This window comes from Populus trichocarpa, chromosome 4 (genome assembly GCF_000002775.5).
Source record: "Populus trichocarpa isolate Nisqually-1 chromosome 4, P.trichocarpa_v4.1, whole genome shotgun sequence".
Taxonomy (NCBI): domain Eukaryota; kingdom Viridiplantae; phylum Streptophyta; class Magnoliopsida; order Malpighiales; family Salicaceae; genus Populus; species Populus trichocarpa.
Genome location: NC_037288.2, coordinates 6,996,605 through 7,064,179, shown reverse-complemented (window position 1 = coordinate 7,064,179; position 67,575 = coordinate 6,996,605). Strand labels below are relative to the sequence as shown.

Here is a 67,575-nt window from a genome sequence, read left to right as displayed (position 1 = left end):
CATCAAGTTTATTTCCTTGAAGGTAGATTTTTTTTTTTAATTTCGAATCAAAAGTGTTTTTTGAATTTGTTTTCTTATACTAAGATTAAATTCTTTTTGAGTTTAAATTTTATACAATCTTTTCTTACATTTGAACCGACACTAATATATATATATATATAAAGTAAATATATTTATAATTTGGGACATCTTCAATGATTTTACTTGTGACATAAGATCTTGTGAAGATATTGCCTTAAAGGAAAGACAAAACAGTAGTTGGAGACATTGATTTTAAGATTGCTACTAGGTAGTTGATGATGAAATACAAGTAACCGGAAGAGGTGGATAATGTAAGAAAAATCACTTATCTTTGAATTATTTTGGTGAATTTCTAGTATACATTTTTGGATCCACCAAGGGCATGTCCATTCCTTGTCCCAACACATCAAACATCAATCAAAATCAGTAATTCTCATTGGTACTATCTTTCCATATGATGCCACATGATAAAACAAAGCTACAAACAATGAAAAATCGTGCATTGAAATGGCTGCTTGATTTGATGCTGTTTGTCTAGAGAAAAGTGTGGTTCAAGTTTAGAAATTGATTGGGGTTAACCGTACTATTTTTAAATTATTTGAATGTATTAATATTAAAAAAAAAATATTATTTTAAATATTTTTATACAAAAACATTAAAAAAAATTAATTTCTACCAATCATTAGAGGGGGAGGAAGATTAGAGGATAAACCAAGCAAAATATTATCATGTTCCTGAAACAAGAAAAAACCACCATATAGGCAGACAGGGTGACACAATTCAGCAACAAAAAATATGGATCGACCTCAAACAAGAAGAAACCACCATAAAACTGAAGAAATTCCTTCTCTCCATTCTCACTGAAGATAGGCTGACAACAATATTAATTTTGAGTTCCTTCTCACAATTAATGGCATCCGGTCCATACCCACCATGTTCAATTCGTTCACATGCACCCTTTTAATTTATTATTATCATGTTTACAATCACAGAAGATAGAGTATTCTCGTATCAGTTTTCGGATCAACTGAAACTATATCCAATATCACTCTAATTGTGCTAAGCAAGCATATATATTCGATTATATCTAACATTTAGTAGCTTTATGTAGTTCTTATAAAACTAGTTAATAGATATGTTCTATTTCCACCCATTTGATAGTAATTGTAAAATAATGATTGTTTTTATAATTTCTTATATTTATAATTTTTTAAATTTATATTTGAGATAATTTAAAGGGGGTTTTTCTTATATTATCATGATTAATATGGCTTGATAAATATATAACATTTCAATTTTTCACATCCTATATACTTTATTTAGTGAAAATTAGTCATTAAAGAAATCACCTGGATCTCCATGAAGGCCTACATTCTATAGGTTCTACAGAGGTGGGAATAGAGAATTGAAGATTTCTTTCCATATAAATAAAAAAGAGGGTATAAATATTAATAGCCTTATACGAAGATAGAGTCGAAGGCCAAGGGTGTAACTTTAGCCTTTATGCACCTCTATTATTATATCTAATGGTTGCAACAGACCATTTATAATAATCACAGTAGTAATTAAGCTTTTTTAAAAAAACTGATAATTAACTCCCTTGGAAATCTTAGATGAAGATTATGTGGAATTACAGATAAAAAATATTTCAATGATAATGTTCGAGGACAGTGGCGAAAAAAAATATATGTCGGACATTACCGATGTCATCAGCGATGGAATATATTACATCAATAATTATCAATGGAATTGCCAATAGAATAAAAATAATTAAAAAAATCAAGAATTATTATGTCGGTAATTCCTCGGTAACATGACACATCATTATTTGTTGAAGAAATTACTGAGGGAATTATTTGATTGCCAGTTTTCATTGATAATTTTATCAGTAAATATATAAGTGTCATAACTGACAATAGCCATATCCCCCTTTCTTTTTCTTCTTCTTCCTATTTTTCTTTCACTACAAAAAACAATTGCCCCCTCCCTATTGTGCCATAAATCTAGGTCTTATCCTTACAAATTCAGTCACCTCAACACTCAGTAGTGTCAAAACATCACTGTCTGTTAGTTGATTTTTTTTTCTAAACATTCCCTACACCAAGTAAACAAACATACCCATTTATCTTTTAGGTTAATTTATTGATATTATTTTCTAGTATTTATAGTTTGCTTGTATATTTAAGTGTTTTAAAACCTTTTTATAGAAAATTTTGTTGTATTAAATTATGATTTGTATGTTAGTGTTTGTTTGAGATTTGGGGAAAAAATCAAATTTGTTTGTAATTTGATGAAATTGAGTTTGATTCTATAACTTAGGTGTGTTATATTAAAAGAAATGATGGGTTATTTAATAGGTATCAATCATATTTTGTTAATTTTATTGTTAAGTTGGAAATCTTGGGAGAATGAATTTTTATAGAATTGATAACAATTAAATGATATTAATTTAAATTGAATAAGTTTGATTTGAACAAATGATATATAATTAGTTGGGTATCGATTACTTGTTGTTAATTTGATTTCTTTAGTTCAAATTTTGACAAAACATTGAATTTTTGTAAAAATAATAATTGGTTATTGGATTGTGAATTCATTTTTAATTATCTAAGTTGAGTTTTGAATTGATAGTTATATTATTAATAAATATAGTCATCAATATTCTATATAGGTTTCATAAGTAAATGATGTTTATTTTTTGATGTATCGAGATTCATCTTAAGGGTTGTTTAGGGAAAATTATTATAAAGAGATTAAGGGTTTTATTTATTTTGTACTTTCATATAAGAAGAATATTAGTGGAGGCGAAATTAAATGTCCATGTGTGAAGTGTAAAAATAAAAAGTTCCACCAAACAAAAGTTATGATGATGCATCTTCTAAAAAAAAGGTTTGTAGAGAAATACTTGAAACGGTTTGCACATGAAGAACCTTGTGTTCCTTACAAAACTATGTTAGAAAGGATGATTGATTTAACATCTAGTTCAAGCAACATCCATGGAGTTATATATGATAATAGTAATTATTATAGGAGTATGGTGATGGATGCAATGAGAATGAATAATGGTTATTCAGGTGAAGGTTCACGTGTGTATAAATAACCAAATGTAGATGCAACTAGGTTTTTTGAACTTTTAAAATATTTCAATGAACTATTATAGGATGGGTGCATAAATTATAGTAAATTGCCAGCCATTAAATGAGTGTTATCATAAAGTTAAATTATAGGTTGAGTGAAGTTGGTCATGATAGCATCATCGAATGAGCAAAAAACATTTTACCTAAAGGGAATAGGCTGAAAAAGAACTTTTATGCTATAAAATCTATGATGGAATCCCTTAGCCTAGAATATCAAAAAAATGATATGTGCCCAAACTTATGCATGTTATCCTACGATAAAAATGCAAATTTAAATTAAATCAAGACTCATGTGCATGCTCAGTATAAACTCAATACTGATAGACAATACTCATATGTCGTATATAAAAAATTGAGATATTTCCCTATCATTCTTAGGTTATAAAGGTTGTTTATATATTTGTAGACTATTAAACACATGATATGACATCAGAGTGGAGAAGTGGTAATCTGGAACTGTAAAGGATTGGAGTGTGTGTGTGTGTGTTAAAGAATTTCAGTTAATCCTTAACTTATACGAATTAGGGTTGTATTTAAGAAAGCGAGGCAATTTTTTTTTCAATGCATTATCATAGAAAATCAAAGAGAAGTTTCTATAATGTATAATTTGCAAGAACTTCAAAATCCTTGATGACATATGCAAGTATGCCTATCTTATAAAGAATCTCACACGTTCACCTATCCCATGGTTTTACTTGCAATGGAAAAGGACTATGTTGGGTTGTGTTATATATTCAACTCTCTTAATTTGCCTTCCACAGTACTCGACATTCTAATTTCTAAAAACTTTCTTTATGCTACTTGATGTAGGACAAATAATAAAATTCCAAGCCAAGATGAAATGTGGACGAGTCAAATAAGTTTTCTAGCAAAAATAAGCATAATTTTTAATCAACCAATAGGAAATGTTGTTCAAAAGCTTAATTTTCGAATCAGGATTAGTTTTCGTATCAATTGAAACTATATCCATCACACCCTAAGCTAAGCAAGCATTGGATTATATCTAACATTTATTAGCTTTACGTAGTTCTTATACAACTAGTTCATATATATGATCTATTTCCACCTGATAAGGGTACATTTGGTAGTAATTGCAAAATAATGATTGTTTTTGTAATTTCTTATATTTATAATTTTTTCAATTTATATGAGATAATTTACATATGTTTTTTCTTATATTATCTTGATTAACATGGCTTGATAAATATAAAACATTTTAATTTTTCATATCCCATATACTTTATTTAGTGAAAATTAGTCATTAAAGAAATCACCTGGATCTCTAACAAAGGTTAACCTTCGATAGATATTATAGAGGTGGGAATAAAGAATTGAAAGTTTATTTCGATATAAATAAAAGAGGGTATAAAGATTAAGAGCCTTACATGAAGATAGAGTCGAAGATGAAGGGTGCACCTATAGCCTTCATGCACCTTTATTATTATATCTAATGGTTGCAAAAGAACATTTATAATAATCACAATAGTACTTAAGCTTCTTTTTTTTTACCATGATTAACTCCCTTGGAAATCTTAAAAGAACACTATCTGAAATTATTGATGAAAAATATTTTATCAATAATGTCCGATGACAATAGTGACAGAAAATATGTCAGAAATTATCGACGTTATCAGTGAAGGAATATATTATGTCGAAAATTATTGATGGAATTGCCAATGTAATAAAAATAATTTAAAAAATCAAGAAATATTATCTTGGTGATTCCTCGATAACATGACACATCATTATTTGCTGAAAAATTACCAAGGGAATTATTCAATCATCAATTTTCATCGTCAATTGATCTGTCAGTAAATATATAAGTGTTATAACCGACAACAGCCACATCCCCTTTTATTTTTCTTCTTCTTCCTATTTTCCATAAATCTATGCCCTCTCCTTACAAATTTAGTCACCTTAACACTCAATAGTGCTAAAACATCATTGTCTTGGTTGGTTTTTTTCAAAATATTTCATACACCAAGTAAACAAACATACCCATTTATCTTTTAGGTTAATTTATTGATATTGTTTTCTAGTATTTGTAGTTTGCTTGTATATTTAAATGTTTTACAACTTTTTCATAGAGAATTTTGTTGTATTAAAGTATGATTTGTATGTTAATTTGATTTATTCAGTTCATATTTTGACAAAACATTGAATTTTTATAAGAATAATAATTGGATATTGAATTGTGAATTCATTTGTAACTATCAAAGTTGAATTTTGAATTGACAGTTACATTATTAATAAATTTTGTCATCAATATTCTATATAGGTTTCATAAGTAATAAATGGTTGTTTTTGGATATATCGAGATTCACCGCAAGGGTTGTTTAAGAAATATTATTTTAAAAATATTGAGGGTCTTATTTATTTTATACTTTCAAATCAGAAGAATATTAGTGGAGACGAAATTAGAAATTCATATATGAAGTGTAAAAATAAAAAGTTCTACCAATCAGATGTTATAGCGATGCATCTTCAAAAAAAGAATTCGTAGAGAAATAATTAAGTTAATTTACATATAGAAAACCCTATGTTCCTTACAAAACTATGTTAGAAAGGATGATTGACTCAACATTTAGTTCTAGCAACATACATGGAGTTGTTATCTTTAGTCAGATGTACAATATGGGAGGCAGTGCTAAAAGTTTGAAATTACTATCTTTAGGTCAAGAAAGAAAGATCTACTGTTATAATGAGTATCTCATAAACTTATATGTCTTTCATATTGAAGAGTATGGAGATGCTAGAAATACCTATAATAGTTGGGTTTATATTAAAGAATCAACTTCTAATGAATTTAAAGTTGATTATTATAGCAAGTTAGAAAAGATGATTGAATTGCAATAATACAATTTTTTATTCAAATGCTAGCAGTATGATACTAATAAAGAAATGATAGTATATCATCACTATGGTTTGATCAAAATTAATAAAAAAGATAGACTTTGAAACATCAATGATGTTTTTGTATTTGCCACACAATACCAACAAGTATATTTCACATACACTTTTTTTTTTAGAAATGATCGTAATAGAGTTGATTGATTATTCATTATGAAAACCAAACCTAAGAGTTGTGTCTAAGTTATTAAAGATGGTAACAATGAAGTAACTAGAGGAGAATATGTATTTTAACTTGATAAGTTAGTTAATCCATGTTGAGTTGCTTCATCTACTGAGTTAGAAGAAAATTTAAATTTTTATATCGCTGAGAATACTTATGTTCATGTTGATATTAATGGGTTAAATAATATATTGAGTACTAGTGGATATATAAAAATTAATGAACCTGAAGAGATTAACCAATTTCAATTCAACGAAGAAGATGATGAAAATAAAGATTGGGAAAGATTCAAATTAAAAAGGATTTAAATTGATTTTAGATGTAAAACACCATTGTATAACTAAGGTATTTGTTGTTGCTTTATAATGTATTATATTGTTTTACATTTATCAGGTGTTAATGGTTGTGGTTATAGTTTTAATGAGTTGTTATTAAATATAATTGATGTTGTTACTGGTGTCATTGTATAATTTTTAATTATTTTTAACAATTTTAGCAGAATCACATATGAAACTTAAAATTAATTAAAATTATAAAATATTCATTGGTGATTTAAAATTATGGTAATCACCAACATGCTTATCTAAGGATATTAAAATGGTTGAGAAATTATAGAGAGTTGAGGAAGAAATTCATGAAATTAGAACTGGTTGATGGATGAAAATTCGTTGGTAAATTTAGGAGGTTTTCTAGAAATTCTTGAAATTACTATTGGACTCGGCAACAAAATTAAAAGAAGTTCATCGGTGAGACAATTGGTAATTTGATAATGTGTTAAATTACCGATAGATTTATTGAAGAAAATTTATGTCAGTGAGTTTTAACCCAGATATGTTTTGTAATTTTTTTTAATCCATCGCATCTTTTTTTGGCAAGCATATAACATAATGGAAGGCCACTCAAATAATATGTGTTTATATAGTTTTCATTAATTAATTAATTTTTAGGTTTACAAATATAAAAGTTGTGCCTGTGATAACATCAATTATAAAAGCTAATTTGATCAAATCAATCAAACATCCTAACAAAAATTCATGTTTTTACATGGATCATAGATTGACATATTGTGACTTAATTACCACCCCCACAAAGTGTTTAAAAAGATTATAGCAATGATTAATATATTTACGAGCTCCATGAATGGAATAGGGGGGAGATTGGGCTTCGGCTTTTTTGTTCGTGAGTGGGTCAATGGATGTCTAGAAACCCAATGAAAATAGAAATTCAGAGAGCTTAGGAAAAACATTGACTTGGGCTGGTTGAGCAATGAAGTCAATTATTTGCTCTTATTTAGGCTAACAACACTTGTGAATTGTGAAGTGCTGTCGTTTCGCCCCATCAGGGTTATACTGTCCATGAAAGGCATGTAACGTGGTTGAACTTTATTTCCTCATAAGCCCAAAACCCATGTCTTCTTCGACACATCCAAGGTCAGGATTGTGAGTTGGTGACACCATTGTCATGAAAAAGCTAAAACAATAGCGCTTTATTTATTAAAAAAAAACCCAAATGACAGCATTTTATTCATAAAAAAAATCAAGTTTGTTCTCGTATTATCTCAATAAATTCATGACTTGAGTCATGATTTATATCAAATCTAACAAATTTGACGAGTCTTTACCGGGTTTTATAACTACATAAATTTAATCCTGAAAATGCAAAATAAATACTTTTTTAAAAAAATTTGAAAGGGTGAATTCTCGTTACAAACCACATATGAGAAAAACCCTCTAAAATAGAAGGACTAAGTACCCCATTCATCGGGTACATAGACAATCTTGTAGCTCTGGTTATCCAATCTACACTAGAGGTCTACAACTGATCCAAGAATGGAATTATTGGAACCTACAAATAAAATAATAATTGAAATTTGAGCATAGCATTGAAGGATTTTGCACTAAATTACAAGATTAGTACATAAATGACTCACGATTCATTGGAAAAGCAAAATTTCATCAACTCCAAAGATATAGTTGTATTTTGAAAGACGGGATTTACTCTTTTTAATTTTTGTGTTTAGGTGAGATTTAAAAGTGTGTTTAATTTTAAAAAAATATTAAATTAATGTTTTTCTATGATTTTAATTAGTCAATATAAAAAAAAAATCTAAACATAAATCATTTTAATATACTTTACTCTATACCAGGGATTTGAAAATTTGTGCACTGCAGATAAGCTACCACACTAAAGAAGGTAAGTCCCTCTGCTTCTTCTTCTTCTTCTTTTTTAAATAATTTCTCATCAATTATTCACCTAGAAGGTAAAGTACAAAAAGAACGAGACAAAATTAAAGAAAAGCTGGGATGGGCTGCATTGCATCTAACAGGGAAAAAGTTGGAAAGGGAGAAGGGACCATCTTGAATAGTAAGAGTTTTACTTGTGAAATAGCTAGCAGCCTCCCATGGCCAGCCAGAAGGCACCCTCCTTTCTTTCTTCTGTTGTTCCGTTGCCTTCTTTTCACTTACAGGGAAAAACCACAGATATTAAACACAACTCTTAAAACCCCGTGATGATGGCAAATTGTCGTCAAAGCTAGCTAGCTAGCTAGCTATGGCCCAGGGTTTGGTAATCTTTTGCGGAAAGTGAGATTACAAGGGCGTGCGTGTCATGGCTGCTGCTGATAAATTCTTTAGGGTTAGTTTCTCAAGAAATGGCTGAAAGTGATTTCATAATCATAGACACAGACTTTATGCCAGCTGTTCTACCATCACATCCCTTCTAAAGTCTTCTTCTCGATCACCCTCGTTTTGTTTGCTTCCAAAACATAGATAATTATGCTTTCTCTGTCTTAATTACGACTAAACACCTTTTAAATCTCTTCGAATTGCTCCCACGACTTTAGCTCTTAAGCCATGTTTTACTTTCCGACTTCTTTGGTTAAAAATGATTAAAGGAAGACACACCACCTCCTCCTATGTGATGCGACAAGAGAGTATTTTGCATTTCAAAGAGTGTTTTATTAAATTTCAATTTATTCTTTTAGTTTAAACTTAATTTTTATCATATATTTTTTAATTATTTTAATGTGTTGTGTGTTAAAAATAATTTTTTTTAAAAATAATAATATTTTAATATATTTCTAAAAAACAATACTTAAAAAAAAATCAAAATACCACATAATAGAAGTTAAGTCCCTCGGGTCTTGCACTGTTAAAGAATTGCAGCTCACGTTAATAATGGTTAAATTGGAAATCATAGCATGCAAATTATGGATTAGAAAGATGAAAAAAGGCATAGTTATTCCTATTGGTTTTTTTGGACAGTAAAAATTTATTCACATTAGTTTATATGTTAATTAAAATTAAGTAATTTTTTTCAATAATTTAGTATATTTTTTTAAAAATTAATACTTTTTTTTAAACAACCTTGACCACGAAAACAATCTTTTAAAATTAGTAATTTCAATTATTGACTTGATGACATGGATAATAAAAACAACTTGGCTTTCGTTATTATGATCGGATGATTCATTATATCTTAATTTAAAACTTAGTTTAAAATTTATAATCTTTGACCATCATGTGACAAATTATTTCCATATTTTATCCTTATGCCTGTGTGGGTGAAGAGTTGGGTCACTCTATCATGTTCTTTGTTTATTATTATTATTATTATTATTATTATTAAAAAGCATGCTTTAAAAATTGAGAAGATCCCCCTTTGTTCTCGTATATTGGCTAATTTAATGGTGGAGGTTGAAGCCATTTAGCATCAAATCTAGTTAAAATCTTCCATTTCCGAGCCAAGATAAGAACATGAAAGCAAGCATGATTGAGTTTCAAAACAAACAAGTACACAAGTGGAAAAAAAATTGTTTTATGAGAAAAAATCAATACTTATATCCTTCGTTCATGATCATTAATTGATATTAGTAAGCAGAAAAAATCAAATTAAAAACTACAAAACAAGAGCATACCTCGTTACCCTCAAAACTTACAGAACAGAACTTATATCCTGCTGTTCATGAACATCAATATTAAAAAGTAGAAAAAAATCAAATTGAAAACTACACAACGAGCATGCCTCGCTACCCTCGTCCACTTTACAATCTGAGCCACCATGGAAAGGTTACCTCCAAGCTTCTTTAGTCACGAAAGAAAAAGAAAACAATGGGACAGGCATGCAGTTGTCACTTCTTATGCATAGATTCTACAAATGCATCATGAATCTGTCCATGCCAATGTTGTAAGAACCACTTTGGGTTGCTTTTCTTCAAAAGAAAAGGAACAATCCACTTGAAGGAGTAGGAAGGGATCGAAATATTCAATGGTTAAACTTAAAAGTGAATTAGGTTAACCGACAAATCATAATTTACCAATGATACATGATACAAGTGGCCATGCGGAGAGGTTAAAAAGTGTGAGAAAAAAATAGTTATTATATTTTTGGGAATTGATTTTTTACTGATGAGAGGATTAAAATAACCTTCCCCGACTTTCTTACTAGTTTATATCTCTAAGGATGATGGCTATGGCCAAGATATCAATGAGGAAAAAGACAGCAGGAATATTGTTTAATCATCCGCACGCAAATCACCATTTGTAATCTCTAGCTCTCGCAAATTTGCAGAAAATGTAGTTGCATCTCTTGTTTAGTTACTTTGTAGTTCATGTTAATATTGTTTTATCTTTTTGTGTTGGCTCGACTAAATTTAAATTATATTTATTAAATTAACTAAATCATTAATTAAAAACGTAATTAATTTCATTAAATTTTATCAAATTAACATCTTAATTATTCCATTTAATTAAAAAATCAACTCAAACTTTAAATTCCAAGCTTTCTAAATTAATCGATCAAACTCATCTATCAAAGTGTTGAGGTTATGGCAATAGTCTTTTCCTTTGTTTTTATCTTAATTAATCAACAAATACTATATATATTTTAGTATCTTAGATAAAATTATTTTAAAAAATATATTTATTTAAAAATATATTAAAATTTATTTTTAATATCAGCATAATAAAACAATCAAAAAATAATTTAAAAAATAATTTAAAATAAAAAAATAAAATTTAATAAAAATCCTGTTCATCTGCAGCCCCAGACCTATCTCATTAACGTGAATGTCGGGAAAACAGGGATTTAGTGTTGTGGTTTGAGTCGGTGAAAGAGTTTGAATAAGCTGTCTTCCACTTGGCATGCACCCACCAACTACGGACCCCACCATCACCTCGTGATAAAATATTTGGACAATTTCATGATCCCTCCATAACTCCAATGTCTTTTCCTTTCTTTTTTCTTCTTTTTTTTACTGGCATTTTTGGATTAATTTTTACATATTACGATTACGTTTATTGATCTAATTGATAAATAAATAAATAAAACATGTTTCTTCATGGCTAAATAAAGATATATGAAATGAAAATTCCAGAAAATTGAATTATAATGCTAGTAAAAAAAAAAAGAAAAAAAGTAAAATACCCTTTTAAGGTTAATCAAACTTTCAGAGATTAACTATCTAGCTTCCTATAAATAAAGTATCTGTTAGGTGTTTTTCCGTAACAACACATGTTCTTACAAATGTTGTACACAACATAGATTGCTAAGATATTTTGTTTTTATTTATTTATTTATTTATCATATATAGCACGATTGTCTAGAACAAACATATCATGCTAGCTTTGCATGTACATGCTGCACATCATCGCCCGTTGTAATCTTTATAATGTTCAAGTTCAAGAATTTTTCAATGTTAAACTATCGTTGGATTCTATAAGTTTACTTGAAAAATTCATAAATTCACATTGGATTAGATTTTGAGTTAAACAAAAAATAATAATAACCTAATTAAATATATTGACCGAGCAAAGTTTTAATACTTCAGTTGATTTAGTGAAGCCCTTCGAATTAAACTAGTAAATTATTTTTAAAAAGATAAAATAATATTATTTTTAAAAAAAATTATTAACTGTGTTGATTTGCTAATCCACGAATTGAACTAGTAATTACTCCAGTAAATTAGATCTTTTTTAGTCAATTTTTAAACTATTCTGATAACTATAAATTAATTATATATACACTTATTTAAATTCAAAGAAATCAGACCCAAATTCTTCATGGAAAAAGAAAAAGAAAAAGGAAGGCACACTTGAAATTAACCCATCACGTAAGTTTTCATAGCATTCTTCTAGATTTGAATGTCCTAGGTACCAGTGACATGAAAACCAGGAATAAGCTGATGTTGTAGATATAAATGGAAAGGGGGGCCATGCCACTTGCTGTTTTAATTTATTTTTTTTTTAGTTTAACGAGGGTGTTCGAGCCAGCTTGCGAGCACCTCGACTAATCCTACGGGCCCTGGAGTTAACGACCATGTAAGCCTCCAGTGGCCATCATATGAGCAACCACATGGTTCGAACCTAAGACCACAGAGGAAACAAACTTCTTGATCCCAAACTCTTACTACCAAACCACCACTCAAATCTTACCAAGAGAAAAGGTGGCAAGCATGGCAAGTGCTAATACGGTGATTACAAAGATTGACTCTTTTTTTTTTTTTACAGAGAAGTAAATAAAATGTTTTATTTATGTATTTCAGTAATAACAAGTAAAATAAAATTACCAGAAGAAGCTATAGAACTTAAAAAATGGAGAGGAAAAAAAAAACATAACAAGACGACGACGATACAGCTTTAAATCGTGAGCTCTATGAATTAACAACAAATGCAGGTGAATACACCCACCTCTTGCCACCTCATCATTTTAAATTTCCATTTTTTCTTCTTCCAAGCACACACACACACGTCATCATTATCTGCTCAGTGTTTTCCATCACCAGGATATCCCAGCATTAATTTGAATCAACTTAGGCAACAAAATTATTGCAAATTGTCTATAAATTGGATTCTATAGTCTATAATTAGTCGTTAAACAATTAACTTGTTAGTATTAATAATTAACAAGATAAAAAAATATTATATTACGATTATAATTATAATAATTGTTAGTATAACTAGGGAGAGCTTAATTCTAAAACATTGAACATTTTACCTTACCACGTACAAACTAAATGGTAGTACAAACATTGCAAACCATTGATATGGGGCCGAAATGTTAGTTTGATGTGGGCCATTGGATCAGGTGAGTACGAAAAGACCGTACTGATATTTTCAATTTGTACAGTGTTGCATTTACTACCTGATTAACTCTCCTGACCCCATTTACATTACATTACAATATCTACCACGTACTAATGTTTTATTACACTGATCTGCTACAATCAGCCTTACCAAAGCCCACTCTACGATTGGCTATATCAAACTCCACCCATAGATTTTGCTGATGAAAATTTCCTATTATATTGCTAGCAGCGCCCAGCATTTCTGACCGTCCGATCCCAACACAATGGACCCCACCACCAACATCTGCTAAAACCCTCCCCTTCTCAATTACTATCTCCACACCCTTGTCAAACTCAAACACCATATTGCCTATCAACCGTCCGATCTCCATCGCATTCCCATCGAAACACATGTCGGATACACCACTATACACGTAGCCCTTTTTCAGTCTTGGCCCCGCTAGTCTCACTACTTCCTCCCTCACCTTATTATAAGCCACATCCACCAAGTAAGTGAACTCGGACCCGGAGTCAATCATGGATTGACCCGCCCCGCTAGGATCAGCCCGGAAGGCTGAAACCGGGATATTTAATTTTTTGTTGCCAATCCTAATTCCTTGCAAGGCGACAGTGTGAGCCAAAGGGTCCAAGTTGGGCATCCGTTGACTTTGGGAAAATGTCAAAAGACTAATATACTGAAACCCAGCTGAATTCGGGTTTTCACCCAAGTAAAACGACCCGGTTGGTGTAAAACCGGGCCGAACTTGCCGGGTGGGTACACAATACGAGAACTTGGTTATTTTAGCTTGGGAAGCGAAGGACAGCCTCCCAAGGTTCATTCCCAAGATACCCTTGTCATCACTTGCATCCTCGGCACAACCTAGGATCAAGGGAGGGGTACTTTGAGACGTAGAAAATGTAATCTTTTCTCTTACAAGGTTACCCTCAGCTAATGTTCCATCAGCATAGAAGTAAGAATAGTGGCACAGACGATTCAGGTCACAGGAAGTTGGTAGGGTAAAGTCAGGGATTCTAGGCTTACAAAGTGGATGATTACATGGTAAAACCGAGAATGAAGAAGACAAAGAAGGATCAAAGACAGTACTAGGTGGGGGTTTCCTAGGAACCTTTTTATGGCACTGAATCCATGACAACTGGCTGCCTGTGTCCAAAATCATTTGCTGAGATTGTGGTGGTGTCCCAATAGGGAGAGACACTAGTAATATCATCGAGTACTTGAATCTTGACCTGTAATTATATGGTGATGCTGCACTTTTGAGTGCTGGGGTTTTCTTGGATTGTGAGATGAAAGAAGAGTAGAAACTTGGAGAGGTTTGTGGAGAACGAGGGAGGGAGGTGAGAGGGAAAGAAAAGGAAAGAGAGTCATTTTTAAGTTCGGTTTCTTGGGTTGAGAGGAAGAGAGAGGTGAAGAGAAGGAGGAGGGGAAGCATGGTTTCTTTGAAAAGAGGAGGAGAGGCCATGGAAGATAGAGAGAGAGAGGGTGGTGTTGGGTTTTGAGTACAGTTTGCGATGGAGGGTTGTATTTATATGCCATGAAAAGGTAGGGATGGGCTGAGTAAAGCCAAAAGAGGAAAATTTTGAAAAATAATAAACGAAAAAAAGAAAAAGAATACGCGTTTTCTTAATTAATTGAGTGGTTAGAGCTATAATGACAATAGAATTGATGCTTCCTTTATTAAGTTGCAGAAGAAGTCTGGCCGTGAAGAAAATATAGTGCAGCCTGCCTCAGTAGAAGCACCAGGTAAAGAAATAAATTGTTGAAGGTCGTCAAGATTACAATTAATTGAAGCTCAAAGGCAGCCCGCAGCAAACGTAATTCTGGCCGCAATTTGTTTTTGTATTTCAAAAAATTTTGATTTTGATTTTTTTTAATTTTAATTTAATATTTTTTTAATGTTTTTCTATTATTTTAATATGCTAATATCAAAAATAATCATTTAAAAATAAAAAAATATTATTTTAATATATTTCTGATAAAAAATACTATATAAAATAACCATTACCATACTATTTTAAAGTACTCGTGAAACTAATTAATAGTGTTTACATTTGATCTTGATATCATGGATTGGTTGATTATATAAGAAGAATAAAGATAGGTATATAAAATAATTTTTTTTTTTTAATTTTGAAATAGAAAGTGAGGCATCTATTTTCTATTTCTTGTTTTTGTTTTTTATTTTAAAATAGTAATTAAATATTAACTAAAAATTATATAAACAAACAAGATTTTCAAAATAACATGCATTTAGTAGAATTGAAAATAATCATTGTAAATTAGTTCTATTTTAGTTTTATGTACTGTTACAATCAGCACTGCTTGGTGTGTTTTTTCCTTAAAAAAAAATAAAGTAACTCTCTACAAAGGGAAGAGAATTTAACCAAAACATATTGAATATTTGATTTTGGATCATCAAAGTTTGGGACCTGGGAAAAATATTTTGTGGTGATATTCTAATGTTTTTATTTTATGGACTTTAGGTCATCAATTTTTTTTTATATGGTTCAAAAAATACTTATGTCATCAGTTATTTTTTTAAGTGTCCGGTACATAAGGTTTTTCAAATAATTTTTTTTATTTTTGATATAAATAAATTAAAACCATTAAAAATCACTAAAATAATATAAATTTAATATTTTTTTTTTAAGTTACAAATACTTAAAAAAAAAAGTTGTGTCAAAGATTTCCTGACACAATAGCTACACCCTGCTATCTGGGCCCTCTAGTTCTTGACCTACTACTATATAACAAAGTCGTGCTTTTTATTTTTTTTCTTCTGCCAATGTAGAAATTACTTCTTGATTTTTATTGTTCTCTCATTTAATTCATTTTTGACAAATAATCACATTCTGATTATTATTTTTTCCCCTTCAAAACAAACATAACTTCACATTGTGATGATAGTGCCCGACAAGGTGTATATATTAAATACTAATAAACCATATAAATTAGTCAAAATCTAATATTAAACTTAATCTAGCTATATAATTAAATTTAGAATTCAACTAACTTGATCCTTGATGTATATTAATTTGCAATCTTGTCGTTCATGTTAAAATTTGATTTGATTTTTTAAATAATATTATTTAATTTTTTTGAAATAAAATTATTTCATTTTAACCGGCTCAAATTAACCTTTTTCAATTCATAATAGGAAAATGAATTAAGTTGAAGTTACTAACTTTAATTTATAGTTTGTAATGTATTGGACATTGATTTGAATAAAAAAAAAAAAAGGGTATTGAAAACGAAAAGATTAATTTATTGCTGGCAATTTGTATCTTTTACGTTCCTTTTATTTTATATTTATAGGAAACTTCTAATACTATAAGAGTAGTAGTTTTCTTTAATCATTAGCCTATGGCGTTGTGATAAAAGTACAAAGCTTGCCCAATATCAAACAAAACCCAAGGCCATCAATCAATGGGGACCCAGCAAGTCAAATTGGCCGAAGAAATTTGGATTTTTAATTAAAATATGAAAAAGATGGTATGAACTCTTGAATAAATGAACAGTTTTTACACATGTAAACATTATATATATAAAAGAGGAGCAGCAAAAAGCAGAAAAAAGATTTCGAATACGAAAAAGAAAAGCCGGCGGCTGAACTTTCCTCTTCTTTTTGTTGTTGTTGTTTCTCATCGAGGACCTACAGAAATTATTACAAAAAAAAAAAAATTAAAATTTAATTTAGGTATCCATTAAGAAAATGTTTTTCTATTATTATTAATGTAAGTGTCCGGGTCAGTTTGCGCACACCTCGACTAATCTCACAGCTCCTGAAGCTAACGACTATATAAGTCTCCAATAACTATCATATTAGCAATCATATGTCTCGAGCATAAGATCACAGGAGAGCAAATCTCTTAGTCTTAGATTCTTATTACGGGGCCACCTACTAGATGATTTGTGTTTTTTTTTACTTGAACTTGTAATGGTAATTGCAAAGTTATATTAACCAGTTAAATTAATTAATTTTACCTTTTTTTTCTTGATTTTTTAAAATTAGCATCTTTGTCAATCTTTTTTAAAACCAATTAACATATTTCAGAAAATAATTAGAAGAAAAATAAAATTAAGAAAGGTGTGTTATTCATTAATTTATACTGTATAGCAATAGATTTTTAAAGTATTTTTTATTAACAAATATTCTTTTTAATATTTTAGATTTTGCAAGTTCCTAATTGCTGATTTCATTTTCTTTTTATCAAGCATTGGATTGTTTCAAACCTTGGAGTAGTATCAAAGACTGTCTTTAATGACTGGAAAGTGGGTGGTGAGCCAGCCTAAGTTGCGAGTCAACACTCAAAACCAGCTGGCCACCATAACAGAGCACTCGAGTCTCAATGGAGCAGCTCATAGGTTGTTGAAAATTGTGGAATAGGCTCAGAACTCCATTAATTTTCAAAACTCCCCGCACGCCTATATTTAATTCATCATTGTATTTGAAGGTTGTTAAACAATACTCTCTCTTTTTTTTTTAAAAAAAAAAAAAAAAGGGGTTAATTTTGCACAAAATAATGCTTCAGAAAGTTTCTTGAATGGATTTCCTTACCAAAAAAAAAAAAAAAAAAAATAGCGATAACCAGCTAGGGCTAGGCTGTGTTGTTCCAAGATATGTGAAATCGATTCTCGAAAAAAGAAACCCAAAATAGAAGTTTGTTTCCCACTAGAAGTGGACTAATTATTTGGAAAAGAAGGGGTTTTTCCCGTTATGTTAAATAAGGGATTTTTAAAAAATAATTATTGGAAATTGATTAAATGAAGAATATATGCCAAAACAATTATTGAAAATTCACTAGATTGAGAAAATATGTCAAATAAAACGGATGATTCACACCGTGTTATGATCATGCATTAAGATGTGAATTTGTTATTAATTATATATCGTGATAAATAAGATATTTATTCTAATTTCATGGATAATTATATTTTTAAAATCACTTATTATTAGGAGTTTTTTTTCATATTAGCATAGTAAAAAAATATATTTTTTAAACCAGTTTAATGTAGAATTAGCACAACCACTAAATTGTGCACATACGTGACGATTAAGTGACGTATGTAGTAAATGGACAACCTATTAAAACATCATACTTTTTTAGTCTCAGTCATTTCAATTCTTTGTCCATCAAAATTAATTCAAGCCACCATTTTAGAGAATCACTAAAATATCAACAATGGCCACAACCAATAGCCAACATAATCAACTAATTTCTATAATAGGTAAATTTATAGTTATAAAAATTAATCACAACACCAAGATAATTCATTACAATAAAGAATATCGATTCAATTACAAATTAATTAAATTACATAGTTAAACATCTAAAAAATTAACTTGTCAATGGACTTGCACCATCAGAACCACAAGCATATCATTATTATGCATGATAAACATTGTCATCCTCCTCTATTGCATTGTCCAAATGCTGAGCCTCCTCAACCTCGTCAAGTGAAGAATAGCACAATGAGAACTAAGTATTGAAAGCACCGCGCACAACATCGTCGGTAATATCACGAACCGCGGTCGCAGTTCTTTAACCCTTGTATATTAGAAAATTCACCTAATATATTAGAAAAGATTATATTATCATTTTTAATATATAAATCATAATTTTATTACATGTTAAAAAAAAACTATTCAATACAAATCAATCTATTATATCTTGGTGCATGAGGTTCATAATTATCCGGATTAAGTGTCAGCTGACGCGGAGTGTCACATGGACGTCTCATAACACACTTTTATAGTGGTGTTATGAATCATCTTGCTATGTTCATATACCATGACATGTAGATATTTAACTCAATAGGCAAATACAACTCTATAAATATGTGATCTCTCTTCACATGCCACAAATTGACATATTGTGCATGAACCACCGCCAATCATCTTCCTCTTTACCTTGACAATTAACAACATGAATGTCATTAAGTGTGTCATCATCATCACATATGTTGTAACACAATCCAAACTAATGCATTACCCGATTAGGGTAATTCACCTCAATTATGACAAAATAGTGAATAAGGGTCACTGCTAACCATAAATCACTTCCCTCTATGCATAATGAAGATGCACTTCCAATCAAATCATCGGTGTACGATGTCCATATGACTTATAAAACCATAAAACATATATATTTTTAACATTCACACCAAAAAATATAGTTAAATAAGAAAATGAATAATTGAGTTCACGTATACCTGGTAAGGGTCATTTGAATCCAACTCGTCCTGATAGAACTCGTAAACTTAGATGGGATTTTGTGTAGAACACTTAGACCTCTCCTTAACCCAACATGTTCAAGACAGTTAAGTTAGATAATTTTTATAGAAAATTTAAATTTAACAACGTGTTCATAATTATTAATACTGAGCTAATTTAAATTCCACCTGATTCCTCAACACACTAAGTTTTTTAATTTATCAAATGAATTGTCCAACCTCAAGCTACATAACTCGGTACTTTCTCTATGATAAATGATATCATTTATCACTATCGATGATTTTACCACTATAATAACATAAAATTCCCACTATAGAAGACATGTACTGTGGAAAATCACAATGTTAATTTTTCAATATATCAAATTATTCAAGTTACATTAAAAAATAACACTAACATAATCAACACAACATAAGTCATTGATTTTTCTTACTAAATAAAACAATATAAACACTTACTTATCTAATTAATCTTCAATTAGGCAAAATCAATAGAAACCCTAACCTAAACCCTAGAATTTCTATCCTAAAACATTCAAAAATTAACCAAGTAAAACAAATAATTAATAGAGAGGAAGGTGAATATACCTCAAATTAGTTAAATGGGGAGCTTTTGGGTGGCGGTGGCGGCTCCAATGGCAGTGAAGGTTGGGAGAACTTTTTAGGTGTCGCAGGTGGATGGTTACAAAGAGAAGCTATGACTAAGAGAGAGAGAGAGAGAGAGAAACAAAGAGAGAAAGGTGACTAAATCACCTTAGAAGAAAATCTTTGAAGTTACAATGAAATGACTAAATCACCATTAAAAGGAAATTTTCTTTAGTTGACGTCTAGGGTCTTTCTTGACTTTTTACTTTTTTTAAGCACAATAAAATGATTAAATTACCTTTAGAAGAAGAAAAAAATAAATTGATGACTAAGGATTTTTTTGTATTTTCATCCTAGTTTTTTTAGTTATAATAAAGTTGGTTGAGTGAAAATTTGGTATTTTAATAAATATAAATAATATTAAAAAACAAAAGTGGTTGACGAGTGCAAAAAATTTATCAACGTGCGGAGAGCCTCCGTCATCTTCGAATGGTGTGTGGGGCACTAAATGTTGCCTTCTGTGACAACTTTTGAATCGTCTTAGCAGCCCCTCCCTCCCTAGGCGGTGCATGTTGCTTATGGACCTCTAGTGTGGCGTTGAGGACCTGCCCCGTTTTATTTTCTCTCTCTTACTCAATTTCAATACATGACCCTTTTACTTTTCTAAGGATCTCTTAAATTTGTTTTTCCTTAATATTTGGTCCATATTCTATTGATTACTATTTGTTTTATTTGAAATAATTTATAAAATTAGATTTTTATTCCTATTTCACCATTCTTCAATTTTTTTTATTTGTCAGATTTGGTCTCCATTCTTTTAATTACTATTTGTTTTATTTGAGATAATTTCTAAAATTAATTTTTCTTTAGTTTTTTTTCTTAACAGATTCGATCTTCATTCTTTTGATTTTTAGTTTTTTTACTCTGATAAATTTTTTAAATTGATATTTTTTTTTATTTCATATTTCAATATTAAATTTACCGGGAATTGAGCTTCTTAATTGAGCTCGGTTCTAAGATTTCATGGGTTATGATTTTAGAAGATTAACCCGGGATTAAGAGATTTGTCAGAGTTTGCTTTGTTTTTTTTTCCAGCTTTATCACTAAAACTTTGATGGGAATTTGTTTAATTTTCACTGATTTTGAAAATAACCTAGGTTATCTTGGGTTTTGTTTTTACTTGTCATTCTTTTCTAAAGTTAGCATTCATTTTGTTTTTGAATTAAATTAAATAAATTAATTAAATATAAGCATGAGAAGAGATACTCACTTCATGATATTTTATTTTGTTTGATTTTTAAGTTGTTGCTTTGACCGTATTTGTGACCTCTTTTTGGGTTGTCATGCAACCTTTAGTAGTGCTATTAAAACCGTCTTGATGAACACTTTTTGGTGGTGAGACGGTGTATATAGTGGAACAACGGTGAGTCTCCAATAATTTTTTTTCTCTTCAGGGTATGATATGAACAACTAATTTTTTAGAATTAATTATTATTATTTTATATTATTATTTATTTATTTAAAAATATTAATGTGGTATAAATATTTTTTTATATTAAAAAATCTTGACCTGGCTAAGGAGTTTCAGGCCGTATCTCCAATTTACCTCTCAAAAGATAACCTTTTCTTTTTCTTTGAGGATTGGCGCAAAAACTAAGCTTAACATCTAACTTTTTTTTTTCCTCTATGTACTTTCTTTAATTTTGGACAACAATACATTAAGCTTTCATATGTAGCTAGCATTACCCTAGCATATTTAGCTAGTTTAATGTTTCTAAAATTATTTTGAAAAATAATCTTGATTAATATACAAAATAATCTAAAAATATTATTTATTATTGAATAAAAACAATATGCTTATTATGATACTAAACAAATTATTAAAAAGAAAAAAAATAATACTCTCGAATTATTTTAACCTTTTACTTGATATATTATATTCTGTTAAGTATATAGTCCTAGGATCATTCTAAAAAAAAAAAAAAAATTATAGTACTAGGATACTTATTTTTGAATTTTTTTTCCTCTTATCATCAAATATATATAAGCCTTTGCTTTGAAATAAATAATTATACTACAATAACACGATTTATCATGTAATAGATAAATTATATGAAAGAATCTTGATTTGTATATCATTCTGATCCTTATTAGAGACGGTAACGAAATACATAAGGTAATTGTAATAAATAAATTATAATAAGGTTCAAACCATATATAATTAGATCACGGATTATTGCCACAAGAAAAGAATCTCATGCATCACATCTTGACTTTTGGTAGGTTCTCTTGTCATCTCTCCCTCTCTCTAGCCCACAACTACCGTAGCCTTATTTCTTGCCTTCGTTTTGTGGAACATGATCATCCAAGTCTGCAGGAATATTTACTAACGTGGTGTAAATTGTGTTTTAAAAAGTTTTAAATTTATTTTTGTTGAAAACAGTTTTTTTTGTTTTTAAATTGTTGTAATATGTTGATATAAAAAATAATTTTTTAAAAATAAAAATAACTTTGTGAAAAACAATTTGAACCGCCACCTCTATCACAATTTCAAACAGACCCTAATAGTCATGAGAACGCTGTTATTAAAACCGATCGGGTTAACATGAGACTGAACTGATTGGTTTGGACAGGTCTAGAATAAGGCTGATTTGTTTATTTACTCGGGCTGGATATTAAAAAAATCAACTTAAAATTAATTTGATTTGACTTAGTTGATTTAACAAGTTATTTTATAACTTGATAGATTTAAATTAAACTTGTGGATGTTTTAAAATAATGTTAATTTTTTAAAAAAATTATTTTGATAGACCAAAATCAATCTATTTAATTTAATTTATAATAATTAAATTAAGTTTAATAACTGTATATCTTACTCGTCATGAAGACTGGGGTATGAAAACATGTAATATTTAACCATGTTAATTATTAATTAAAGAAAAAAATATGGGAATATTCGTCACCTCGTTAATCCTGTGATTTTCCCTTTTGTTTTTTTTTGGTTACCAGACTATTCTTTTGATTAATCTATTTTTAGTGGAGCATCTCTTAACCTAAACATGACTAAATCTTAAATCATGTTGGCGTCCGGAATCTTACAAAAACATACCCACCTCCCATTAATTACCCGACGAAAAAAAAAACATGGATGGATTTGGACCCTTTTTAGAGTTAATAATTAATCTTGCCAGCTACGATAATTTATTAATTATATAATATTTGTCATTATATAGTTTTTAATTAGATTTGGCGAAAATTATCAAAGGGAGTTTGAGAAAATCTTTGCCCATACACAATCATCGATCTTTTGATTGAAATTTGAAGTCGAGCTATGAGCAGTCACCTACGAAGTGGTAGATTGATTCTACTTAACCATTAAATAGAGGTTTTTAATAATCACTAGGGATTTGGGTTTGTAGATTTATTAAATAAAGTTAAATTTACCTCTCAATCAATATATATATAATTAATCATCTAGGCAAAACAAAAATAATATCAATTCTAAATTACTCATGGGCGAGCAAGTCTTTTCATCACTAAACTATGATAAATGAGAATTTAAGGTTTAATCTACCCTTCCTAGACGATTAATTAAGTACTTACACCTCCTCTAGTAATGTCATGTCACTTTTAGCTTTTCCCTGCCATGATTATTAGGAAGCACCACATTCATGTCCCAAGCATTCATCAGATCCAGTGAATCTGAATTGCTTGCTGGCCCAGCCACCGCTCGGTATCAAAGAAACTCAAGGCAATAAATCTCTCCACTAACAATGTATTTGACAGATATTTTGGTAATGCACTCATTATTGTTTAAAATTAATTTCCATGCTTCTCAAACAGCATAACACTTACTGCAATTAATATTATTGTAAATCATGGAAAGTAAATCACTTGATGGTCTCTAAACGGCTTGAAAGGAGAAGGATGATGCTAGAAGGGATAGCTAGCGGGTTGATGCCTTGTGCGATCATAAGAATTAAAATCCTTGTGGATAATGTTTGCTCTTTTCTTGGCTCAAGGGAGTAGCTATTAATTTAGTGGTCCTGTGAATTAAAGGGAAGACCTAATAATGCATTATTTCATCTCTCATTTTGTTTCATATGCATGCATGTGAAAGCAAGACTGTTAGTGAAAAAATAAATAAATAAAATAAAAAAAAACACTAGTCTATCTTCATTCTAAGGAGTCTAATATTTAGAACAAAGAAGAAAACAGTGAAAAGCTGGAAGAAGATGGATACATAATTATAAAACAAACACTTGGCAGAAGCCGAAGCCAAGGGTTGGGTGTGTTGATTCATGGGTTTACGGGTGAATATATATATATAATTCTTGAAATGATATTAATTTAGTGTTTTTTTAAAAATTCAAAACAACACGGCGTGTTTTAGTTATAAATATAAAATCTAGCCAAGTCTGACGGGTTAATTGGTGATCCGGACGACCTAATTAAGATCTTGACTAGGCTTTTAATAGTCTAAACTTGGGCTTGCAATTAGTCCGATAAAACCCGAGTGATCTGCTGTGTCAGCCCGAAACACAAATGAAACCTGACTTCTCTCTTATTTTTTAATAAATTTTAAAAATTTAAAATTAATTTATAAATATTTGGTTTTTAAGAGACATAAAAGACCTCCCTCAACTGTATATAAGACTTTCCACATAATTCTATATGGATCATAAATCGAGGGGGCCAGACGAAGATCGGCAGAGGGGAGATGGTCACGGGATTAGGTTTATACCTGTGGATAGATATAGTTGTAAAGTAAGAAATTTTCACGGCCAATGTTATCATTTTTTTAGTTTAACGTAGGTGTCTGGGCCAGCTTGCGCACACCTCGACTAATCCCACGGGCCCTGAAGTTAACGACCATATAAGCATCCAGTGACCATCATATAAGCAACCACATGGCTCGAACCTGAGAGAGACCAAATAGGAAGGCCAATGTTATCTTAATTAAGTGATCTCCGGCACTGAAAAAATTTTGACACATGAAATGAGACATTAGTGAGTGAAAGGACAACCCTTCACATACTTACTTTTGGGAGGTTGGGGAGAAAAAAAAAACCCTACTTTTGGTCGCTAGCTGTTCTTTCACGGCTGGTTTCACCACCTGGCCATGCATTTGAAAAAATCGTAGCCTCTTCTGTCCCTGTTTTTGTAGAAGAACCGACAGCAACATTCCTTGTCTTGGGATCACACGTGCACACCAAATGCTAATTACACATCTCTAAATGGTGGCAAACTGTCTACAACAATTTGTGGTCTTCCAATGAGTAATTATAATTATTATAAAAAAATATTAAACATTAATTTGAGTGGAAAATACTGTTTGTATGAATAATTAACCATATCAATGTTATTTTCTGCATTCAAGTCCTTTTATTTTTTTTATTGGGTCTTTTTTAATTTGATCATTTTGCTTTTCATTTAACAAATCTCAACATTTTTTAAATTCATATTTTTTTATTGAATTATTTTATTTCTCATACAATAATTATAGTGTAGTTTTGCAAAATTGATACTTAATAAATCATGAAATGATACTTAAAATTATAAACATATAAGATAATATAAGATGAAAGAAATATTAAAAAAACATTAAAATATTTGAGGTGAAAATCTCTATTTATAGTATTTTTTTTCCTTTGTTTTTCTTTCGAGTTAACATCGATTTGGATAAGAAGGGAAAAAAATAATCCATGTCCATTGAATCTTGAAGTGGACAGATCATGACCCTGCAATGAATTCTGGATTGATTTATTTCATAAATTTAAAATTTAAAATAGCTTTTAAATTCAAATAAATATTATCTTTACTAACACTTATTTATTTTTAAAATATTATCTTTTAAAAATAAATAAATAAATAATATCTTTATTGTATTACTATAAAGATAATATTTATTTATTCTCTTAAAATAATTTTACATGACTCATATAATTATTTTAGATGGAGAAGCATGACGGTTTGTCACGCCTTCAATACCATTAATTTAGGAGATCATCTAAAATCAGACATATAGCCTTAGAACTTAGTAATGGTTAAATCCAAATGCTTTTTGCTAGACCCACGTCACCTTGGGCTTGGCTAACTTTTGAACTCAAGTATTTTGGGTCTGACATGTTTGCTACCTTGAGCTTGATTGACCACTAAACCCAAGTTCTTTGGGTCTATCATATTTTCCGGACCCATGCTACCTTGGACTTGACTAACCACCACGCCCAAGTCCTTTGAGTCTGACATGTTTGCCAAACTCATGCTACCTTAGGATTTGCTAACCACCAAGCTCAAGTCCTTTAAGCCTGGCATGCTTGTCGGACCCACGCTACATTGAGCTTGACTGATTGCTAAGCCCGAGTTCTTTGGGTTTAACATGTTTTTCGAACCCACGCTGCCTTGATATTTGCTAACCACCAAGTCCAAGTCCTTTAAGTCTTGCATTTTTGTCGGACCCACGCTACTTGGGCTTGGCTGATCGCTATGCCGAAGTCCTTTGGGTCTGCCATGTTTATTGGACCCACGCTACATTGGGCTTGGCTGACCGCTAAACCCAAGTCCTTTGGGTCTGGCATGATTATTGGACTCACGCTACCTTGGGTTTGGCTGACCACCAAGCCTAAGTCCTTTGAGTTTGTCATGATTGTCAGAGCCATTTTGTTTTTAATTTTTTTTTCTATTTATAAAAATTTATAACAAAAAATATTGACTCGTCAATTATAATTTTACCTTTTAAAAAAGATGAATTGTTCTTGAAGGGTAAAATGATCTTTTCATAAGGTTAATTTGTCATTCTTTATTTATTTGGAGGCAACATTGTCTTTTTCAATTTTTTGTAATAGTTAAATTAATTTATTACCCTTAAAGTTAAAAAAAAAAGACTAACTTTGGGTTTACGGGTTTTATAGAAATTTCATTTTACTATAAATAATGTAATGACTCCATTGTCGTTATCATAAAAAAAAATTATCCAACTTCATAAACTTAGTAATAATTTCATAATGGATTTTTAGTTGTTATCATTTTGTCCTAGGGGAATTTTCATCATTTTCAAAATAAAATAAAATAACAATGAAAAAAGTTACGCGTCAGCCGCTCCACGACCTTCAGGCAATGAATGCAGCTAACTACGGTGGTTGTAGTTGTGCTTCAACTGCATCATTTAATTCATCTCGATACCTTCTTCCTTCTTAGGTGGCATATGCATGGTGATTTGGTCCGGTTTGGCGTTGATTCACTTTTCTTTTTCCCCATACTTTTCTCTCTCCTCCACCTAAATTTGCATGCCGCCCTTTGAAAATATCACATCAACCCTTTAATTTTTTTCCCTTTTGATTTAGTCCAAATTCTCTTAATTCTAATTTTTTTATTTGAAAAAAATATTTCAAATTAAAAATTATTTTCAATTTCATCATTCTTCAATTGTTTCATCCATTTGATTTGGTTCCATTTTTTTTATTGCTATTTTTTTTATTTAAGTTGATTTCTTTTGATTGCTATGTTTTTTTTATTTAAGGTGATTTATAAAATTGATTTATTTTTGTGATTTTATCCTCCTTCATTTTTTTTCTATTAGGTTTGACCCTCATTCTTGTAATTGCTAATTTTATGCTTTGACAAGTTTTTTAAATTGATTTTTTTTTGTTTTATCCTTTAACATTAAATTGGTTGGTAATTAACCTTCTTGATTAATCTCGGGTTTGAGATTTTATGGGTTATGATTTTGGATATTAACTCAACTTTAAAAGACTCACACGGGGTTGCTTTGTTTTTCATGTTATTAAAATTAGGGTTGCCTTTTTTAAATATATATATTATTAAATTAACTAAACTCATCTTTTGCTTCTTTAAAAATCTTAGCATCCTATTGACATTTTTCTTCTTACATCCATAAGAAATTTCTACAGACCACATTGTTATGCCCGATGCCATTATAGGTTTACTCAAGTCATTTTTTTTGTCATTTTTTAATTATATATTTGCTTTTCAATTTTAGCTTTCAATATGTGGTTGATTATAATTGAGTTTTCTAATTTGTTTTGATATAAGTTTCATGGTTTTATCATGACATGTGGGAAAACCACTTTACACACATATGCCGATTTACTGTGAATTATAATTGTAAACTTATGATTTTTCCCTAGAAAAAAGGATGAATTGGCCTTGAGGAGTTAAAAGATCTTTTATGAGATTAATTTATCATTCTTTATTTGTTTGAGAAAAACACTGTCAGTTCCAATTTTTATAACATTTAAATTATAGTATTACCCTTGAAAGTAAAAAAAATTGTCATTGGGTCTAAGGGCTTTATAGGAGTTTCATTTTACTATAAACAATATAATGACTGTATTACCTTTTCCATTAAATTTTCCTAGACTTGATTTCAAGGGTTTAGTAGTAATTTCACAATAGTTTTTTGTTATTATCATTTAGTCACATTGGCATTTTTCATCTTTGTCAAAGTAAAATAAAATAAAGAAAAAATTGTTGACGCTTACAAAGCACGTGTCAGCCACTTCGCTACCTTGGGGTGGCATGTGCGATTGACTTCGATGGTGTAGCTATGCTTCCACCACATCATTTGATTCGTCTTGGTATCCTCTGCCTCCTTGGATGACGAGTACATGGTGATTCGGCTCGATTTGGCACAAGTTTGTTTTTCTTTCCTCCCTTTTTTTCTCTCTCCTCCACCTCGATTTGCTTGCTGCCCCTTGAAAAAATCATATTTGCCCTTAAATTTCTTTCCCCTTTAGATTTAGTACATGTTCTCTTAATTGTAATTTTTTATATTTGAAAAGATTACTTCAAATAGAAAATTATTGTCAATCCCACCATTCTTCATTTTTTTTTCAACTCTCAAATTTAGTCTCCATTCTTTTGATTGTTTTTTCTTTATTTGAGGTGATTTATAAAATTAATTTTCTTTTTAATTTTATCCTTAAATATTAAACTGGTTGGGAATGACTTTCATTTATTAAGTCTGGGTCTAAGATTTCATGGGTTATGATTTTAAAATGTTAACTCAAGTTTAGGAGATTTACCCGGGTATATTTTGTTTTTCATGTTGTTAAATTAAGGTTGCTTTATATATTATTAAATTAATCAAACTTATCTTTTGGTTCTTTAAAGTGTGGCCTTAATCTTTTTCCTTTTACATTCAATTTTTTTTCCTTGGCTCGCATTATTTTTTTTCCTGCTAATGTAGGTATATTCAAGTCATGTTCCTTTTGTCCTTCTTTTAATTCTATATTTTTTTTTGCTTTCGGATTTCAATATTTGATTAATTATAATTAGGTTTTCTAACTTAATTTATTTCAGTCTGGATTTCATGATTTTATATCAATCTTATATCCTAGATTATAGATTTTACAAGTTAATTATGATTAATTTGAATTAACTTAATACGTGAACATCTCAATATTTTTTTTAAAAAACATAGCATCTAGCATGTCACTATTTATATATTTTAAAAATTATCTCCGCAACATGCTTCTAAATATTTTTTTTTAGTTTAACGTGGGTGTCCGGGCCAGCTTGCGCGCACCTCGACTAATCCCACGGGCCCTGAAGTTAACGACCATGTAAACCTCAAGTGACCATCATATGAGCAACTACAGGGCTCGAACCTGAGACCACAGAAGGAGCAAACCTCTTGATCTCAAGCTGTTACCACTAGACCACCACCTAGATGGTTGCATGCTTTTAAATTTTACTCCTTCCTGTCTTTACAATATTTTTGCAAGATAAAAAATAAAATAAAATCAACCCGATGTATTATGGCATGAGTAAAGAAGTAGCTGGTGTCTCTTCCTAGTGCATGCGTGTACACACACACGGATTACCAACCTGATTGATGAGCTAACAGGGAACCAGGCAGGGATAATAAGCACATAGGCACACAATAAATCAAATATTAAGCATTATGTACTATGAAATTTGTATGTTGGCCTCTCTCCACTCACTTAGAAAGTGTTGTCAAATAAATAATTATGTACATGGACCTTCTTTTCCCTTCTTCTCTTTTTTCTACACTCACCGAGAAACACTTCTCTGCCCATCATCGCCATTAGAGGAATATTAATCAAAATAATTAATTACTTCTTAAAAATAAAACATCAATGATTTGGCACCAAACAATCACACACTATAGCATTGTGTTTGGTTAGTGTTTTAGAATTAAAAAAATATATAAAAAAGAGAAAAACATTGTGTTTAGATGAAGAGATAGAGATAAAAATATAAAATAAATATAGTTTTATAAAAAATTTAGAATAAATAAATTTCTGTATTTTCAAAATAAATAAAAAAACTATAAAAAGACATGTCCCTTTTCACTTGCTACTTAATTACTACAAAAACTTCAACTATGAAATGTAAAGAATAAGATCAACTATTGAAGATATAAAAATAGAAATATAAAATACGTATATTTCTAGAAAAGCTTTAAAATAAATTTTTGTATTTTTTAAATAGAAAAAACAAAGAAACGTGTCTCTTTTCACTTCCTCCTTAATAATTACAAAAACTTCAAATATAAAATGTAAAGAATAAGATCAACTAGTAAAAATATTGTGCAATAATGATGGAAATTTCCCAACGATCCTTGAGATAGAGTCATGAAAGAGTTGTTGTCGTCACCTCCAGCAAGAACGGACAAGAAACAAAATGATGTTGTTGACATCAAAGTGTTCATCAACTAGTTGTAAAGTCAGCATCTTCCTGTCTTTATGAATTTTTTAGGGCATTCAAAAGAGTGCCTCACCATGCTCCTAATTGGACCACATTTGCAAGCCATGGCACGACCTTCTTGCTTATCCTATGTCGTCATATCTCTTTAATGATGCTTATCCACTATGAAAGTTGTTAAAATAGGAGAAGCTGTACAGAGTTGAAGAAATTAATGTCATTGACAAGGATGATGATTTACACTTACTACTTTGTCCTATACCAATATCTAATCTTATTAAAAAAAAAAATAAAAAAAAAAAATAAAATAAAAATAAAAATTAACAAAACAAAAAAAAGTGCCTTACCTGCTCCTGGGCTTGCAGGATGTCCAGTGGACCGTGGGGAATAGTCGTGGTGCGCGTCAGCTGGCCTGGACACCCCACGTGAATAAAAAAAAAAAAACATTTAACAAAACAACCATCTAGGTGCTGACCCAGTGGTAAGAGCTTGGGACCAAAAGGTTTGCTCCCTCTGTGGTCTCAGGTTCGAGCCCTGTGGTTGCTCATATGATGGCCACTGGAGGCTTACATTGTCGTTAACTTCAGGGCCCGTGGAATTAGTCGAGGTGCGCGCAAGCTGGTCCGGACACCCACATTAAACTAAAAAAAAAAAAATTAACAAAACAAAAAAAAAAAGGAAAGAGGTGGTGCTTTTACCGTGCACCACCTCACAAAATACTATTCATTGCAATGATATTTTGTTTTTCATTTTTTTTAATATATGTTTTTATGTTTTTTTTTTAATTTTATTCTTTAACATTTGGTTTATTAGGGATTCAGCTTCATGATTTTTTATGATTTATTTTCTATGAGGTTATTCAAATATCATGATACATGTCGTGAGTTTAACAGGTTAACACGGTTGACTTGAATTTTTTTTTTAATTGATATTTTTTTAAAAAATTTATTATTCAACATTGAGTTGATTAAGAATTATATTTTATGATTTATTTTGATTTACTTTCTATAAGGTTATCTCGGTCTCATGACGTGGGTTAACCATGATAGACTCTAATTGTTTTATTGTGTCATTTTTAGATTGATTTTTTTTCAATCTTATCCTTTTATAATGAGTTGATTGAGAATTATTGATTTTTTTCTATAAGATTTTTTTTCAATCTTAAAACCCTCAATTGTGATCCAAAAAATTCTTAACCTTTTTTTTTATGCTCAATTATTGATTCAGTTTCAACCCGAGCTATATTTTTTTGATTTTTTTTGTGTTTTTGTATTTTTTTCATGATTTATTATTTTTTTACACAAAATTTAAATAAAAGACAAAAATAAAAAAATGATTAAAATTAACTAAAATTATTAATTAAGACATATGTTTTAGATTTTTTAAAAAAATATATATACAAAAATGAAGGTAAAAAATTTGGCTACAACAAATCTCAACCATGAGATTTATTAATCATATGAGAAGTAATTTTGGGAAGAATGATCATGTAAAATTAGCGAGCTCATATTATTAGGCCATGTCTTGGACCCCTTATTATGGCTTAGGCGTTTTGCCATGGGTTTCAAAACCCTTCACCAAAAATTTGTTAGGGTTTATGCTCATTATGGGTTCTTGGGCTGAGAAACACACATGAATCCATAAGAACTTTGTCCCAAAAAAACCCACGATTGTAACTGAAATTTGATTCATCATTCATTTTCAGACAATCAGAAGCAGCATTTGTGCCAGCACTTGGGAACTTGAGTTGACTTGAGCCTTTCCAAGTTCCAACAGCCAGCAGAATTGACCGTTTCTCAGGTAAATTCCCTTCTCTAATTCTTTGCCATGATGCTGATAATCTTGTATTTTTTTTAGGACATGCAAAGGCACTTGTTGCTTGAACTTATACTGTTTCTCTGTCTGCTACTATCTGCTAAATTCAGTTAGATGTATATGCTGGTTTGGACTTTATAGATGTTAATGATGTTAGTTTCCCCGGGAAACTATGTTGGAGTTTCGATTAGCAAAGAACTGAGAAAGGGTTTGTGGGGCTTGTTGTAGCTTAGGTTTCAAAGCTGCTACTAGGGAGCTCTAGAGGGATTTTGTTGGCGGTGGATGAGGCATTTGAAGATGGGCATCTTTTGTTTAGCTGTTTTACGTCAGTTCCGTAGATTGGTAAATTTTCTTAGGGGAGATTGCTTGAAGGTTGTGTCATTAGGTGTAAGGGAAGTTTTGTAGCTGCTTCTTGGAAAAGCAGCTGTATGTTGTCAGTATCTCAAGATATAAGATACAAATACAAAAGAGATATAAACGTATTTGGTTAAAGAGACAGACTAAGACATAAAATAAATCTATCTTTCTGGGACAGTTTTGTACTGTACTTTCAAAACAAGAAGTACATGGAGACATCTTCTCTATCTCCTCTATCCCCATTGAATCTGTTTTTCTGTCTTGAGATAGTAACCAAATGCCACCGTAGTGATTGATAAGTCTTCTTTTGAGGAGGTGATAGGAGTAGTGGGATCTTATTGTAAGTGTTTGATTTGGTGAAGAATAATCTTTATGGTGATTGCATTTGGATTTATTATTGGTGGGTTCTGATAAAAGGGTATTGATTTTGAGCTATATCGAGGGTGAAAGGATGGGTGGGCGCAATGGGGTTTAACGTTCGAAGAGTTTCAAATAATTGGGATTTGGATTCAGTGAATGCTCTGCTGGGCTTGTTTTTATGCTGCATAACATAGCAGGAGTGTAGACGAAGTAGACTGAAATCTAAAGAATTTCTCTTGGCTAAGTGGGTTATGAAGAGTGTTGATAGGAGGTATTGAAAAGTGCTAGGTGGCTTTGGATGACCTAAGACCTTAGCATCTTACTGCTGAATATTTAAGGATGCACGAGAAAAATGGCAATCAGACCTCATTTCTCTTTCCATTTTTCCTTAGTTATTCACTAATTGGGCAATTGTAATCAGCATTCAATGTATTTTACTAAAATCTGGAAGTTTAGGTTTCAGGCTGTCATCTGGACTAGTTTCTTTCTTGTTTCCATTAACCAATTTAAACCTGATCTGGCATAAGCAGTTGTTTTCAGTGAATTCTCATCGCTTTGCAAGAAATTATGATTGCTTGTTGGATATTATACATATTATATAATATGTATAATATCCAACAAGCAATCATAATTTTCAAAATAAAAAAATATCATCTTAATATATTTATAATTAAAAAAAAATTAACATTTTATATCGAAACGCTAATACAATTGTAAAAAGCATTGATTCCTGAATTTATCATCCCCCTGTTTATGGGGCTAGAGGCCCAGAAAACCAAAAAATCAACTAATTACAACACCTAAAGTCACCTCCACCTCTATAATCTCGGTTCAGAAACTCCACCATAAAGCTTGGAGAAGTGGGCGTATAAATGGTCTTTTCGACCACCATTGCTGACATCTTTCTTAAAATGTCCTTGAAAAGATTATGGGAGTCTTTCTTAAAATTTCTTGTGAGAATGATAAGGAAATACTTGGCATATTCAAGCTTTCAAAATACAGAAATACTTTAATTTCCGTTGAATCTTGGATGTGTGGGATCAATTGCTGAACCATAGTGTCATCAACACAGAGGTATTTCTTCACCTGCAAAATTAAACTTAATCAATTCTAGTATTCTACTAGTTTGAGGTTCTGTTTGTTTGTGCGATGCTGCATGATGCAGTCTATATTTTACCCAATCATATATTTAAAAATATTTAATTAATTAATATACACTATAATTTTGCCTCAAACTCACTTTTGTAACCTTGTTTAAAAAAGTGTTACATTTTATAGGCAACTTTTCAATCAACACTAGCCCCTTGTTATGACCTCTTTGAGTGGTCACTAGGCAAACATACAACCGGCAATAAACCAAACAATTGTAGTCCTTGGAAGTTTTGGATCAACTTCACAAGATAGAAATTAATGAGCTGAATCTTGTTGGCTTGAATGTTTCTTCAGTTGCATTCCTGAAAGTTATGTACCTTTTAACCTTTACTCATCAGTCTCATTACTTTGCTGCTGTGGTCTTTAATTTTTGTTTTCTCATGTCATGTTGGTGTGCTCGACTAGAAACGAAGATGAAGTTCTTGCTGTATATTCTTAGTCTTTGGATATCAGCCCCAACCTGTCCTCTTTTGAGTTTTGTTTTGGGCTTAGCTTTTTTCAGGTATTGGTCTGCTAACCATTTTTGTTGTCATAGTAAGGTTATTTGAGCTGTGTTTTGTTTACCAGTCTTGGTATGGCTACCTCTTGTAGTCTCAGGTCACATGAAAATCCATTGCAATTTCTCTTCAATGTCAATGATACCAATGATCCTATTAAAAAAAAGACATGGATATCCTCTAGTTCTGCAGAAATTGCTGGGGAGCTACAATTTATCAAGGCTGGACATTAGCAGCTTGGATTAACTATTGATGTCCAAGAAAAGAACAGACAACCACAGAACAGGGAAGTGAAAGAAATATATAGAAAACTTTTTTATGAACAGAAAGCAGAACAGCAATGGTGAGTAGCCAGGGTACGATTTATAGGGGATCATATATATTGATTGCAAACAGAACATATGTTGCTTGAAAATATGTGAATGGTTTAAGGTCCTTGCAGCTTCACTGACAATTCATTCATCTTCCTGAATGAATGGAGGGAATTTCATTAATCAAAGAACCAGGCAAAGGAAACCTGATTACAGAAGCAGCAATTCATCTACAGTTTTGGAATTTTAGGGTAAACTTCTATTTTCTCAGAAATGGTTTGTCATAAATTTTTCTATAATAAGAGGCAGTTGTCAAAATTCCAATCCTATTTCCTATCCGTTCAATCTTATACAATCAAACTGATACTTTAAGGCAATGATTTCATCCAAAGTAGCAGGTTAAACAAAAAATATTGTATATTCATGTACATCTTCAAAATTATACTACGTATACTTTACCGATCCTTGCCAAAATTTGGGTGCTTCAGAACATCAAAGCATCAGTGTTGGTAAGTCTGACTAAATTCTGCCACAACCAATAATACCGTAAGCTCTCAACTCCTAGCTTGAGATGCTCAGGAATTAACCTCCACAGAGTGACCATGCCGTTTAATGGCTCAACATATTTTAGATGCATCTTCTTTACCACTCATTCCTGGAAATGGAGGTTAACTCTTGAAAGAGGCCTGCTACATGCATACTTCCACCTCTCAAGATCCATTAGGTAATGCAGAAAAATGGCATTTAAGGACATTAGTGTTTACCTAAGCATGTCTCCAGAAAGTAATTTTGGTCCCCACTCAAAGCTGGTGAGATGCTGAAGTTATTGCCATCAGCATGGAACGAAGGATGCCCAAGAGGCATTGGTCGATCTGGAATTGGTGGAACTTCAATATCTCCCTCTAACATTTTCAGTGCAACAAGAATGGTTGGCCTTAGAGCCACCATTACATGAGCACACAAAATCCCAACCAGCACAAACCTCTCCATTATCCCTTTCGGATTTGAATTAGAAGAATCCCCACATCTCAACAAAGAAGCATCCAAAGCCTCTTCCACTTTTCCAGCTTTCACCAACGACCAGGCCCAGTCGGTGATCAAGAGAGCACGAGGCGAACCCCCTGAAGACAAATCAAGAGCTTTTCTCCCACACATTATCTCCAAAACAACCACTCCAAAGCTATAAACATCGCTCTTCTCAGTCAATTGACCATAAAGAGCATATTCGGGTGCTAAGTACCCATGAGTTCCAGCCACTCTTGTAGTAAGATGCGATTGTCCTTCCTTACTCTGCTTTACCAACCCAAAATCGGCAACTCTTGCTCTCATATCAGCATCTAACAATATATTGGTCCCCTTGATATCTCTATGATATATTGCAGGCTTCACTCCATAGTGCAAATAAGCTAATCCCTTTGCCACATCCAAAATTATGCTCTTTCTTTGAGGCCAGCTTAAAGGTTGCTTTCCAATTTGATTACCTGATGATGGAAATAGATGGTCATCGAGATTTCCATTTGACATGTAATCATAAACAAGATACCTTTGATTCCCTCTCTCATCATTATTTCCATCATCATCATCAATCACACAACACCCTCTGAGTGGGACCAAATTCCTGTGCTTCAAGTTGCTAATAATCTCAACCTCATTGCAAAACTCCGCAGCACCCTGAAAATCAGATTCTATAACCCTTTTAATAGCCACCACTGTCCCATCAGATAAGGTCCCCTTGTAAACAAAACCAAACCCACCTCTCCCTATAAAATTATTCTGCGAAAAATTATGTGTTGCCTTCTCAAGATCCTGAATTTTAAACCAAATTGACCCTGTATTCGGCCTCAGTTTAGGCCTAGACCCTTGCTGTTCATCTAAATCAAAACCAAACCCTGAATTCTTTTTCCTTCTCCATTTCTTATCATACCAAAAATACAATCCTAACAAACTAAACATTACCAAAAGAGCAACACCGGCACCAGTTAAGCCAAAAACAAGAGCAGAATGAGCCTTACTAGCTGAACCAACACGTGAATTTAACTCCAAACCCAATATACATGAAACAGCACCATCACTTTCAGGACCAAACTCATTAACAATACCAGCAGCATAAAGAATTGCAAAGTAAAAACAACTTGTAGCATGGGTTTGATTACTATCAATAGACAACAACGTGGACTGTACTTTATAACCAGCTCTAACACATCCATCACAAGCTGTATTATCAGTGAGATCAGACTTGCAAGCTGTATCAAGCGAAGTTGACTTACCAAGTCGAGCAACCCAATCTTGTAATGACTGTATACGGGCACAGATGTTTGGTTTTGTTACAAACTGTAAAGGGTCCAAGCAGTATGAGACGAGATTGTTGGCAAGAGAAAAAGAGTTGAGCTTTGACTGGTAATCTCGGAGGCAAGAATTAGAGGTGGCTAAGTTTGGGAGACGAAAAAGAGAGGTTTCTTTGAGATGTTGGGCTACAGCGACCCCAAAGAGGGAGAGTAAACTTTGACAACATTGGGGCTTGCTAGTGGTGTTGGTATTGTCATTTTCATCAGGAGGTTGGAAGTTCTGACAAAGACTCCTGTTCCATGGGATTCTTAAGACATAGCTGAAGTCCATGGGACATGTTGCTGCTGTACTGGTGGTGGTTTCTGCTACTGCATAGGCGTGTGCGCGAGAGAGTAATATCAAGACAAGAAACCTTAACAGATCAAGATCAGGGCTGCCCCCCATGTCCAGCTTTAGATTTTGCTTTGGATTTATTTATCTTCTTTTTTTTTGGTATAAGATTTATTTATCTTGGCTTATGAGCGATGGCTTGAACTGCAGAGAGAGAGAGACAGAGAGAGAGAGGAAAAGAAAGAAATCATTTGGAAAGATTTGGTCAAACACTTACTTCAAGGGGTGGCGTTGCAGGCAGGACTAGACGTGCTACAGAGGTTGGCAGTAGATGACATGATTGGGCTTAAGAAAAGGAGAAGTGATTTCAATGGCATGGCCTTTTTTCAACCACTTGATGAGATCGATCTTGCGGTTCATCGTATCTGCATAAAATATTAACATCAATTGTATCCATTAAAAAGAATATCAAACTCCAATTTTAACGATATTTTTCAGATTCAAGCATATCACTACAGTAAATTATTTTAATCTGAAACAGTATTTTTTTATTTATTTTTTAATTTTAAATTGAGTTTAGTCGGGTTAAAAGTCAACTAAATTTGATTATAATAATATCAAAATTAATTTAATTTAAAACATAATTAATTCATACTTTAAACTATTAATTTTCTGAATGAATCCATCAACTAAAGTTTAAAAACTATAATTTAAACTCCATCTTATTTTATTAATTTTTAATATCTTAGATATATTTATAGAGCATGTCAAGGAAAACCCTTTTGTATATAAACAAATTCTCTTTGAATAATTTTAATGACACTAAATATGCCATTCAATATATTTAAAAGAATAAAATAAATTTTATTGAATACTGATTTTAAAATTTAAATTCAAAAAATCAAGAAAATAAATAAAATAAATAAAATTTCTATACCATTAAATCAATCAATTGGGTTATTAAGGAAAACCATCTAGATGGTGGCCTACTGGTAAAAGCTTGGGATCAAGAGGTTTGCTTCCTCTGTGGTCTTAGGTTCGAGCCCTATGGTTGCTTATATGATGGCTACTGGAGGCTTACATGATTGTTAACTTTAGAGCCCGTAGGATTAGTCGAGTTACGTGTAAACTAACCCAGACAATAACGTTAAATTTTTTAAAAAAAAAAAGGAGTATTACAAACAAATAAGTTAGACACAGCCAATAAAAACCAAAATGAGTGGTCTCATGTACCTAACATATTGACAATAGATAAAACCGTACTGATGGGACCTGTTCCTCGTCTTTCGGCTGCCCTGGACAATCGACAAAAACCAATTGCCCGCGAAAAGCTTACCGGTGCATGACGTTATTTTTTACAATATTTTTTTAAATATATTAAAATAATATTTTTTTATTTTTAAAAATTTAATTTTAATATTAATACATTAAAATAATATAAAAAATTAAAAAAATAATTTAAAATTAAAAGAAATTAATCTTTTCAAACATATTTTTACATCACAAAAAGAAACAGTACCTTGGCTTGTCGCGTGGGGAAGACGCTTTGGTCGTCATTTTTAGATCTTGTCCTACTTGGATTTCCATCATTGTTTTTCTTATGACCTAAGAGTTGCTTGACTTTCACTAACCTATCCTGTCCAAATTATAACATTTTGTACGGTGGCTGCTTACTTTTTATTTCTGATGACATTATCAAACCGAGACCATTATTTATTTGATATTTTCATTAAATAGTTTTTTTTAAAATTTTTAATATATTTTTAGATATTTTAATATAAAAAAATAAATTTTAGCATAATGAATATCATCGCTAAATATAAGGCAAAGCTAAATATAAGGCAGATCAAATTGCCCTTTACATGCTCTAAGAGGAAAAAACAGCCGTGAAAATCAAGCTAAGGGATCTCAAGGTGGCATATGCTTCCTTGAAGAATGAGATGCAAGCTTTTGCCTAAGCTTTACTGATCAGCGGATTCAAGAGGCTCTGCATGAGGTAGACTATTATCGAGTTGGGTGCATCTAAAGATGCTTTACGTCTTGAGCTCCAAGCTGCCAAAAGGAAGCCCAAAACTCCCATGCGAGGCTGAAGGCTCTGAAGAATATTTTTTGAGGAGTTCTAAGAGGTTTTTAGGGGATCAATAGTCTTCTTCAAGGTGATAGGGGATAATATCTTTTTGGCCATGTCCAATATGTATTTCTACAATCGCTCTAGGGGAATCATGTGGATTTTAGTGTTGCTTTTCATCGTATCCTCGTGCTTGATTTTGAGGATGTATTTCTTGTTAGGGATGCTGCTGCCTAATAACCGGATATTTGGCTGAGAAGCTTGGGCTAGATATCTAAACCATGCTCAGGAACCAAGAACATACACTAACAAAATAGAAAAGGCATCAAACACCCACTGCCACCTTTTGATAGAATCCAAAACTACCTTATTTTATCAAAATCAGTCACAAACATATTGTTTTGACACTTAGTAACATCAACAACAACTCTAAACAAGATTTAAACAATAAAAATAATATTTTTACGTATTAATTAAAAATAAAAAACATCATAACATTAAAACAAGTTAAAAAATATATCAAAAGAAGTTTAAACATTAAGAAAGCATGAATAAGCATGTCACATGGACTCTACCATTGAGTTTGTACATGATTATACCTTCTTCAAACTTGCTGACTATAGGCTATTGTTTTTTCTTCTCTTTTCCTTCCTTCTTTCCCTTTCACTCCTTTTCTTTCCAAAGCTTGTTAGACCTTTTATGTTAGGATCTTGAACCTTCACAATAGGGTCTATTAACAAAGTTTTTCCCCATGTTTTTTCCTTTCTTTTTTTTTTCTCCTCTGATTTTTAGGGGTATTTTTAGGATTTTTCTAGGATTTTTGGTGGATTTCCTGGAAGATTGATAAAAGCTTAGCCTTTTAATCAAAGTGAGAGGGTTCTGGACAAAAGCTAACAGCTGGAAGCTCTTGTACTAAGCTGGTTTTGCAATGATGGTTTTGGTTTTAGGGGTACTTAGTGGTTTTGCTAGACTTAGAGGGCAAATAGTTATTTCTAGCATTTTGATCTTGAAAAGAAGGTTTTAAATCCATTGATAAGAACCCTTTGATAAGCTTTAAGTGTAAACACATGAAAAAAATAAGTGTTATAATCTAGGTTGACTGGGTTGACCACTTTTAAGGCTTTGTCGGAGCAACTCCGATGTAAACATCATCGAAAACTACCTGAAGTTAGTAGAGAAGGTGTGTACTTTTCATTTGGATCCAACCTTTTTTAATTTGAAGGTCTGTAGCTTCATATTTATTTGTTAAAAGGTGCTAACTCGATCAACCCATAATTTAAAATTGTAGTGATGACTGATTAGAGGCAAGAAAATTGATGGTTTATTAAAAGTAGCAATCATCAAAGAACGACTCTTCAAGATTCACCACCATTAAGAAACGACTATCACCAAACGTTATGGAAAATTCAAATCACCAAATCAAGTGACATGGAACCTCAAATCAAGATGGTCAACCTATATGCGAGTAATTTCATAAGAAAATAAAAAAATCAATCAAGATTGGTGCGTTAAAAAAATTCTTGATCATCATCTTTCATCTCAATGAGTTTTAACGAATGCCCATGACTTAAATGGCAAAACTAATCTTCATCACTTTGAGATTTTTATGGTGGGCAACAGAGCACACTCGATATCCATACTAAAATTGCACCATTCAAGTAGAAGCCCTAAATGGTTCTGTCACAAGTCTCATAGTTAAAAGAGTTCGACTAAATGTATAAGAAGAGAGAACATGGGTGAAGGAAGTGTCGAATCTTGAATGGCAAATCAGTACAAGATTAGTAAAAATATATATAGAAATTGGTTGTAACCATAAGTGAGATCTGGGCCAGATTTTCCAGTTAACTTGACCATCCTCATTGTTTTAAACTGTCAATTCCAAAAGTGAGAAATGGATGCCTGTAGTGACTGAAATGGTAGAGTTGCTTTGGCCTTTATGTTTGATGAATTCTAGAACCATGTCAAACATCAACCAATAAAATAATGTCACGTGTCATTAAAAAAAAAGGACCTTAGACAGAGAAAGAAGAATTCTTGGAGATTCAAAATGTTTTTCAAGACAAACTCTTCAAGTAGGGAAGCTCTCTTAACATCTCTTAAGCCTTCTTTATCTATGCTTGAAGTCTAAAAAAAAAAAAAAAAACTCTATTGGATCAAGCCTAAATACTCTATAAGAGTTCTTCAACAACACTTTGAAGACAAATCAAAGGTACTTTTCAAGGCATCAAATCATCAATTCTCGCTTCGTAATTAATGTCTAAAATTATATTCTTGTAAAGCACAAATCTTGGCTTAATTTCACAAATAAATCAAGTCGTTATATATCAAATCTAATGGAAGAATCAGAATATTGTTTACTTTTTTGTAAAAATATTTTAAATTGAGATTGTACCCGATCATATATTTTAATAAAATAAAATATTTGTACACGTGTATTTGTCTAATTTCACATGCTCAAAATTATGTTTACAAATATGTCATCTGCTAATAGGATTTCAGTAACCTAAAAGTCGGGTTCCGATTTCTAGGACCTAAAAAACTCATTTACAACCTTTTTTTTCACTTGAAAACATCAAAGAAACATTATAGAAACTTCAATAAACACACTTTTAATCTCAAAACTCCCTTTTAATCTCAAAACTCCCTTTAAATGATCAAGAAAATCTAAAAATCACCTCAATTAAAAAAAATCTCAATCCCCTAATCTACTTTTTCTAGAAAGATGAAGGATAAAAACAACTTAAATTACACTCTTGTTGTCAAATGAAATTTCGTAACACAAAGATTGGTTTTTTTGTTGCTGGAATATGGCCAACCAATCATTTTCTCTTTTCTCTACTATGTTTCAATAATTTTCTGTCTTGTTTCAAATTTAAGGATTAAAACGAAAAAAAAAAAGTTTTTGATGGAAACATAAAATCCACAAATTAAAATGACCAAAGAAAGTGTCAACAAAGAATGTGGATCAATATTTTTTTCCACCAAATTTGAGATAAACCCTTCTTTCTTTTTTCTTTTTTAAAAAACCCTATCTTTAAGCTACAATTTCAAGCTATATCTCGTTAAATTGGTCTTCAATCAAATGTAATCAAATTTTAAAATCTGATTAAAACCTTTAATTCTTAAAAATATACAAAAAAAAACAAAAGAAACTATCAACTCACAAATCATCATAAAATGTAATTGAAAAAAAAATGATAAAAAAAAAATAGTTCATTGTTGAAATCCTCAATGAACTACAAGCACAACGCATGAAATCCAGGAAAATTAATTTTCTTCATAATATAATTATAATTTTTGAAATAAAGCTCCTTCTCATAGTTTATACTTTCTACTCTGTCCACCCTCCATAATCAACAATAAAAACAGAAACGGAATGAATAAAGAACGTAGCCTAGGGGACACGCTTAAAATCCTTCTTCCTTGGGTACTCAAGGATCTTGTGTCTCCCAGTCCCCCTACGCAGTCTTAAAATTCGATACACGTGATTTCCAAGAATTGGTGAAATCCAAAGAAATGAGAGGGGCACCTACGAATCAAGGTCTTCCTAGTTTCTTCAGACGGAAATTACAAGTCAAGTTGATGACTCCATGTGATCAACATTTCCATGTTAAAATCATGATTGTGATAAATAGATATTCCAATTCTTTTTCGCCATTATAAAGCTGTTAAAACCAGCAGTTACAAAACGGACAACGAAGATGGATAAACTAAACATTCAACTGAATATTTTAGTGATACAGTCACAGGGTCATCAACAGGCATATATATTATTCACCTACAAAATTTAACTCGATCCACACTAGTAGTCATCGCCTCTCGATATGACCTCTTTGCAGGTTGGCCGCAGTAGGATGGTATGCTCGAATTGGGATACATAACTGCCCTTAACATCGCATAGAGGAGGATAAGGCTGCAAAAGTAAGAAAGGAGGAAGACTAATTACAATGGGTATAACAAATGTATGATATAGCAATAGATGAAAGCTACACAAGTCATTATTTCTGTTGCAGCTATCTTGGCCCTCTGTGGTCATGATAATAGATTTGCGGCTGCTATCTACTGCAGTGTGTACTATATTTTATATTTTCAGGAGAACACATGAGTTTTCAAGTTATTGCAAAATTCACCATAGCTGAAGGAACAAGACATCAAGAACTAAGCAAACCTGTAGGAGTACTGGGGATCCTATGATGAACCTGACAACAACTTAATGGGCAATGTTTTTTTTTATTGATAAACAAGGCTATTTAAGTTACTGTAGTCCAGATTGGTGCACAAACAGACAACTGGGACATGAAAAATTGAGGATTCCTTGGATATGAAAGAATTGAGAAATACCTGAATGATGCCAGAATCGCACAAATTTTTTAGTGCCATTAAATATTTAGTCTCTCCGAGGCGATCTAAATACCTTCTACAAAAGGCCAATGTAGAGAAGTTCTTATTGATTGTTGCTAGCAGTTGCTTTGCTCTTGGCAACCTCAGAGGGATATGGCCAACATCAAAATTTTTCATGTAATGGCTGCACTCTAGATCTTCTCTTACATATCCTTTGCCTGAAAACATAACATAAAAAGACTTGTTACACCATAGGTCACAATTTTCACCAACTGCCATCCCTTTCAAAAGATAAATCAATTCCCTGCCAGATGAAACAACTATTACCTGTAGATGCAAATGTTTCAATTGCAAAAAATTCACCCTCTTCCATCTTTGTCTGCTCCCCTCCTTTAACTATAGGAACAGATTTTCCAGCATGAATCTGATAGGGTCCAATGCTGTGCCCATTCAAATTTCGGATACTCTTAACTGCCAATGACATTTCAAGTCCATGTCACACACAAATATGCATTCATGGGTGCTTTTATAATAAATCAACAGATGTGCATGAAATCTCGAGCATATTCACTATCCTATCCATATAAAAAAAATACATTGAACCACCAAAAGCAGTAACGTTTTCACTGTATATAAGGTGACCAATCATTCCTTATTTTTCAAACCATTGAAATGCAGCATCGAATAAACATCATACCTTGAAACACCTTTCCATTAATTTCAACCTCATATGATTCCATGACTTCTTGGATGGCAGCACCAACATCACAAAGACGCACATCAATCCCAGATTCCTGAAAAGTTAAAATAAAAATCAGCACAAGCTGTACTCTGCAAATAATTAAGCATGAGAGACAAACTCTTCAGAGCAGTTAGGTATTGGAAACAGTCAAAACAAAACAAATGAAGTCCTTAATCCTCTCAAGAGAAAAAGAAAAGGGTCCTCAACAGTAAACACTTAAAACACCGATCCCGACTAATCTTAGTAAAACATCTCCTCCCTCATGTAAGAAAACCCATTCCAAGATTATCTAATCTTTTAGGAATGGATATACAGATGGTGAAAGAAAACATAGTCAGGCCGGCTATATAGCACCCTTTTGAAGGGAGTAAGTACAGGGATAGGGTATGCAAGAAAGATATTTTAGAAGAATTTGTAATAGGGAAGAAAGAGTGAGTTCAGCTTTATTTGAATGTCAACTAAACTAATCAAATAGACCAATGCTTGCCTTTTTTGAATGTTAAACACAAGTCCCCATCAAAAGAAAACTACATCATCAGCATTAAGAATTAGATGCTATATCTTCAGCATTAGGAAATAGAAGACCACAAGTTTCAAATCTATCCTTCCTTGGGCACATTTCACACTCACAAGAAGTAAAAAAATTAACTTTAGAGATAAAAGGTCAGCACCTTGATTCCCGTGTTAGTTGCCTCACGTGAAGCTTCAAGTAGGGGATCAAACATAGGGTTGAATGCCACTGTAAATGCACAGTCCACGATATGTCCTGCAAATTAAAAAATCAGCCATTAATTAAAAGGCTCTAGCTGAGAAAAACAGAAGTGTTGAACCAACATGATGTTATAATAATAATAAAAAAAAAATTAGGAATTAAACCATAAAACCCGAAATGTACTATAAATGTTTTTACCATCAATATGGGTCCCAAAATCCAATTTCATCACATCATCATACTGAAGCACAGTCTTATCCCCTGAATTTGGGGTCCAATGAGCAGCGACCCTAACAATGAAAAAGAAATTTAATAAACAACTAAGGAAAAAAAAAACCTACAGGTCACTAATTCCCCACATATAAAGTTGGCATTCACCAGTTCAGAGAGCATCCAGTAGGAAATGCAATGCCGGCTTGTAGACCATTCTCTGATATTAGCTTACGAACTGTGTTCTCCAAGGTCTCACAGAGATCCATCATTAACATTCCAGGTTTCAAAATGCTTTTCATATACTTCCGTACCTAAAAACAAGTAGACTGCATTTCAAGAAGATGACACCAAATGCAGAGCAGGAATAAAGTTATAAGAAAGACCTATTAGCAACCTGGCGATGAACTTCTGCTGCCTGTCGAACTGAATTATACATTGGCTTTTCAAGACGCTCCAACTCTCTTTTCTCTTCAGACGTAGTCCTCCATAAATTACTAAAAGATCCAAGTTCCCATCGATTTTCACAGAAAAAAGGATAAAAGATAATCAGAAAATTGAAAAAAATGACAACTTATGGGACACACATAAATTTAGTCAACTATTTCACTTTCATATCTGAAAATTACAGATCTCAAACAGAAAAGAAGCATATATCATTCTACATTTACAAAATTAGTGTATTATAAGCATGCATCTTCTTTTTGTATATAACTGCTACATAATTTTGCTAAAACTCAGACACATTTGAGCCTATACTATGGCGCACTGATAGTCGATCTCAGAAAAAAAAAGAAACAATATACTCTTGTTAGGCAGTGAATCCAATAGTAAACCAGATATTCACACGTAAACGCAGTGAAGGCAAGAGATTGGCAAAAGAAAAAAACATATACTCACTCATCTTTGTACTGTTGAATTTCACCTTCAGGAAACTCCCCAGATGGAAAGAGATCAACAACAGGAATAGAGGGTGGATCAGTCTGCTTTGGTGATTCCTTCTTTTTCCTGTGGATTACAGAATAGGAAATTATTGGCTACTGGGTGAAAACATCATCAGGAAAGAGAATCACGATAGGAACGAGTACTAACTTGCTTTTATTTTTCTTCTTTTTCTTCTTTGTAACTTCTGCAAGAAAGCAATTTGCAAATACACACAATTTCATAATTTGAAACATTATAATAAATCATTAAATCTCCTCAAATGAGATAATAATACCTAAAGGCATCCCGCTAATATCTCACAAATAAAACCCCCATTTATTGATACTGAGAATCAATCCCATGTTTTTCTATTTTTTCTCAAAAAAACTCCTTATAAGTAAAAAAAAATGTACCATTGCTAAATTAACAAAGATATATAAGAATGAAAAACTCTATATAAACCTAGCTCGGCTGATAAATTGTATTTTCAAGATTTCAGAGAAAAAGGTCGTGTTTTTCTCATTCCTGTTCTTCAGAAGCTTAGGCCTAATGATAAAACCATTTTCCCTGCCATATCCAATCCCCAGTTTGAACCTTAGATCTCATATAAAATCAAATCAAATTGATCAAATAAAGTGATTAAACCCAACCAAATTAACAATAAAAGCCCAAAAAATATGACAAATTACAAAACTTAAGCATAATCCAATAACAAAACACAACCAAAAAACGATAAATTAAGCAACTTAAGGACAACCCAATAACAAAAACAATCACCTTTGGTCTCTTCTTCTTCTCCTTCTTCATCTTCTTTTTGTATCACAGAAGAAACATCAGAAGAATCACCGTTTTCATTGCTAGTTGAAGCCTCTAAATTCCCATTTTTCTCTTCTTCTTTAGTCCCATTTTCTTCAACAGGAACTTGGGTTTTCAAGTCTTCACTCGCCATCATTCGAAGACCCTTTTGCCTCAAAGAACCAAAAATTCATACATCTTTTAGACGCTAAAAATCTATCAATTTAAATCAAGAAAACATTGAATCAAATAGGAAACAAAAAATAAACCCAAGACCCTAAACTTATTTTTACCTTGAGAACTGAATGTGAGATCGAGCTGGAGCCTGATAATGCTGTGATAAAAAGAGTGATCGATAATTACATGCAGAGAGGCAGAGCCGATGAAGAAAGAGAAGGACAGTCTGAGTTAAACTGGAGGCTATTTTAGGTTTTAGATGCGTACGCGCAAACCCGTGCGGTTTTATAGCTTCACAAGTATTTTCTTTGAGGATAAACTGGTCCCTATAATTTGTGGATTGTTTCATTTTGATCTGTTAACTGTTTTTTCACATCAATCAAATCCCAATTCCACTTTTTAAATAAAAATGTCTATATGGATTTTGAATTTGTTAAAACGTAAATTATGAGTTAAATTATGTTATAATTTTTAATTTATAAGAAATACCTCGAGCGTGGCATTTTCTAAACACGTCATGTATAATACAAGTGTTTTTGTATAATTTTATATTTTTTTATCTATTACTTATTTATAATATGTAATTTTATAAAAATAAAAAAATCCCTCATCATTCAGTTTTAGACACATGTCATCTTCTAATCATGCAATGCATTAGAAACTAACTATGTTTTGGATTTAATATAGTGTTTTGTAATATAATGTGATATATAATATTTTTATAAAAATATTTTTTAATTAAAAGTATATTAAAATAATTTTTTTGTTTTTGATATCAATTCATCAAGTTTATTAAATAATATTTAAAAATATTAATTTAATATTTTTTTCAAGTAAAAAATAGTTTGAAAATCACTTTGATAAACAAATTAAACAACATTACCAAATAAAATTTTAATTTAATGACATATTGAATAATCAAGAAAAAATAGAAAAGGTATATAGTGAATCAAAATAATATAATAGAGTTACAATAATTTAAGAAAGTATTCGAGAGCATGATATCGATTGTTTTTTAAAGTGTTTTTTACTCGGAAATGTATTAATTTTTTTTTAAAAAAATTATTTTTAACATCAATACATTTAAACGATTCAAAAAAATAAAAAAATTAATTTTTAAAAAGTATTAAATTTTTTTAAAAACATGATTTTAACTGTATTTTCATATGGATAATTTGGGCTTTAACTTAATTAAAACTGGTAAAATCGATCACTAATTTAGAAATCAAAGACACTCGAATGGACCCAAAAACTGCAAGGACTAAAACATACGTTTTGGACAAGAGACAGAAAACCTAATCCAGCCGAACTGCGGAGATCTCAGACTGGTAAAATAAAACCTAACCAGACAAACAGTTAAACGCTGTCGCTTCCTTCTTCTCCTCCCTCTTCTTTCTTCAACAACAGACCCTCTCCACGCGATTCAAAATCCAAAATTTTTTCCATAGAAAAACAAATTTCTCAGCAACCAAACACCCTCAGAGAAAACCCAGTTCCCCAAAATGTCCTGCAAAGCTTGTGGGCTCAGAACCCTTATCAGGGACGATGCAACAGAGAACATGATATGTGATTCATGTGGTACAGTCCAGGATTTCGCCAACTATCAAGAACGTACCTTTAACATTAATGGGCCAACAGGTGTGTTTATAAGTATAGGCTCTTCAGGTTGTGGTAGTGTTTTGAATTATAGAGAGAAGAAGATTTATGAAGCAAATAATTTAATAGATGATATTGTTTTTAAGGTAGGGTTAACTGGTGGTTCAAAAGTAAGTGAAATTAGAGATATGATTAGTAAAGTTACTGATGGGGAGTTTGGTTCAAGTGAGAGTAGATGGTTTAGTATTTTTGTTGGTGCTTGTGTTTATGTTGTAATGAGGAATGGTGATAAAAGCTTGAGCATTGAGGAGGTGAGTAGTGTTGTTGGGTGTGATATTCATGAATTGGGGAGGATGGTCGTGAGGGTTGTTGAGCATTTGGGGATGAAGTTGCCAGGTTTTGATATAGTGGGCAGTTTTGAGAGGGTGGTTAGGAGTTTGTCGATTTCGGACAGGGTTGAGGGGGATGTGTTGGAGAGGATGAGGAAACAAGGTATTTTTTTAGTGCAATGTGCTGTGAAGTGGTTTTTGACTACAGGGAGGAGGCCGTTGCCGGTTGTTGTGGCTGTTTTGGCTTTGGTTGCTGAGTTGAATGGGGTGGAGGGGGTTAAGATCGAGGAGGTTGCCAGAGAGGTTCATGTAGCGGTGTCTACTTGTAGGTTGAGATACAAGGAATTGTTGGAGGTGATTGCTAAGGTAGCGCAAGAGATTTTGCCATGGGGGAAGGATGTAAATGTGAAGAATGCAGTGAAGAATGCGCCATTTGTGATTCGATATTTGGAGATGAAATGTATGTCGAAGAGTGGTGGGGAAAAAAAGGGTTTGGAGAGTACTGAGTTTGATTTGGGAGAAGTGGTTGGTGAGTATTTTAGTAAGAATGTTGTGGAGGATAGTTTGGAATGTGACGATTTGCGGTATTTTGAGTTGGAAGATGCTATTGGGTTTGATAAGACTGGCATTGATGAGGCGGATAAGCTTCAGCTTTCACATGAATGCTTATCCATGGTTTATGACAAGTTCCTGATGGATGGTGGTTGTGGTAGATATATGGAAGAAAGTGGAAAGGTTCTTGGGAGGAAAAGGGAGAGAGAGCTTGAGATTCAGGCAACAGAATGGTGGAATGGAAAATCAGAGTTGAGCAAGAAGCTTTTGCTAAAACAGTTATTGGAGAAAGATATAGGATTTAGTGTTATGCCTCCATCTTTTGTCAATGGTTGTACAACAATTAAGAAGAGGAGAGCAAAGATAAATGCTGCAAAGCTGCGGATTGATAGGATTATGAATCCATGGAATACTGATTCAGGTAGTGGTAAAGTTTGCACTGTTGAAGGTGCACATGATCGGAAGAGGAAAAGAAAATCACTGGTAAAAGATATTGATTGGGAGGATTTTGTCATTGAGACCCTCCTTCTTCATCAGGTGAAAGAGGAGGAAATTGAGAAAGGGTATTACAACACCTTGATGGACTTGCATGTTTTCAATTCTGGTACTATGTGAGAGCTTACAGCACAGGAACCGAAAAGGTCAGGTTACAATTTTGTCTTTGTGGAGGCAATATTGAAGAGTGTTTTTTGGAGAAAATAGTCACATGATATTTTTGGGGAGCAGATATGTTTTATATTTCTGCCAGAACTAGTGCTTCAATGTCTGTTTTTCATCTTTGTTGCAACCCCTATAAATCTATACAAGTTCAATACAAAATTATGGTATATAATGATTTCATTTTGGTGCTCTTTGTAGTTCTTTACGTGTTAACACAGTAATTCTGCCAATTGTCATGATCAATGATTTCATTTTCTTGCTCTTTATAGTTCTTTACATGTTAACACAGTAATTCTGCAAATTGTCATGATCTTTTGCTGGGCATGAAGGACCACCATTGCTCTCAGGGGATACTACCGGGATAGTGTGTTCCTCTGACTGCTGATTGGCTTATTCCTTACCATTTTGGGACTTCAACTTACAGCTTCAATTTTTTCCAGTAATATTCAGTATCCTTACTGTTTTATGGTAAAAAGAAAAAAAATGGTCTTATTAAGAATGATATTTGAAAGATGTTTTTGTAGAAAAGAAGTCTGTTTCCTTAGTTTTCGATGGAGAAGGTTTCTGACTGTTCCAGACATATTTTGGCTTGCATCTTGCATCAGTGAAAGCTATGTCTGCATGTGTCAGTGGCATGGTTGGTTCTTCTTTCAAAATTGCTCTATAGTATGGTTCAAGTGCTTTAATTAATTTGTGCTGTTTCTGTCTATCATGTTGCCTGCTTAAAAAATTCTCATTAATAGTTGTTTGGAAGTATATACATATGGATTGCACAGACCTTTACTTATATATTAAGCTGGGGAGGTGAGGTTTTGAAGGATGCATTTCCTGGATTTGTTTCTTGCCTTGCTTCTGGAGTATGAAGAAATAGGATCTAGTGTGAGTTTTGAATGTTCTTGAATGGGGGTCTCTTCCATCAGGTTCCTTCCAACAGATAGTTTGGGTAATGCTTTTCTTTGCCATCTTATGGCTATGGCTGCTGGTTAATGATGTGGTATTTGACACATGGACTGCACAATTGTAATCTATTTATTGTAATCTTAGTCAGGTTGTGTGCTTGGTTTACTGTGGTATTGCAGATTTCACTTACACGCCAACAATCTGTTGTTAACTGAGATTGCATTGCAAAATGGCCCAGCATCCACAAGATTAGGCTTTGCAAACTGTGGAGCCCACCTGAGGAGTGCTGGTTGTAATGGAATACTTATAGCTCTTTGATGGGCAAGCCCATTCCTTCTGGAATTGAGGGTGTTCTTGGGAACTGTGATGGGGGGTTGTGCATGTTTTCATCACAATCTGCCACTATGGATTCCAATTACTTTGAACCGAAAGCTATCAAAAGGGCCCTGCAATTGTGGTCTCGTGGCTCACTTGGGAGGGTGAGCACCCTTGGAAAATGCAGGCTGACTGTAATGGAATGTTTTCTTTGGCAACAAAAGTAAAAAAGTTGGTCTTCAAACACACACTACAGGAAGCCAACTCTTTTGCGGACTCCTTGGCCGAACAAGGTGTTAGGACGCAGCTAGAATTCCCAGCATGGATATAGAGTATGCTGTTCTGTTCTTGATCTGCTAGAGCTCTTGATATATGCAATATGTTATTTTTTTGCATGTTGTGTTCACACTGCAGCTTTGTTTATGCCCCTGCAACATGCTGCTGAAGTGTGACTTGGTCCTAGCAACAGAAAGTAGTAGTTATCCTCTTTATACTGTGTGACTGGCTGTTGTTGCTTTGAATTGTTGATGATTGGAACTGTTACTTTAACACTGCTATTTGAATTTTGATCCTTCAGCTGGTGTGTCTTGGAATCAGTCAAACAAGCACATTGGAGCTGTTTCAAACTGCTAGGAGTGCTGCATTCTTAGGTTGGAGCAATAGCTCCTGCTATTTTTGCTTTTCAATACTGTTTTGGATGTTATTGTGTTAGTTTTCTGCAGAGTTTTAGGTCATGTTGTAGGCTCAGGCTGTTTCACATGCTATTGCTGTAGGCTGTTCAAACTGCAGAGTTTTTTTTTCCTTTTGCTTGCTGTGTTTCTGGTAATGTTCTGTAATTTCTTTTGTTGAATGACATTTTTGTTTTTGGACACTGATCTATTAGCAGATCACTTCCCTGCTTTGTAATTTTTTGCAGATTTGCAGAACTTGTATCATTATCAAGTGTTGGTATTTTGGCCTACTTGGTGCTTGCTAATACAAACTGAAAAGGAAGCAGAGTGAAAACCGTGTAACTATTACATTTGGAAGGGCAAAAAAGGTACGGTGATATACTATCCTGTATTGTTCTCAGTTGCGGGGACCTGTTTTGAACCAGCTCAAATACTAGGTTTCCATACCAGCAGAATGGATTGTTAGGATTTGTTGCACTCATCCACCCAGACTCTGAAGGAAATATTGGCCAAGGGAAACCCTCATTTTATCTATGATTGATGCTTGCTTGTTAAGCCATGCTAGGAGAAAAGGAAAAGTAGCAATCAAGTATGGCATCCTTAATTTATTTCCTTTTCCATCTCATTTCTGGCATTGATATGGCATTTCATGCCTATCCTAATTTCTTTAACTGATTTGGAATGCTTATTTTCTAATGAGAAGCCTGTTTCTAGTGCTGACTGCTAACAGTCTTACAATTTTTCAGTTCATTTTCTTGTTTGCTGGTCAACTTGTTTTGCTTTCCTATTTATTGGGTATTGGTCAGCTGTAAAGAGGACTTCTAGCAAGTAGTTAGCTTTCTGCACATTTTGGGTCTAGAATTACAACATTCTTTTAACTACTTTTGTGTTTCAAGTTCCATTTTGTTCTGTCTTTTGTTTCCCGGTTTAGATAGAGAGAGAGTCCTCATTATTGCAGAATCTTTTTTTGCTCGATAAAGAACTTGACACTGTTGAGGGAACATGTCAAATTTCTGCAGTTCAGATGAGATGTTTTGATGGGTTCAATCTGATCATATTCTTTTTGAATGTCAATCTTTGCACAGGCTAAGAACTTGAGACTGGTTCCAGAGGCAGTAGAAGCATTTTGCAATTGCAACTAGAATTTGTCAAGCGCATTAAAGGTAATTTTGACAACCAACATGAGCAGCTCTTTTTATAAGAATTATAATTTGCTTTTATTGTCTTGTGAAATACTGTTTTGCATAGCTCAGCAATCCATGGTGAGAGAATTGCAAAATTAAGGAAATAAAATGCAACAAAAGGAAGCGCTATATTTAGGACATAGAGCTTGAGGAACTCTTGCAGGCAGCTGTTGAAACTACAAAACTCTTAACGTGCATTACTGACCAGCAGCAAATGCCTCGACTGGGAATGTTTTGGTGATGCCAGCAAGACTCTTGAAGTGAATTTTGCCAGTTGGTGGGTCATCAATGGTTATCTCATTTACTGGTGGCCATAGCATGAATTCCTTAGCTTTCACTCCCTTGAGTTTCCTTATCTGCTTTTTGCTGACATGACCCTTTATATCAGTGTCATAGCTCACAATCTTGCTGGCTATCTTGAAGTTGTGTTCAACCTTCTTCTTTTGGACGATCCACATGTATCCAGTACTCCTAACAAAACCAACTTCTATCACGTCTGCAAGAGGGAGAAGTCCCAGGGGAAGTCCAAACTCCTCAAGAAGAGAGATTGCCATTTTAAGCCCTTCCTGATGACCCTTTGCGACAACTCCTCCTTCCTTCTCAGCCATGGATGATGGTCTCTCTTTGGTTAGAATTCACTTTTGAGGCCAATTTGTTTGAATGGAGTTGCTTTGAAGGAGTTCTTCTATTTAAACCCAGTGCTCACATGCATAAGACAAACTTAATGGAGAAACCAAAGTGACTTGCATTGAATTAACCACCACCAGAATTGGTTTTCACTTCAAAAATTGGCTGTTATCTTTGTTGCTTAAATGTTTTTACCGCATTTATTTTGTAATGTTTGTTATCTGTAACTTGTCCAACCTTGAACAGGAAAATTATTCTCCTATGCAGTCTCAATAATGTTGTCTTTCCGCCCTGAACAAAGGTTTGTCAATTGCACTTCACTGTACTTCCTCCTACAAAAGCTTTATGTAAAAAGATGGCTGAATTGCTTACATTTTACATTGCTGTATCCATTTTCATGTCAAGCATAAGGGATCCACTCAACTATTCTTAAAATTAAAATTCTCTGGGTCAAGAATATACTCAAGAGTAGGACCAAGAAGTCAGCCACTGTTCAGTAAGTGTGCTGCGTGGCAAATTGTGGGGCAGTTTCTGCAACTAATGTTTTCAAGTCTTTTTTTTGCCTGATTTCTATTTGCTGTTTCCTGCACTGTATTTTGTGATGCTCTTGAGGTTCTCATTTTATTTTGTAAAATATAAAATTTGTCTTGCACGGAAGTTGGCTGCTTTGTGACCCGTGAATTGTAATACAGCATTCACTCGTCAACTGGGAAAGAAAACCTGTGGCAGGCCAAGGCCACAGTGGCACGATGGCATGCAGATCCAATGTTGAGCTTCATCTGTGGTTGTTACTGTTGGATTGTTCGATTGTAAGAATCATATACTACAAAGAAACTCGTCGCCTCTTTGTACATTGTTTCCTTTTGTACAGGTGTTAATACAAGAGAAAAGTTCTTTAGCCATCGTCCTGGTTTCCTCTGCTTAAATGTGATCCATTTCTTTAAGGTAGCTAATTCCTTCATTGTTTTTTCTTATTTTTTTAAATAATGGATGTTGAACCTATCGAGTCTAGACTGAATTTGGCTAGCTCACAAGTGTCTTTTGAGTTTGGTAAAGCTAATATCAAAACCAATTTAAATTAAAACCCAACTAGAATTAACCTCTCCGCCATGTATTTTATAATTCACTAATTAGTTTAACAACTATGTTTTTGTTGTTTTCTTATCTGATTCTTACTCTACAAGTTATTGAACATTTTTAATCTCACTATGTTAGAAAAAAAAAAAAAAAGAAGAGCCCAAGACCCATTAAAACTCTGTTTTGAAACTTCGGCCAATCTTTTACCTTATGAAATTTTGGGTTTGGGTTTAAAACTCCCAAACCCTTACCATATCCACCAACTTGTAGGTTTCCAAGTTTAATTTTTTCGAGGTTTACGATATAAGCTCCTTCACTCCACTTCTCTTAATCCTCGGAAAAATACCACCTTTAACCTCCCTCCATCTCTATCATCTTCTCCGCCACTACCACATCTCCTCTCCACCACCATAACCAACTCTATTTTTTCCATTTTATCCTTGTCCCATCTTTCTAAAACCCCACCTTTACCTTTATATCTCTCCCAACAACCCTTCTCCTCCTCTCAAACCTTAAACACTATCAACAATGAAAACCCAAATCCTGTAATTGCTTAATATCTATCTATAGAGCTTTTAAGAGATCAAAATACTGACTTCTTATCAATATCAGAAAGACTCCAACTTTTCTTCTCACTTAGCACAGAACAACACTTTAACACCTTCTCTAGTGTAGGAAATGTTAAGGCCTCAACCTCAATAACCAAGAAACTCAGAAGAATTGAGAGTAAGAGGAAAAGAAGAGAAAAAAGAAGAAGAAAGATACAGAAAACTTGTCATTTCATTACTTGAAATACATGCTAAGACTACAAGCTAATTTGTACCTTGAATTTTCCATTCAAAAGTAATTGTCTAACTGCTTCTAACAATATGTTAATTGTCAGCTATATCTCTAGTGATTATTCTTTCGTTTTACGTGAGAATTGTTACAACTAACTGTCAACATTTATTTCATATGCTTGAACTACTAGAGCTATAACAATCAGCTTTTTTTCGACGTGTTTGAACTATTGAAAATGTAACAATACTCCCCTGTTGAACAAATTCTTGACCTTAAGAATTAGTATAAAATTTTAGGAACTACTTACTCAGTTCATCACGATCCTCCCAGGTAGAGTCTTCCCCAAATAGATTAGACCATTGTACTAATACCATTGTAACATCTTTGTTCGCTTTTTTCATCATCCTTCTGTCTATGATCATGGCTACATTAATCATTTATTAAACACATCTAGTTAATTGCAAAGCCATTACTTATGAGAATAAACTCTTAGTCTCTAATTGGTGGCATGCTATTTTACATGCAACAACACACACACACACATATATATTAGGTCACCATCATATCACAAATTCTCCCGATTATAATTGGGTTTTGGTCATGAGCCAAACATTTCTCTCATCTAAGAATATTTGGTTATGCAATATGTTTTCCAATTTATTTGCAATGACATACGAAGATGGGTCCTTATAGGAGGCTGAGAATATATATTAGAATTGAGTCCCTGTTAATAATTAAATATCTTGAACCCTTAACAAGTGATTCATTTACGACACGATTTATCGACTGTCATTTTGATGAGACTATGTTTCCAACATTAAGAGGAGAAATTAAATAACTGGATAATTATATTACATGGAATGCATTATTATTATTCAATTTTGATTCTCGTACAACATAATATGAACAAAAATTCAAAAGATATTTCACTTGAAAAAAACATAACAAATCAACTACGAGATGCATTCCCTAACTCAAAAAGAGTAACCAAATCTCATATACCAGATGTAAATGATTTGACCCGAATTAAAATCCTAATAGAACAATCCACAAAAATTATAGCAAATGAATCTAAGGTATGCCAAAAGCGTTGTAGACCAACAAGTCAAAAGACAAAAATCCTTGAAACAAAAGGAGCAAATAATCAAGTTGGCATTATTGAGGAGGCAAACATTCATAAGGATATAGACATATAATCATAAAACCCTAGAAGAGGTTTCGGTAACCCTAAAAGATTTTATATTGATAAAGCACTTCAATTATGTAACCCAATGGTTGTTTGATCACTTGATGTGAAAAGAAACTCTCTTAGATCTCAAAAGGATAATAAAGAATTATATGATCCTTAAGTACCATACCTTAATGAAATTGATGTGCTAATGTATTTTGCTAATAATAGACAACCTGATATAGCATTCTTTATGAATTCGTTATCAAGATATAATTCTTCTCCCACCAGGAGACATTGGAATGCAATTAAGAAAATTTTTTCGTTACCTACAAGGAACTATGGATACAAGTTATTTCATTCAAATAATGTTAATCATTAATTAGTAGGGTATGTTAATACTGGATATCTTGTATTATTCAGGCTGCACATCTTTTTGTTAACACTATGATATAACTATTTGTGTTAAGTTTATTTGAGATTGACTAGTTCAATCTTGGTTAAATCCAACTTGATCTTAATCATCAAGTGGACACAGAAATTCACAAGCCATACATCCCCAAAACTTGAAAGCTTTATTACTGGACAATAATCAGAAATCGATCATGCTCCTCAATTTTTGGAAAACTAATATTACATTTGGTCAAGAATAACTTTATCTATATTTTCTTAAGTAGTGTTTTAAGATTGTAAGGCTTCACTTTATCGGCTCTTCCACTCCACATTAGCTTTGCATATTGATAGTTGGCCTTTTCTGTTGGATGAACCCCATCGAAAAACAAGTAGTCGTTGACATTATCACATACTGTTTTTGGACAGCAACCAGTAAGGTTTCCTTTGTATGGACCCGTACCACAACATGCCACCTTTCCCTCCTTGAAACCTTCACAAAATTTCAATTACATGTTAGAAATTAGAATAGACAAAGGAAACTGTGCAGGCTGAAGTAGCTAGAGAAGGCTTGGAAAGTATTTATATATATTTATCTTTTCAAAAAAGGTGTAGGGAAACTTTACGAGAAACTACCCGGCCCAAGATCCAAATTGTGTAGGTTGATTCAGATCATTAGGCCAATCCAGATTATCATTCTAATAACTTAAAATAATATCAACTTGGTATAAAAAAAAATACTTCAAAATAAAACCTCGCTCGAGCCATCAACAAGTTACCAAATTCTTTCCTTCGAAGCTAGGTTTTATAAGTATGTATTTAAAGCACTAGTAGATAGGCGTACCGTATTTCGAGGGGTTGTCAATTCTTTCCTTCGAAGCTGCAAAGAGATCAAAATTGGAATACTTGAATCCTTCGAGCTTTCTCTCAAGTTTTTTGAGGGCTTTAGCCAGTGCTTTATTATGGAGTTCTGCAAGCACCGTAACTTCATCCATGCATCCTGATCCGTTAATGTTCTTGGCCTCATTAAGTGCTCTCAGGAATGGAGAACAGCCCACATCACCCAAATTGGAAAATCCAAATTTCCTTCCTCCCATGCTATGAATTTCCTGATACACCAAAGTACAACCATTATCTATATCTATAGTCAAATTTGAAGGAAAACATAATGACTTGAGCAGTTGAGTGAAGTTCGCAGAATAATTTTATATTATTCCTTAACAATCCTTTGAAAAATAAATAAATTATAAATAAAAAAAATAGAGGAGGTGCCTGCGTCATGTTACCATGACATGTTAATTACCTGGATCGCATCTGTCAGGTTGCCGATAACCGTCTTGACATACTCGTCCCTTGTGTAGGACGGGAGCTCGGTGGTCTTGTGGGTGGCAAATGTGATGTAATCACTGCTTCCTATGCTAAACATATAAAGAGCTCTAGACAGCAACGTCTTCGTTTTTGCTTCACCAAGTTTGACGTTCAAGTGCTTCTTCGTATACTTGAAAAAACTTAGCTGAGTTTTAAGGCCTATGGTCTTCAGAAGGGAAATAAAAATAATCTTGTTAAGAAGGAATTCAAATTAACAATATCATGAATAATAGTAGTCGTAGTAGACGACAAGCCTAAGCCGTCCCACGAAGAAAAAGAAAATACATCACACGAGGCTAGATCACATACCATTCCTACATTAGTTTCAGTCAGAGCACCAGCTCCGGCTGATGCAAAGTTCAATCCATTTGTGAACTCATTGTTACCAGGACTTAGATATGGTGGAATTAATGGTAACTTGGCAAACCCGGCTACAAAAAAATTTGGAAGAATCATATTCTAATAATTCATTTCATAAAATAATAATAAAAACAAAGAAAAATGTTGCTAAGGATTTTATTTCTTTTTACCAATAAAATCTGGGACTAATCGACCGTTAGAAGCCCTTCCTGTTGCGTTCTTAAAGAAGGTTTCCCCGTATGGCAAAAAGTTTGCTTTGATTGCAGTTTCCATATAGTTGTTATTTCCAACATCATTCCATGAACCACCAAAAATAAATAAAGCATTACGAGAGTGACCACGGCAGCTTGTTGCCACTAGAAGGCTTGCAAATAACACCAAAAAGAAAGAACAGTTATTGAATCTCAGGTCTGCCATATTTCACTTAGAATAAAAGCTGTGGTGGTTGTTTGACAATACTATTCTGCTTCCTTCTGAATTTATAGAGGAAAGTGGTGCAATTTTTTTACATCTCCCATTCAATTCTCCTCATTTCTAGGAAAAAGAAGAGGAAATGAGTTTAATAATACTAATTACACGTTGGGACACACTGGCAATAACAGACCAACTAATGGGATCGCTTTGGGTGCCAACAAAGAGTTTTTGTTATTTTGAAAAGAACCCAAGTGTTTCGGGTTGTAATCTTTTATACCTACTTACATAATCCATATAAGTTATTTAAATAAACTAGCATATGATTTTATTTTTACTACTGGGATAGGTGGATTTTCAAGGATGTATGCCAACGTTGGTGGTTGTTTGTTGGAGACTCAATTTTGTCTACAATTTTTCAAGGCTGTTATTGTGATGCGGAAGATTTCTTTTTTAATATACAGTTTTTTTTAATTGAACTTTCAATTTAATATAATCATGGAATCCCAATTGAATACACTTTCTTCAAAAGTCTTAAGTCCCTGTAGCTCTGAATCTTCGATAGTCGCCAAAAGATTTTAGATTTTGTCAAAGAAAACCATTTCAAATTTCATGAGATAGGGGCAAAAAACTTAATTCATTAAGCCTTTTACATTATATATATATATATATATATATATATATATATATACAATGATTCCGCCGGCATAACTTTTACTGACGAGCTCACAAACAGTTACTGTATGTTGAAAAATCTTTCCTCGATGATTCATGTTTTGTCGGTCATTTTATGGTAATGTAATCATCGATGATTCCTGTTTTCGTCGAAAAAACTTTCCTTAATGATTTACAGACAGAAAAAGCACACCAAATAAAAAAAAATTTATCTTTTTTATAACGTCAATATTTCCATCTGTGAAGATGACATTTCACAGACAAAAAAGACCGCTTGTAATTCCATCAGTGAAATTTTTAATATTACCAACGGTTTAATTCCGTCGGTGATTAAATAGTGGCAATGACATTTCCAGTCATTCTTTTCCTACTTTCTGAAACATATTGACGGACTTAATTCATCAGTAAGACTATCAGTAATTTTACTATTTGTTTTTAAATCTAATAAAATAACTAGAAAATAATGAAAAGAAAATAAATTAAAATAAAAATCAAATATTTATTCCACATTTAAAAATTTATCAATTCAAATACAATTCATCTAGAATAGAGGGGATGAAGGAGGAAGCGAGTCTTTGTCGAGACCATGGGGCCAATAAGGAGGAGCACATGTACCACTCATATGTGATTTCACCTCCATATACATTCGCTGGAATTTGGTCGTGTTAGCACTAAGTCATTCTATTTCAACAGCAAGATGGATTGTCTGAGCTTCAACTAGTTGGTTTAAAATCTCCTCGAACTATGAAGTTTGAGTGCTCAGAACAAATTGCGAGCATCTAACAGTTGAAACACTTCGGGTCATCAGCAAGTCCTTGGCTGTAGTGTTTTAGATATTCTAAACCTTATTTCTAATAAGTCCATCGGACGATCTTGCTTCATACCAAAAATAAAAAATATTGTTTTGGTTTTTTCTGAGTTTCGTACCAAAAATCACAGAACCTAAATGATAGAAATGAAAATATTTTACCATTTATATTAAAAATTTATATTTTGATTTCAATCTTACCTATTCGCGCTGCAATTATCCTAAACCCTCTTAAAAACAACATTGTCAACCCTATCGTAGTAAAACTTTTTCTTGCATGTCAAATTTATAAAAGTATTAGTTCATTAATATTAATAAACTAACCAAATTAACATAACCAAAAAAAATTGTTTATTATATTAACCTTCAACTTTCTGAACCATGCATCAATCATGGATTTCCATTTAGAATTTTTGAAAACCTGACTCCATTGAAATAATATCACTTTCATTGATGATTTCATCATTGATGTTATCTTTCAAGCAGCCTCAACATTTATAAACCTGAAATTGCATTTGTTAATTGAAATTAATTTTTCAAAAATTATTAATTGTGTGTTATTTTTTAGTAGTGCATGAAAGGAAAGGAAACTTACATTGAGTGGTCGGGCTTCCACTAGGAAAGGTACTTCCTAGTAAATGGATCCTACTCTAAAGCAACCCCCTCGGCATGGAGGCATCGAACTCGACGAGCCCATGTCGAGAGTGGCTGTCTATGACTCAGATGTCTGTTCATGGTTGTCGCACGTCAGAAAATCAGCGCGGCATCGGCTGGCGATCTTTTTCGTTGTTATGCGTTTGCTTGAATTTGATTCGTTGGGAGTCGCCACCTAGTAATTTATTGAAGGCTACTAGGAAACTGAATGTACTGGTCTAATCAGAGATTCACGGGTAAGGGACTGGTTGTGGTTAGGAAAGGTATTAGCACCCCTAACGCACCCTACCTGAGGTAAGCTGCTTCGTGACTTTGATGTATTAAAAAAGTTTTAATAATTGTCTTTTCATCGGATATTAGAAATACAACTTACATGTAAGTTAATAATTCTTCACCGTGATCCAATCAAAATATTAAATTCTTCTTTAATCTTTGCAATTTTATCTTAAATAAAAATAAAACATCCATAAAAACATATACAAACACACCCATACACTTTCACTATTTTTGCTTCTTTTCTTTTCTTTTCCTTTTCTTTTCTTTTCTTTTACATCCACAATACAAATAATAAAAATTCAAAGACCACTAACCAAAAATTACATTACACTTTGGAAATTACAAAGAAAAACAACCTCTAAAAAATCCTAGAATTTGCTGGGAACGTTTCTGTGAAGCCATGGACCCCAGGAACAGTGGCGGCGCATCCTCTCCACGCGCCACCGTCACTGGCGGCGCGTGGGTTCACGCGCCGCCGCGAACAAGGCCGGAAAACGGGTGGATCTGGCTCAGCTTCCTTTCCTTTTTCCTTCTCTGCTGGTGGTGACAACCACCGTCACCTGCAATAACAGAAAACGCACAACACAGTCGATTTTAATTTTTGTTTTTGTTTTGCAGATCTGCTTCTCTGGTTCGGTTTTTTCTGCAGCTCAGTGTTTTCTTTTTGTTTCCCCTTCTTCTCTGTTCTCAGGCGGGGGCTGTCGGCAGTTGTGCTTCTGTTGAGTCTGGCCGGCTGTGGGAGATGAAGACTTGGTTCGGTCGGCGGGTTTTGTGCTGATGGGGAGGAGATCGTCGGGTCTGTGCAGTGAGCGGCTGGAGGAGCAGAGGAGGGAGGAGCGGCAGACCGATCTGGGTCCGTGGGGGAAGCTGCTGCGGTCGGCCGCCGCTGGGTCCTTCGGTGGGAGGAGGCTATGAACGGGACTCCTGCTGCTGCTGTGTGGTGCTCGCTGGAGCTGGGTCGGCCGAGAGAGGAAAGAACGGTGGTCGGCCGAGAGAGCCAGAAGAAGAAGGAAGGTGCTGGGAGCAGGAGAGGAAGGAGCGACGGACCGATTTGGGTCCGTGAGGGATGTTGCTCGGCTGCTGCTGTAGTGGAAAGAAACGGCTGTGATGGAGAGTGAGCGGCAGCGGCTGGGAGAGAGGAGAGGCTGTCCGGTGGAGGTAAGGTGAGGTGAGGGCTGGAGAAGGGAGCAGCTGAGAGGGGAAGATGACCGGTTGGGGATGGCTGGAGGCCAAGGGAGAATGGCAGGAAGAGGATGATGAGCGGCGGCTTGGGAGAACCAAAACCGTGGGGGGCGGCTCCTTTGTTAGAGATAGGTTTAGCTTTAGGTTTAGGTTTTTTTTTGTATTTTCTGATGTTTCAAAATTGCCCCCCCTTTTTGTTTGAGTATTGGATCAGTATTTATAGGTAAAATGTTGCATGAATCTCAAAATTGGTCCCTCAACTTTTTTTTTTTGTAAATTTGATTTTTCTTAATTTTTTTGTATTTTTTGAAAACGAGCAATATCAACGTTGACTCAATGAAGAAAATCAATGATTTTAAAAATAACACGTTAAAAGTTGAACGCGTTCCAAATGTCTTTGAAAATTTAAATTCTTTTGAGACGATGCTAAAAACGCTAAAAACGATGCAAATGTATTAAAAAATGTATTTTTTGGATTTTCAATGTTTTTCGCTATTTTTGGATTTTTCTAAAAATTTATCAAAACATGGGTCAAAAATTGGGTAGCAACAGATGCCCCCTCTTTACAATGCTTACGAAGCAAAACTCCTCAATGTTTCGCATAGTAAGCTTTGTAAAGAAAAACTCTAAATGTTTCTTTCTTTTTTTTTTTCGTTAACTTGAGATCCCATCTGGCGATCTCCTTTTTCAAAACCAAAGAATGTGTGTAGCTCGGTCAACCTGAAATCCCATCTGGCGATTCCCTTTAACCAAAGCTACATGAGATCCCATCTGGCGACCTCATTCAACTTGAACTTAAAAAAATGTGTGGTAGCTCGGTCAACCTGAAATCCCATCTGGCGATTCCCTTTAACCAAAGCTACATGAGATTCCATCTGGCAACCTCATTCAATTGGAACTAAAAAAAGTGTGGTAGCTCGGTCAACCTGAAATCCCATCTGGCGATTCCCTTTAACCAAAGCTACATGAGATCCCATCTGGCGACCTCATTAAACCAAAACTAAAAGATGTTACGTAACTCGGTTAACCTGAAATCCCATCTGGCGATTCCCTTTAACCAAAGCTACATGAGATCCCATCTGGCGACCTCATTAAACCAAAACAAAGAATGTGGAACAAATGGTCTCATTGTATGGGTGACGAACCCTAGAAAAATGATGGTCTCATTGTATGGGTGACGAACCCCAGAAAAATGATGGTCTCATTGTATGGGTGACGAACCCCAGAAAAAATGATGGTCTCATTGTATGGGTGACGAACCCCAGAAAAAATGGTGGTCTCATTGTATGGGTGACGAACCCCAGAAAAATGGTGGTCTCATTGTATGGGTGACGAACCCCAGAAAAATGATGGTCTCATTGTATGGGTGACGAACCCCAGAAAAATGGTGGTCTCATTGTATGGGTGACGAACCCCAGAAAAATGGTGGTCTCATTGTATGGGTGACGAACCCCAGAAAAATGATGGTCTCATTGTATGGGTGACTAACCCAAGAAAAATGATGGTCTCATTGTATGGGTGACGAACCCAAGAAAAATGATGGTCTCATTGTATGGGTGACTAACCCAAGAAAAATGATGGTCTCATTGTATGGGTGACTAACCCAAGAAAAATGATGGTCTCATTGTATGGGTGACGAACCCCAGAAAAATGATGGTCTCATTGTATGGGTGACGAACCCCAGAAAAATGGTGGTCTCATTGTATGGGTGACTAACCCAAGAAAAAAATGATGGTCTCATTGTATGGGTGACGAACCCAAGAAAAAAATGATGGTCTCATTGTATGGGTGACGAACCCAAGAAAAAATGATGGAAAATGGTCTCATTATGATGGGTGACCTACCCAAACGGAAAGAATGTGAAGTGCGGTCTCATTATAATGGGTGACCTACCCAGGTGGAAGATAGAAAAAATGTGAAGTGGTCGCGTTATAATGGGTGACCTACCCAGGTGGAAGATAGAAAAAATGTGAAGTGGTCGCGTTATAATGGGTGACCTACCCAGACGGAAGATAGAACAAATATGAAGTGGTCTCATTGTAATGGGTGACCTACCCAGATGGAAGATAGAAAAATGTGAAGTGGTCTCATTGTTATGGGTGACCTACCCAGGTGGAAGATAGAAAAAATGTGAAGTGGTCTCATTGTTATGGGTGACCTACCCAGATGGAAGATGAGAAAAATATGAAGCGGTCTCATTATTATGGGTGACCTACCCATGTGGAGGATAGAAAAAATGTGAAATGGTCTCATTGTTATGGGTGACCTACCCAAATGAAAGATGTGATGTGACAAGTGTGAGAAATGGGACTTACCTGGCGAAGTCCTGAAGGGATGATAGAAGAAGGGCCAGAAAACTTGGTGCTTCTTGATAATTCTTGATCGCAGGGTTTGAAAACTCGATGCTTCCTGATTGCAAGGTTGATCTTTTCATTTCTTTGAGATTTTCCTAACAGTAAGGTTTATCTCTCATCTTCTTCCCGTTCCAAGGTTACAACATGATTCTCTATCATTATCAGCTCAATGATTCTCTTTTTTTTTTTTGGTCCCCAATCTTGCTAAACTACATTGAGGATTTTTCCTGCAACAAAATAAAAAATATGTACAATGTTTTAACGTTAGCTGACATGCATGCATCCTTACCTGATTCGAAATATAGGTCCCCCCTCTTCGATGTTCCATCATCACAAGGTGCCTTTGTTTGCATTCCAAAGCTTTATCTGTCCTTCCCATGTACTGACTCATTCGTGTGCTAGCCATCCAACCAGTTGTAAGTGCAGTGCCCAATCTAGGCTGTCCATGACGATTACTGCTCTCGCTGTTTATCAAGCTTGACTTTGCCCCCAAGTGTGGTGTTGCTTGATTCATCGTGAAGGATTTTCTCTCCTGGATTCTTCTAAGAATTATCCTCTGATTGATTGTGTGCATCATGCCAACACCCATCATGATTGTCCATCAGTCATAAACTTGCCTCAAGCTGAAACAATACTCTTCAAGTAATGTTATCACCAGTCTTCATGGAAATTATCCAATCGTCCAGACATACATCTCATAGCTTGCAGTGAAAGACTCATCGTTGTATGCTCAATGGTCTTACTCCTGAATTCCTCTCAGCTTGTTAAATCAGATAGTGGAAAGAAATGTCTCGACATCATCAATGATGTTCATGTTATCACCCATATTCATACGGTGAAGTGCGCATTGAGCTCCAAAACATATGGTCCCACAGTCAGTCTTGGTGGTGTGCATCTTTCTGACATTCATTCTAATGCAACTATGAGATAACATCTGTCATAGCCATGTTTCAAAGGGTAACCCCAAGATGAAGATAATAAAATGCCCTTCAAGTGCAGCGTTGCTCATCAATTGCTGCTGAAGTTCACTAAATCACTGACTGTCTTTGAACAACATTGCCCCCAGTAATGATCTGAATGCTTGTTCTGCTGATTAACTTTCTTTAAACACTATTGTCCTCAGTGCATTGATTCATCATTTGATCATCTTTCATTGCCCTCAGTTGATCTGAATGCTCGTTCATCTGTTTATACTCAACAAGTTTTTTTTTTCTTTGTCATTGTCAGATGCTAAAAACTTTGATGGACTTTGACGACTCATCATCTGATTTTTCTTTGTCTCCAACTGATCTAAATACTGATTGTTTTCCTTCCCGAGATCCACTGTATTGCCTCCAGGC

The 67,575-nt window shown here is 33.2% G+C and overlaps 5 protein-coding genes, 1 long non-coding RNA gene and 1 pseudogene across 42 annotated transcripts; 2 read left to right on the top strand and 5 right to left on the bottom strand.

Annotated features, from left to right (window-relative positions):
• Positions 1–13,201: 13,201 nt before the first annotated feature.
• Positions 13,202–14,820, bottom strand: LOC7487401 (aspartic proteinase PCS1). The gene has a single exon (XM_002305850.4). It carries the CDS (start codon positions 14,773–14,775, stop codon positions 13,435–13,437), a length of 1,341 nt encoding a protein of 446 aa, XP_002305886.3. The 5' UTR covers positions 14,776–14,820; the 3' UTR covers positions 13,202–13,434.
• Positions 14,821–32,240: 17,420 nt separating this feature from the next.
• Positions 32,241–35,631, top strand: LOC112327312 (uncharacterized). Its single transcript, XR_008059088.1, has 2 exons — positions 32,241–32,621; positions 34,911–35,631. It is a non-coding gene; the product is annotated as an uncharacterized LOC112327312 (long non-coding RNA).
• A 224-nt stretch (positions 35,632–35,855) lies between these two features.
• On the bottom strand, positions 35,856–38,317 carry LOC7493569 (probable receptor-like protein kinase At1g11050; annotated as a pseudogene).
• A 5,282-nt stretch (positions 38,318–43,599) lies between these two features.
• On the bottom strand, positions 43,600–48,153 carry LOC7493570 (methionine aminopeptidase 2B). Of its 5 annotated transcripts, none has more exons than XM_052452492.1 (12): positions 48,015–48,153; positions 47,704–47,937; positions 47,095–47,131; positions 46,903–47,010; positions 46,400–46,499; positions 46,171–46,316; positions 45,991–46,082; positions 45,752–45,846; positions 45,036–45,132; positions 44,666–44,809; positions 44,339–44,556; positions 43,600–43,910 (listed from the first exon to the last, which is right to left on the bottom strand). In XM_052452492.1, exons 2-12 carry the CDS (start codon positions 47,876–47,878, stop codon positions 43,800–43,802), a joined length of 1,323 nt encoding a protein of 440 aa, XP_052308452.1. In that variant the 5' UTR covers positions 47,879–47,937; positions 48,015–48,153; the 3' UTR covers positions 43,600–43,799. The 5 variants fall into 5 exon arrangements, with proteins under 5 accessions (XP_052308452.1, XP_052308450.1, XP_002305888.2 ...); XM_052452490.1 differs by having other exon boundaries at positions 47,704–47,919; XM_002305852.4 differs by having other exon boundaries at positions 47,704–47,894.
• Positions 48,154–49,162: 1,009 nt separating this feature from the next.
• Positions 49,163–55,634, top strand: LOC7493571 (plant-specific TFIIB-related protein PTF2). Of its 33 annotated transcripts, XM_052452237.1 has the most exons (8): positions 49,163–51,016; positions 51,325–51,978; positions 52,115–52,582; positions 52,828–52,900; positions 53,024–53,072; positions 53,167–53,289; positions 53,359–53,510; positions 54,007–55,110. In XM_052452237.1, the coding sequence occupies exon 1, from the start codon at positions 49,401–49,403 to the stop codon at positions 50,988–50,990; it is 1,590 nt and encodes a 529-aa protein (XP_052308197.1). In that variant the 5' UTR covers positions 49,163–49,400; the 3' UTR covers positions 50,991–51,016; positions 51,325–51,978; positions 52,115–52,582; positions 52,828–52,900; positions 53,024–53,072; positions 53,167–53,289; positions 53,359–53,510; positions 54,007–55,110. The 33 variants fall into 33 exon arrangements, with proteins under 33 accessions (XP_052308197.1, XP_052308205.1, XP_052308204.1 ...); XM_052452245.1 differs by adding an exon at positions 55,425–55,634 and having other exon boundaries at positions 52,115–53,289; positions 54,007–54,084; positions 54,979–55,033; XM_052452244.1 differs by adding an exon at positions 55,138–55,634 and having other exon boundaries at positions 52,115–53,289; positions 54,007–54,084; positions 54,979–55,033.
• LOC7487402 (uncharacterized) lies at positions 54,303–54,713 on the bottom strand. Its single transcript, XM_002305853.1, has one exon. It carries the CDS (start codon positions 54,711–54,713, stop codon positions 54,303–54,305), a length of 411 nt encoding a protein of 136 aa, XP_002305889.1.
• A 2,677-nt stretch (positions 55,635–58,311) lies between the features above and the next one.
• On the bottom strand, positions 58,312–60,305 carry LOC18097577 (GDSL lipase). Its single transcript, XM_006384087.3, has 5 exons — positions 60,046–60,305; positions 59,825–59,946; positions 59,451–59,681; positions 58,992–59,256; positions 58,312–58,640 (listed from the first exon to the last, which is right to left on the bottom strand). The coding sequence occupies exons 1-5, from the start codon at positions 60,290–60,292 to the stop codon at positions 58,417–58,419; spliced, it is 1,089 nt and encodes a 362-aa protein (XP_006384149.2). The 5' UTR covers positions 60,293–60,305; the 3' UTR covers positions 58,312–58,416.
• Positions 60,306–67,575: the final 7,270 nt, after the last annotated feature.

Bases quoted from the DNA above. Each gene is read 5' to 3' on its own strand.
- LOC7487401 (XM_002305850.4), bottom strand. From the start codon at position 14,775: ATGGCCTCTCCTCCTCTTTTCAAAGAAACCATGCTTCCCCTCCTCCTT.
- LOC18097577 (XM_006384087.3), bottom strand. From the start codon at position 60,292: ATGGCAGACCTGAGATTCAATAACTGTTCTTTCTTTTTGGTGTTATTT. The intron at 59,947-60,045 runs GTAAAAAGAAAT...ATTTTTTTGTAG, and splicing joins ATTAGTCCCAGATTTTATTG to CCGGGTTTGCCAAGTTACCA. The intron at 59,682-59,824 runs GTATGTGATCTA...TCCCTTCTGAAG, and splicing joins CTGAAACTAATGTAGGAATG to ACCATAGGCCTTAAAACTCA.
- LOC7493571 (XM_052452245.1), top strand. From the start codon at position 49,401: ATGTCCTGCAAAGCTTGTGGGCTCAGAACCCTTATCAGGGACGATGCA.
- LOC7487402 (XM_002305853.1), bottom strand. From the start codon at position 54,713: ATGGCTGAGAAGGAAGGAGGAGTTGTCGCAAAGGGTCATCAGGAAGGG.
- LOC7493570 (XM_052452492.1), bottom strand. From the start codon at position 47,878: ATGATGGCGAGTGAAGACTTGAAAACCCAAGTTCCTGTTGAAGAAAAT. The intron at 47,132-47,703 runs GTGATTGTTTTT...GCTTTCTTGCAG, and splicing joins AGAAGAAGAAGAGACCAAAG to AAGTTACAAAGAAGAAAAAG. The intron at 45,847-45,990 runs GTAAAAACATTT...TTTAATTTGCAG, and splicing joins TTTTGGGACCCATATTGATG to GACATATCGTGGACTGTGCA.